Source organism: Phaseolus vulgaris, chromosome 5 (assembly GCF_000499845.2).
Source record: "Phaseolus vulgaris cultivar G19833 chromosome 5, P. vulgaris v2.0, whole genome shotgun sequence".
Taxonomy (NCBI): domain Eukaryota; kingdom Viridiplantae; phylum Streptophyta; class Magnoliopsida; order Fabales; family Fabaceae; genus Phaseolus; species Phaseolus vulgaris.
Window position 1 is genome coordinate 33,623,594 of NC_023755.2, and position 72,089 is coordinate 33,695,682.

The window sequence follows — 72,089 nt, forward strand, 5'->3', positions numbered from 1 at the left end:
CAATAACAACAATAATTATGTTTCTTCTGGCTCACATTAACTCTATAAGAAAGACTTGTTAGACCAGTTTAATAAAATAAATAAACAAAAAAATCTAACTGGAAAGATAAATTACAAGTGTATATTTGTTCTTCAAGTACATTAAATAAGGTAAAATAAATTCTTGAACAAAAATGCTCTTTTAGATCAAAGCATATCATATACGAGTGTAAAATGGTTTCTATTGAAAGAATATATAAGTTTTATCTGCCATTAAATGAACAAATCTTTAGCTTTATTGGAAATTAACAAATAGATTAGAAAAAAAATGGGAATGAATTTATTGGGAATTAAAAATTAGATATAGACATAAAGTTAATTAAAACAAAAAACTTTATTTAATGTGTCAGTCCTATAAATATAATTTAAACCAGACATGTAATATAACTATACAGGGAGATAAACAAAGTAAATGAGAGTAAATTAAATGTCCATTCATTCGTACCCACACATCATTTTTATCTATTATATATATCAGACATGACATGACTTGTATCTCCAAATCTCAGAATAAACAAAAATATATTGGTCATCAAAACAATTTGAAATTTGTTTTATTCTCTAATACAAAGTGGCAAATCAAGGTTGGTGAATTTGTTATTAGATGAAATTAACCATATGTTTATGAATAGTCTTTTCTACAAATGAAAAAAAATATCACTAACCAACCTAACATTTACAAAAGAAAAGAGTAGACAAGTGGGATATGCATCAACAATACACGTGTAAGAACAAGAAACCAAACATATATGTTGTTTCTTGATAAAAAAGACTACTTACTTCACTAGTTGAAAACCAAACCTCTTATAATTTGTTTTTTCATAAGGAGCCACAATATAATTCTTGTTATCCATAAAGCTACAAACAACCCTTCCTTTACATTCATCAACTACCTTCTATATCTACACTACTACTCTTACTTAAGTTTAAGTACTCCACATTCTTAAATGCAACACCTTCAACCATGATTATGCACCAAGGAACACACATCATTCAAATTCTATACTAATAGATTATCTCCCCATGCCTCTTTAAACCTCATTCATGCTTAACTACAAGTCACATACCTGCTAGCTGCACAAATAAATAAATAAAGCTTCAGTCCTATTTAACTATTTATTCTTTGTGTTTATTTATAGTTTTTTTGCTAACTTCATAGAAAACTACAAAAAGAACTTATTTATCTACGAACCAAATTTGTATGTAACACCAGAAATTTGTAGGTAAATCAGCACTACCTATGGACTTCCTACGGAAAAAAAAAATTGTATGTAATGTTGGTGTAAGCAAGTTATCTACATAATATGAGTTCATTGGTAACAACAGTACGTAGGTAATACCCATGAACAATAATTTGTAGGTAATACCCACGAATAGTAGTCCGTAAGTAATATCCACGAACAAGAGTCTGTAGGTAATACCCACGAACAACAGTCCGTAGGTAATACCCAAGAATTTAGATGGTGAGACCAACTTGAGATGAACTTTTTAAAGTGCTCTATTACTGGTACTACATATGGTGTGTGCTCTAGTGAGGTTGAACTTGTTGCAGCAAAGCATATGGCTTCTGATATTGGGGACCAAGATCTAAGGTCTTACAAAAGAGTGTCATGTTGTAAGGACCACCTAACACGGGGAAGATCATGTTTGCCAAAGCTATTGCTAAGGAGTCTGAAGTAGTTTTTATCAATGTTTGGATATCAAACTTGATGAGCAAGTGATTTTGAGATGCCCAAACTTGTGTCTGCCATATTTAGCTTAGCTCATAAACTCCTACCTGCCATCATATTCATTGATGAACTTAACAACTTTTTGGAACATGATGAAGCAATACTTTGACATCTTCCTCAAGCATTTGAAATTGATATTCTAGATCAAAGGAAAAGGGTCGAGATATTGAATGTTATCTTGAAAGGTGAGAGATTGAAGAAAACTTTGACTTTGAATGTATAGCTTTCTTATGTGAAGGTTACACTAGTTCAGATCTCTTTGACCTGTGCAAGAAAGCTGCATATTTTCCATTTAGAGAACTGCTGGATGAAAAAAATACAGGGGGAGAAATTGTGGTCTCCTTGTTGTAATTTCTGGGGTCTATGGTACTTCAATTTTGTGTTAATTTTGTTGTTGTCACAAATCTGATACACCATAGATTTTTACTGCAATTCTGATATGGTATCACAGGTTTGTTGTTGCAATGGTGCTGCCACACACACTGGTTTTCTAGTTTTTTTCTTAAGATATGAGTTTTTTAAATTCTGTTTTTATCCCTTATCTTACTTTGTCTTAGAAGACAAATAGGGGAAGAATTATCTGGTTTTATGTGTTGAACTGCTGCAGTTTATCCGGTTTTTTATCTGGTTTAAATCCAGTGTATATTTGTTGCAGCTTTGCTATGATGCTGCACTTATTTCACTTGTTTTCACACTGGTTTTTATGGTTTTCTTGTTGGAAATCATATGATGAAAACTGGTTCAATGGTGTTGTTTAAACCTGGATTTTATTGCTATCTGGTACATGCACAATTTTTGCTTTGTAGGCGCTTTCAAATTCAAACAAGACAACACAAGCAAACCAAGGATTTGTCTTCATCAAAGAGGAGGAGATTTTTGAAGATAGGCTTTGATGTCTCTAAATCCATGAAGATTGGTTGAAGGCTTTGTTGTTGCTTGTTTGTGTGGGTTTTGGGTAGTTTGAATTTGTAATCCATTCATATATTTTATCCAAGGTTGTTTGATTTTAAGCCTTTTTGAAATAGATGTGTTTTCAAAGAGAAGTGGAATATCAACCTGTTGAATTGTTGTTTCAACCGGTTGTTTTACACTTAGAGGTTTTTGAAAAGGATTTGAAACTATTTGACTTTGGTTGACTTTGTTGTGAAACCAATTCAATTGGTTGTTTCAAAAAATCAACCGATTGTTTTTTTAATTTTCTTAACTGAATTTTGTTAAGTTAGTTCAATCTGTTTTAATTGATTTGGCTCTTGCATTAAATGTTTTTAACAATTGATTGGAGTGTATATATAATTAGTTTTATGCTCCTGGTTGTTATTGATTCACAAGATTGCTTTCAAATCAAGTTTTTCCAAGATTGCTTAAGGCTTTAGATTCTTTCTAAGAGTGGAATAAGATTGCATTGTATTTTCTTCTTTTCAATCTGTGATAACAATTGTATTTCTGTAATAATTGTTGGTGTTCAGATTCAGAGGGTGTTCTGAATTTTGTGTTGTGTTTGCCAAAGGTGGTGTGTGTTCTTGAAGGGTTCAAGATCACCACTTTAGTGTGTGTGTGTGTGTGTGTTGTGTTACCAAGGTGTTTTGATTGCATAGTGGAATTCTCAGAGGTTTTCTGGGAACTAGATGTAGGTCTTGGTTAAGAGTGAACCAGTACAAATTTACTATGTAAATTTCTCTATCCCTCATCTCTTTAAATTTGTTTTTGGTTGAATTTTATAATTGTTGCTATAAACAACCGATTGTTTCGCAAAAACAACCGGTTGATTTTCTGTTGCTTGTGTGAAAACTGGTTTTAAGTTCAGCTGAAAAGATTTCTGATTAATTGATTCTTTTTGGCTTTCATTGTACCTTCTAAATTTGTGAAAATCTTTTATAAACAATTCACCTTCTCCCCTCTTGTTTAAGGCCTACAATTATAACAGAGATCAATGTTAGTTCCGGAAGGGTTATTGGCGAGAGTAGTCCTATAGCATACCTCATTGATTTCGAAAGGTCTGCGGGATATCAAATTTTTACAAGGATCTATGGTAGGTGGTGTTGTCATCTACAAGAGGAGTCTTTGTTATGATGCATCTGGTTTGGTTGTTGTAGTGACCATATTAAAGGATACGGATACTAGAGTTACAGAAGGATCCTAATATTAATTGGGAGTCTTTTCTAATTATCAGTTATTTCTCTTTATAGAGAAGAATAATTGGGTGTCTTTTCTAATTATCAGTTATTTCTCTTTATAGAGAAGAATAATTGGGTGTCTTTTCTAATTATCAGTTATTTCTCTTTATAGAGGGGAATAACCTTTATTTTATCTTTGTGTGTTATGATTCTAGTATTTAATTATTGATTCTTTCCTTCTTTAGTTAAACCTTAGAATGAGTGTACTACTTGTATATATTCAGACCATTTGTTTTTATTTGAGTAATAAGAAAGAAGAGATATTCATTCTCATATCCTTTGTCTTCAGTTTACTCTTTTGTTCATCTCTGTTCCTTTTTGTTCATCTCTGTTCTATTTTGTAATATGGTATCGGAGCTCTGATCAGAGCTCGGCTTTCTACATTTATTCATGGGTGAAGTTGATGATCCCTCACAAGATCTTAGTTCACCTTACCATGTTAGTTCATCAGATAATCCTTCATTTCTTATTGTCCCTATTATTCTTGAGGGACCAAATTATCATCATTGGTTTCGTTCGTTTCAAATGAGCCTAATTTCAAATAACAAAATAGGTTTCATTGATGGAACTATAGAAGCTCCCAATAGTACCAAATCATTGTTTCCAACATGGCAGAGAGCCAATATGTTGGTTGTTTCGTGGATTCTCAAGGTTGTTTCTCAATCCATCGCGCAGAGCATCATCTGTATGGACAGTGCCTTTGACATATGGAATGATTTAAAGGAAATGTTCTCACAAGGAAACATGATTCGTATTTCTGATATCCAGGAGATAGTCTCTTCTTTTAAACAAGGTGAGTTGACTGTTACAAACTATTTCACTCAGTTAAAAATTCTTTGGGATGAACTTGATCTTTTCCGCCCGCTATCCGCTTCTTCATGTGCCTCAAAATGCAATACTCTTGTGAATGTTTCTAAATATAAAACACAATACCAGATTATCAAATTTCTAAGGGGGCTAAATGATAATTATTCGACTGTGAGAACTCAAATTCTATTGATGGACCATTTTCCATCCTTGAATAAAGTTTGCTCTCTTATTACACAACAAGAGAGGCAAATATTTGGTGATCAATCCAAGGCAATGATTGCTACTAGGAAAGGAGGTTATAAAAACAATGCTACAACCTATGACATAGGTGCTGGATACGGAAGAGGAAGCAATGGAAGAGGATATACTTCCAAAATTTGTAGTCATTGTGGAAGGACAGTGCATACCATTGATACATGCTATAAAAAGCATGGCTTTCCACCTCATTTCAAGTTTAAAAATCAGAATCATGATCAGAGTCATACTACTGATGCAGTTTTTCAGAATACAAATTTCAATAATAATGACCAGAATCATGAAGGTTCAAATTCAGAAGTGGAGTCTCAAGAAATTGGTTTTACTCCTGAGCAGTATCAAACATTGTTAGCTCTTTGACAACAGACCAAATCCAGTGGCAATGCTTCTAATCAAGTCTCTATTATTCCCTCCAATCCCTCCAATCAAACAGGTAATAATTTTATTTCTTCTTTTAGTTCTTGGATTATTGATAGTGGTGCTACTGATCACATTTGTTCATCCTTAACTTATTTCACTTCATATCATCAAATTGATCCTATTTATGTCAAATTACCAAATGGAAATCAAGTCATTGCCAATTATTCTAGAAGTGTTTTTCTCAATCTAAATTATGTCATAGACAATGTTTTGTACATTCCTTGCTTCAATTTTAATCTTCTTTCCGTAGCAAAATTGATTGATAAACTATCTTGTGTTCTTACCTTTGACTCCAATGGTTGTCACATTCAGGACAAAATAACTATGAAGATGATTGGAATCGCTAAGATGCAAGATAGACTTTATATACTCAGGATCCCATCTTACCAGAAATTTCAAATTAAACCCCTTGAATGTACACACACCATCAATACTGTTAATGTCAATGCTAGTGATCTAGAAACCCTTTGGCATTTTCGATTAGGTCATATTTCAAATAAATGTATTGATGTTATCAAGAATAAATTTCATTTTGTTAAATATAACAAATCTTTTGTTTGTGATGTTTTTCATTTTGCAAAGCAAAAAAGACTTTCTTTTCCTATTAGTACATCTAAATAAAAAAAAATGTTTTGATTTGATTCAAGTAGATATTTGGAGACCATACTCAATACCATCAATTCATGGTCATAAATATTTTTTGACCATAGTTGATGACTATTCGAGGTACACATGGATTTTTCTTTTGAAACAAAAATCTGAAGTTGTTAAGGTTTTGGAAAATTTTGTTATTTTTGTTCAAACACAGTTTGAGACAACAATAAAAATAATAAGAAGTGATAATGTAACTGAATTTTTCATGACATCTTTTTTTGTCAGTAAAGGAATAATACATCAAACATCATGTGTCAATACTCCACAACAAAATAGTATAGTTGAAAGGAAACATGGTCATTTATTAGATGTAGCAAGAGCTCTTATGATACAATCTCATTTACCCAAAATGTATTGGTCATATTCTGTGATACATGTTGTGCATATTATAAATATGCTTCCCACACCTGTTTTAAACTATTCTTCTCTTCATGAAATGCTTTTCAAAACTGATGCAAATTTTAATGGATTAAAGGTGTTTGGTTCTTTATGTTATGCTAGCACCTTGTCAACAAATAGAAGAAAATTTGATCCAAGAGCATCAAAAATGTGTTTTTATTGGTTTTCAACGGGGGACAAAAGGATATATTTTGTTGAATATTCAATCAAGAGAAATTTTTGTGTCTAGGGATGTTGTCTTTTATGAACATGTTTTTCCATACCAAAGAGTTCAAGATACTAGCAATGAAACTAACAGTCCCGACGTTAATGATCAAATTTTTGTTTGCTGAAGATCAATTTTCTTAAGTCAGCCATCACAAGCCATTCTTGCCCCTTGTGATAATACACCTTGTGATAGGATTCTGCTTGTATTGATTTCAGATTATCTTCTGTAACAAGTGTAATCCTTGTACTCTGTGAAACAAGTTTCGTTTTTGTGTTTGCTGAGATTGGCTGTGTGTTCTTGAGGGGATCAAGATCAGCAATCTTGGTGTTGGTGTGTTAGCCAAGAAGAGTGTGTTTCTTGAGGTGTTCAAGGTCATTCTCTTGGTTGTTGTGTAAGTGATCAAGTTGTGATTGCTTAGTGGATTTCCTCAGGGTTTCTGAGAAGACTGGATGTAGCTCTGGATTGGAGTGAACCAGTATAAACATCTGTGTGCATTCAGGGGTGTGTTGAAGATATCACACCGATTAAAGATGAAAACAATTCATTGTATATAAGTAGATGCAAACCTCATCTCATAAACCGATTTTATGGATAATGTTGAAAATAGCAGTGATAATAATTGTGAGTGACAAATTGAAGTTTCAGAAGAAGATTGTTCCCATATAGACTAAAACCTCAATGAAAATCATAATATAGAACAAAGTTCTGAATCAGATCCATTTGTCCGAAAGAGCACAAGAATAAAAAAAATCACCTAAGTATTTAAAGGATTATCATTGTAATCTTAATGTTTCCAGTACATCTTCAAACGTTAAATATCCTTTGAATTTTGTTTTGTCTTGTAGCAATTTATCACCTTCTTACAAATCTTTTGTTATGTCTCTTTCTTCACATGTTGAGCCAAACACTTATTCTGAAGTTGGGAAACATGACTGTTGGAGAAAAGCTATACAATGAGATACCTGCTTTAGAGTCAAATCAAACTTGGGAGACTGCTCTTCTGCCTCAGAACAAAGCTGCCATAGGTTGCAAATGGGTATTTAATATAAAATATAAGGCTGATGGAACAATTGAAAGGTATAAAGCAAGGTTAGTGGCAAAGGGATATACACAAACAGAAGGCATTGACTACCTCGATACTTTCTCTCTAGTAGCAAAGATGACCATCATAAGGTTGCTCCTTTCTTTAGCTTCTATTTATAATTGGGAATTGAAACAATTAGACTTAAACAATGCCTTTTTACATGGAGATTTGAAAGAAGATGTATACATGGTTGCTCCTCCTGGATTGACTTCTATTCCACCAGGAAAAGTTTGTAAACTAAAAAAGGTTTTATATGGCCTTAAGCAAGCCAGCAGAGAATGGTTTGCCAAACTGTCATCATTTTTGCTTTCTATGGGATATACTCAATCTATGAATGATCATTCCTTGTTCATTAATTATTCTGAAGGATCTTTTACAGCATTATTGACATATGTGGATGATATAATATTGGCAGGAAATTATAAAGAAGAGATTGTTCGAATCAAAACAAGCATAGAATTAGAATTCAATATTAAAGATCTTGGGAATTTAAGATACTTTCTTGGTCTAGAAGTAGCAAGAAGTAAGACAGGAATAATGATAAATCAAAGGAAATATGCATTGGAATTATTAATCGATGCAAGTCTTTTAGCCTGCAAACCTGCACCCACTCCTATTGATAATCATGAGAAATTCTCTTCTATTGGAAGTATTTCTTTCACAGGTATTCAAGCCTACAGAAGATTGATTGCAAGACTTATGTATCTCATTAATACCCGATCTTACATAACATTTTCTGTGCAACAACTTTCTCAGTTTTTTGCTAAGCCTACAATTGTTCACTATAATGCAGCGATTAGAATTCTCAGATATATCAAAGGGACTCCAAGTCTTGGTCTATTTTCTCTTCCACTACTTCTATTCATCTCAAAGCCTTTTGTGATAGTGATTGGGGCACCTGCAGTGATTCAAGACAATCAGTGACTGATTTTAGTGTGTATCTTGGGAATTCTCTTATATCTTGGAAATCAAAGAAGCAAGGAACAATATCAAAGAGTTCTTGTAAAGCTGAATATAGGGCAATGGCCACTGTTACATGTGAAATTCAATGGCTAACTTATCTTCTTCAAGATTTCAAAGTTCCTTTTGAGCAACCATCTCTTTTATACTGTGACAATGACTCAGCAAGATACATTGCAGCAAATCCAGTATTTCACAAGCGTACAAAACATATAGAAATAGATTGTCACGTGGTCACGGAAAAATTAAAGAAGAGTCTCATCCATTTTTGCTTTCCATTTCCACCACATAGCAACAGGCTGATATTTATACCAAAACTTTAAGTCCTCAATCTTTTAAGAATATTTGTTCCAAGCTGGGTCTCATAAATATTTGCTCTCCAGCTTGTGGCGGGGTATTAAAGGATACGGATACTAGAGTTACAGAAGGATCCTAATATTAATTGGGAGTCTTTTCTAATTATCAGTTGTTTCTCTTTATAGAGAAGAATAATTGGGTGTCTTTTCTAATTATCAGTTATTTCTCTTTATAGAGGGGAATAACCTTTATTTTATCTTTGTGTGTTATGATTCTAGTATTTAATTATTGATTCTTTCCTTCTTTAGTTAAACCCTAGAATGAGTGTACTACTTGTATATATTCAGACCATTTGTTTTTATTTGAATAATAAGAAAGAAGAGATATTCATTCTCATATCCTTTGTCTTCAGTTTACTCTTTTGTTCATCTCTGTTCTATTTTGTAATAATTGTTGGAGATTTCACATCAAATAGAGATTAGAGCCTTTCATTGTATATAAGTTGGTGCAAACCTCAACCTCATGAGCCAGTTTTATGGGGTTGAGTTAGGCTTAAAGTCGTAATATGGTATCAGAGTCATTTCGAGACTATCCTAACGAGTGTTTGTGTTGGGCCTATCGTGCCACCCGCTATCGAGCCGCTATTGAACCACCCATAATATATAGTCTCACGCACGAGTTGGCAGTCTCGGCGTGAGGGGTGTGTTGGAGATCCCGCATCGACTAGAGATTATAGCCTTTCATCCACTTTGTAATATGGTATATGTTTGTGTTTGTTGTTTATCGGTGTTGTGCTTACTCTTTCTGTCGTCCTGCATATACAGAAGGCATTTTGGAGTTTAAGTGATGAAGGAGGGTGGTGGTTCAAGCAATCGGGTGGTCAGCATTTGCATAATTATTTTGTGTATACTTGATTTTTTGTAGAGCATTTCTGACATATCCGTGGCAGCAGGGCAAGGATTAATCAATTAAGGTGGTGGTGCGGAACTAGAGGCAAGGGATGTCCATTAAGTGATGTAGAACATGAGAAGCATTTTGTGGAGGATGGAAGATGTAGGAATGAGTCACCAAAGCTGTGGCTTGAGATGCTGTCAAGTGCACAGCAGGGCTGTAGAACCTTTGGGAAGATGAAGGACTTATGCTCCTCTAGGGCAGCAGTAGAATTTCAAGCCAGGGACTCCTTTGGAGCAGAAGAATTAATATCAATCATGGAGGAGGCGAATTGTTGAGTTAATTTAGAGCTCTTTCATGCTTTTGGATTTTTTGTTTTTAAACTGAACAATTCCTGTTGCATAGTCCTAGAGGAGAGCTAACTATCAACTTTAAATGATGCGGCAACGATTACCTATATTATATGGTCAGTTCTTGATTTATAGCAGCAGCATAGTGGTTTCGTTTTGAGCTTATATAGGATGCATGAGGCTTCTTAAGCGTTTCTCTATAAACAACTCTGTTATTATTTTTTATGTTGAGTTTTTATGCATATCCATTTTAAATTTTGGGGTTATAAGGGTAGTGGGGATTCTTTAATAGTTTAAGATTCTTGAATTAAGTGTTGTTTCATTTAGTTTGCTTGTATTGATGTTTTCTTAAACTAAGAAAGACTTATGTATAAAGGTTGAAATATTTATGAAGTGTCTTTTTATTCTATTAATTCATTGTTGATAGAGAAAAATAAAAAGCTAAATTTGTAAAACCACAAACTATTATTATATAAAAGTTTTAAAATAAAATAATCAATATTAGAACTACTAGAATTGTGATAATTCCTTAATAATACAAAATTATGATTAACATTATACTACACAGCATGTTAATTATAGACACCTAAAGTAACACAAAATAAAATCATTAATTACAGACTTAGAGCCTATCTCACTAAATTTCAAATCTACTTGCATACTCTCTGGGAATGAAGAAAGAGAAAACAGAAAGTGCAGTCATTTGTTCAGAAATTCCCTCCAGTTATACGATCGGAAGATGCAGTATACTTTGCTCAGCTGTCAGCCAGTTAGGACGTACTTAGAAACTTAAGATTCTGTTAAAAATCTGAGTTAGATATCAAACCTGTGAGAGGGTTATTTGGTTCATCCAATTCCAACTTAAGCACCCAAAATTATATTTCTTCAACAACTACTCTTCTATTTTCTCTTATATTGTCTTTTTAGCAGTGGTTCTTGATTTCTATCAGGACCAAATACAGATCCATCTAATCAGGAAACGAACTCAACAAGTTCAGAAACAATGGTACATGAAGACCGTCAAAGAGCTAGGATCTAGCAGTTGCAACAGCTTCCAATCCAAATAAGCGTGAAAAATGAAAGCTTACGGAAAATTCTTAACTAAATACTAATTAATTTTGAAAAAAGATTTCATCAAATTGCAAGAGAGGAAAAAACAAAAGAGACTACATTTTAAGGAGGTCTGAGAATTTATTTCAATATTAATTTCTTTAGTAAATTAAAAACCACGTAACTTATACGTATAGATGTGTGATGAGCATATATTTATTCACACTCAATAGCCTTAATCATAGATTATTGGATTATAATAATAAATAAATTCATTGTTTTAATTAATATTATTATAATTGAGTTTATTTGGGTCTTAACTATTATTTTTGTTAATTTTGTGTTTTTAGAGTAAATTATCCAAAGGAAGCTGAATAACCAAATATGCAAAAGTCTAAGTTGCTTGTTGAACCAAGGGAAACAAATTCGGAGGAGAAGAAAGAGAAAATAAAATCTACGATATCTCAGAAACAGAATTGGAAGCAAATCTTCTGCAAAATACAAGAATTATGAAAACTTGTAAACGGTTAACAAAATATAAACTACAATATTTTCTCAAGATCCTTGGAGCAGAAAAGTCTATAAAAGGACACAAGCAGAAAAGTCTATAAAAGGACACAAGCAGAAAAGGAGGAGCTTCATAGGGTTTTCTTAATTTCTTTTCTTTTTTGTAATTCTTTTGTTTTGCCTCTACATGGAATAACTTAGGGATCAACAGCTTTTTATTTGTTGTTTTAATCTCTTTTATATTTTCTACACAACTATCTCAAACCCCCTTTTATTTTATTATTATTACTAACTTTTATTGCTTGCAGATACATTTTAAACATGGTTTACGGATTTCACTATTGGATTCGTTGGGAGACTTGGGATCATCTGACCACAATTATATTATCATCTCTCTAGTGTTAAACAAGTATACGTTAGAATCATATTAATTTAAGAGCAAAATGACATCTATATGTGCGTTCTAGGTCTAATTCGTGCTTTGGAAATGTTAGTTTGGGTGCATTACTAAGCCCCCTTTTCCTGAAATTGCATTGAAGATATGATTAATCACAAATTTATTAGAAAAAAACAGAACCACATTTAAGACCAAGAGAGAGAATGAGCTTCTCGCATTTATTCATTTAGGAAGCTTATCAGAGGAACGTGGATAACTTTGCCACGTTCTGAATCGCAATGTGAAAATGATACATGCCAGAAGCCCAGAAAAGAAGAAACACTTCATTAATGTAGAACTCAAAGCCAGTACTCCCTTTCCAGGCTCACTCTCCCATGACAAATTATGTACTAATCAATAACATTATATTCCCATCAAGAATGCATTCATGACCATTATCACCACAGTAAAGGCCAACCAGAGTTTGATCATTCAAATGCCAAACATTGTTGGTGTTGAAATAAGCTAAATAAAAGAGTTAGGTTGTTAACTCTAACTATCCAAAACTTAAAGCTAGATATTTCTGTTATCAGAATGTTTTTAATTCATTTTGTTTTTAACAACTATAAATAGTATTGCTTGTATTGTATCAGTACAATTTTTCTAATAAAGAGATTTCAGTTTCAATTCCAATTATCAATTAATTCTCAACAGATTGGTATCAAGAGCATAGGGAGGGGGGACTTGTGTGGTTTCCTGGCAGTAAGGGTAAGACTGTTGTTGGAACTTTGAGCAGAGGAGGATCTGCTGTTTTGCAAGCCAAGAATTGGAGGTTGACTGCTGTAGGTGATAGCTATCATGGTTGCATTTGGTGTGGTTCCAGGGAGTCTTCCGGTGTTCGATGGGAAGGATTATGATGATTGGATTGTGAAGATGGAAGCCATTCTTGGTTTTCAAGAATTAGAAGAAGTTGTCAAGATTGGGTTTCAAGATTCAACCAAGCTTGAAACAGAGGAGTAGAAGAAAAAGTCTGAGAAGCAATCAAAAGAAAATAAAAAGATTGATTGCAAGGCACGGATGTTAGTACATCAGTGTGTCTCAGCTGCCATTTTCCAGAAAATCTCAAAATCTGAATCTGCCAAGCATATTTGGGACATACTGGAATAGACCTATGGAAATACTGGTAGGGTTAAGAAGGTGAGGCTTCAATCACTCAGAAGACAATTTGAATTGTTTTCCATGACTGATCAAGAATCAGTGTGTGATTACTTTGGTAAAATCCAAGCAATTGCAAATTCCATGCGAGGCTGTGATGAGAAGTAGCCTGATTCAAAGGTGATTGAGAAGATTCTTAGAACTTTGACTCCTGCTTTTGATCACATTGTAGTGGCAATTGAAGAATCCAAGGATCTTGATGAAATGACAGTAGAAGAACTCCAAAATTCTCTTGAAGCACATGAGCAACGGTTACTTTCAAGAAAAGGTAGTAGAGCAAGTTTTCCAGGCTCAAACTGCTGGCAGAGGCAGAGGAAGAACTGGCTGGAAAAAGAAAGGAATAGGAAGAGGAAGAGGAAGTCAATCAAGTGACTGGCCTGCTTTAAGCAATCAGAACCAAAGTCAAAATAGTGTGCAAAAGCATAAATTGCTTGCTGGTAGAGGGAGTCAAGATCATGGATCCAAGAAATTCCAAGATAAAAGAAAACTGCAGTGTTATAATTGTGGAAAGTATGGTCATTTTGCAGTTGAATGTTGGGGAGCTGATAACAGTAACAATACTAGAAAAGTTTTCAAGAAAGATGAGGCACATCTAGGTCAAGAAGATGAAGATTCTGATTTAGATCAAGTGTTATTAATGGCCACTACAAATCAGGATGAAGATGCTTCAAGTTGGTACTTAGACATAGGTTGTTCCAATCATATGACTAGCAACAGGGAGTGGATTATTGATTTTGATTCTAATGTCAAAAACAATGTGAGATTTGCAGATAATAGTATGATCTCTGTTGAAGGAATTGGCAAGGTCAGATTCACTTGTAAAGATGGAAGAGTTGGTTGTATGAATGATGTCCTATATGTGACATCAATGAAGAATAATCTTCTCAGCTTAGGCCAACTACTGGAAAAGGGATTCAAAATGTCAATGGAGCATAATTCTATCAAGATCTATGATCAGAAATCAAGGTTAGTTCTTAAGGAACCTTTGTCTAAAAATAGGACTTTTAATACTAACCTTAATACATCAACTGCACAATGTTTGTCTTCAATTGGGGATAAAGAGGAAACAAATATGGTGTGGCATTACAGATTTGGCCATTTGAATTTCAAGAGTTTGAACAAACTGAGCAGTAAACAAATGGTCACAGGGTTGCCACCAATCAACCTATCTCATAAGACTTGTGAAGGTTGCCTATTTGGGAAGCAATCAAGAAAGAATTTCAAGAAATCAGTACTGCAAAGAGCAAAGAAGCCTTTGGAGGTTGTATATTCAGATGTATGTGGCCCTCTTGATAGCAATTCACTTGGAGGTAATAGGTATTTTCTTACTTTTGTGGATGAATTTACCAGAAAAATCTGGATTTACCTATTAAAGGCGAAAGGTGAGGTGTTTGGAAGCTTTGTAAAATTTTGTGCTAAGGTTGAAAGGCAATCAGGCTATGCCTTAACCATTTTCAGAACTGATGGAGGTGGAGAATTCAATTCCAAAGAGCTGGAAGAATTTTGTGTTGCAAAAGGAATTGAACATGAAGTGACAACTCCTTACACTCCACAACATAATGGAATTGCAGAGAGAAGAAATAGAACTTTGCTTGATATGGCAAGGTGCATGCTCAAAGGCAAGGGGTTGCCTCATAGTTTTTGGGGAGAGGCTGTCACCACTGCAGCCTATATTCTCAATAGGTGTCCTACAAATAAATTGGAGGCAGCTGTACCAGAAACAATTTGGTCTGGACTTAAACCAACTGTTAGTCATTTGAAAATATTTGGTTCCTTATGCTATAGGCATATTCCAGATGAAAAGAGGAAGAAGTTGGAAGATAAGAGTGAAGCTCTTATCTTAATTGGATATCATCCAACGGGTGCTTACAGGTTGTTCAACCCAGTAAAGCAGCAAATTCTCATCAGCAGAGATGTTGTTGTAGATGAGAATGCATCCTGGAATTGGAGTAAATCTGTAAAACAGATTCATTGTTTTTTAGGAGACAGTGGACAACAGCAAGATGAAGAACATGAAAATATAGTTGAGCCAGAATCTAGAAGATCACAAAGGCAAAGATTTCCTTCTTCTAGATTAACAGATCATGAAGTTTACAATGATAATTTGATCACTGATGAAGGAGAGTTGGTTCACTTAGCATTTGTGGCAGACATTGAGCCAATCACTTGGAAGGAGGCAATAGTTGATAGAAAGTGGAAGAGTGTAATGATTGAAGAGCTGGAATCACTAGAGAGAAATGAAACCTGGGAATTAGTGGCTTTGCCAAAGGGAAAAAGACCAATTGATGTCAAATGGGTTTTCAAGATAAAACTCAAGTTTGATGGCAGCATAGCCAAGCATAAAGCAAGATTAGTTGCTAAGGGTTTTCTGTAGAAACATGGAATAGACTACACTGAAGTCTATGCATCAGTGGCCAGATTGGAAACCATTAGATTTGTGATTGTTGTGGCCAATTCTAGAAACTGGAAAATCTATCAAATGGATGTTAAATCTGCATTCTTGAATGGAATTTTAGAAGAGGAGGTTTATGTGACTCAGCCATCAGGTTTTGAAGCAAAGGATGCCAACCACAAAGTGTTCAAACTTAAGAAAGCACTTTATGGACTCAAACAAGCTCCCAGAGTGTGGAATAAACTGATAGATTCGTTTTTGCTCAAGCTCGGCTTCACAAAGTGTTCAGTAGAATATGGAGTGTATGTAAGAGAGTTGCAAAGTCAAAGCTTAATCTATGTATGTCTATATATGGATGATTTGTTAATCACAGGGAGCTCAATGACAGAGATTGAGCAATTCAAAAATAGATTGAAGGCTGTTTTTGAAATGACAGATTTGGGAATGCTTAGCTATTTTCTGGGAATGGAATTTGTATAAACAGATCAAGGTATTCCTGCATCAAAGGAAGTACATTAATGAAGTGCTCAACAGATTCAATATGGATCAATGCAATGGAGCTAGGGTGCCTGCTGCTGGAAATTTGAAACTAACAGAAGCCTTGGAGGAGATTGCAGTAGATAGTACTTTGTTTAAACAGATTGTTGGAAGTTTGAGGTTCATCTGCAACAGCAGGCCTGACATAAGCTATGCAGTTGGACTAATAAGCAGATTCATGTGTAATCCAAGAGCCCCTCATATGGCAGCAGCAAAGCACATATTGAGGTATCTTAAGGAGACAACAGGGTATGGCTTACTGTTTCTAGTAAGTTTGAATGAAGTTGAAGACTGCTAGGAGGCTTGGAGAGATTCAGATTGGTGTGGTGATAAAGTGGGAAGGAAGAGCACCTATGGATATTTTTTCAAATATCTGAAAGCACCAATTTCTTGGTGTTCTAAGAAGTAAACTGTAGTTGCTCTCTCATCTTGTGAGGCAGAGTATGTAGCTGCAGCAGAGGCAGCTTGTCAATGTGTTTGGCTTGAGTCTGTGCTTGATGATTTGAAGCTGGATCATGTGAAGCCTGTGCAACTTTGTGTGGACAACCAATCAGCCATCAACCTTGCAAATAATCCAATCTCACATGGGAGGAGTAAACACATCGAGACCAAGTTCCATTTCTTAAGGGAACAAGTTGGAAAAGGAAAGCTAGAAGTGAAGCATTGCAACACCAAGGAGCAAGTGGTTGATATTTTCACCAAACCACTTAGACTAGACAGATTTGAAGAACTAAGAGAGTGGTTAGGAGTTAGAAGTGTTGCATAATTGAGCTTAAGGAAGAGTGTTGAAATAAGCTAAATAAAAGAGTTAGGTTGTTAACTCTAACTATCCAAAACTTAAAGCTAGATATTTCTGTTATCGGAAAGTTTTTAATTCATTCTGTTTTTAACAGCTATAAATAGCATTGCTTGTATTGTATCAGTACAATTTTTCTAATAAAGAGATTTCAGTTTCAATTCCAATTATCAATTAATTTCCAACCGTTGGCATAAATGTACCACATTATTTATGAGTTATAGGACAAATAAACAGTCGTTGAATTGGCTACAATTTTTTTTACAACTGTGCAACATGCAGTTGTATATCTAGAATAAGGTTTATTTAATGCAGTGTTATCTTGCAGTAAATTTAACAGAATGGAGTCATAATACATGCTTAATAATGGTAATATAGAAAAAGAAAAGGTTTAAGCTTATATATAAATGGACAATTTGCAAGTAGTCTATATGTAATCCATTTCTGACACGATTTCTGCATTAATAGTAAAGTTGCACTATTATTAGCTTTCACATCTTTCTCCAATTTAAGGTAAAAACTGAGAATATGCACTAATAATGAAGTTACTCTATTCAGCTTTCACATATTTTTTCAGTTTAGTAACGTCAAAATAAGAATATACTGGTTGAGTTGCAAACACAACTCCAAACAGATTTATATACATCTAAGGTTTTGTGTTTCTGCAACATAGGTCTAATATTATAGCCTAGCCAAATGTGGATACCTCATGGGACGAAACTTGATGGATTAATTTTGAATCTGCCTAGATATTGAACTATATTGAACCAAAACAAAACCTTTAATTTTTACAACAAAGAGATGGTGTACTAAATCATTGGGCATCCACATTTGTCAGAGTCCAACTCAACCAAGTATCAGCAAAACATAATCAATTCAAAGTTCTTGATTTCCATAACACATTGGGATACTTAATGGGGGACGGAGAAGCACTTAAAACAAAATCATCAACAGTTTAATCCGAAAATCAAACCGAAATTAATCATAAAAACAAAACCGCAACAAACACTTGCATAAAAAGACTAATCCAAGGATTCAAATGTGAGAGTCACTACCCTACACATCAATTAAAAATTAAATAAAAATAAAGCAAAAATGAAAATGAAAACGAAAATCTAATAAAAAAACAAAAAATCTTACCTTACTTGAAGTCTGCGATACTAGAGATTAGATTTGAGTACCTACGGTTTGAGCATCGTCAACCATTCAAATTGCAAGCAGAAGATAGAGAGCGAATGAGAGAGTGAGAAAAACTTATTGAGATGTGCTTTTGATCCAACTATGTTTTTTTTTTTTTATCGGCAATAAAAAATAAATAAATAGGAGCCACTTCAGGGGTGGTTCAACCCTTATACACAGTACTCAAGCACCAAACTAGACCTAAGCACCACCAAAACTAACTAAAAAAGCCATCTCTTACTACTCCTAGCAAAAACATCAAGGAACTAACCTCATACACTCAAAAGGTACCAGACACCAATCAGAAAAAGAGAACGATGCAAATCGGGCTTTTGTAGAAACCCAAGTCCATACCCTAGCTTGAACCAAAGCAAAAACTTCATCCGCGTCAACCACTCCTTTTTTGAAAATTATTTGATTCCTGTGATTCAAATCTCACTAACCACCCCAACCCAGATTGTGTTCCAAAACTTAACTAACCCAAAAGGGGGACTCATCCTAAATTGAACGAAGTTAGCCTTCGGCTCTATGTGTGATACGAACAAAACCCCAAGTCATCTAAAACATAAACTCCAAACTCGCCAAGCAAAGTTGCATCCGAAGAACAAGTGACCACAAGACTCTTCCTCCTTCCCACACAAACAACACATCAAACTTTCTACCAACACCCCTCTTCTGCTTAAATCTACCCTGGTAGCAAGTTTATTTTCCAACAACCTCCAAGCCATAAGCCCAGCAGAGGGTACTGCCTTGCACTCCCAGAGCATACCAAAAACCGACGAAGAAACCACCTCTTTGTCCTTCCTAACAAGATTGTAGGCAGAATTAACTGAAAAATTTTGGACACCCCCTCCCTTCCAAATCTAGCAGTCAGCCTCACCCGGTACCATCCTAGCCTCAAGCAGAATCCTACTAAACTGATCTGCCAACGGCTTCTCCCATTCAAAGAACGGTCTTCTCCACGCTAATTGCCAAACCCAACTTCCATTAGTCCAAGTACCAAGCTCTGACACCTTTGCGTCTTTGGAACAACTAATGGAGAACAATCTTGGAAAGGCAATCTTCAATGCCTCGCCATTCAGCCATCTGTCCTTCCAGAAGTAAACATCTTTCCCGTCTCCTACTTTCCACTTAAAGCTATCTTCAAAACTTCTCCCCCAACCCTCCGAAGACTAAACCTCTCTCAAATCCTTCCACCATAGAGAGCTCCTCCTACCTTTTCCTTCCTCTCCCAAGCTTCTCCACCCACCGTATTTGGAAATGAGAACCTCCTTCCACAGACCGTCCTCAACCGAACCCAACCTCCAAATCCACTTTCCCAACAAAGCCATATTAAACAGCTTTGGATCAATAATTCCTAGCCCCCCGAATTCGCGCGGCTTAGATACCAAGTTCCAGGACGCCCAAGCGATCTTCCTTCCGTCTGCACCCCACCTCCAGAGAAAATTCCTTTGAATACTAACCAGCTTTCCTGCCACCCCAGAAGGCAATTTGAATAGCGACATAAAGAATAACGGAATAGAAGAAAGTACCGACTTTATCAAACAGACCCTCCCAGCCATCGACAAACACTTTCCTTTCCATCTGCTTAATCTAGCCTGAACCTTCTCGATCACCCCGTTCCAGAAAGCGTCACGCTTATGACTCCCGCCAATAGGTATACCCAAGTAGACGAAAGGGGGAGCCATCGTATCACAGTTAAGAATAACTGCAAGACGCTGAAGCGTGGCCTGATCCAACCCCGTACCACCAATCTTGCTTTTAGCGAAGTTAACCCTTAGCCTTGAAGCCAGCTCAAAGCATTGCAAGAACGCCTTGATATTAAAGATACTTTAGGTATTTGCTTCACGGAAGAACAGAGTGTGGATGAACGAATTGAACAGACTAAGAGTGAAAACCAATTGAACGAGAGACTGAGAACGAGTAAAACGAATTGGAGATCAAGAGAGTGAGAAAGAGCAACGAGATTGAAAGTGAAGGAGAAAAAGAAGGAAGAAGACGAAAATTATAGACGAAAGAAGAAAACTCACTGTGAGACGGAAGAAGAACTGTGTGAGATGGAAGAAGAAAGCGAACTGAATAAAAATTTATTTCTAATTTTCTTATTATTATTAATTACTATTTATATTTTTTTTATTGATGTTGGAAACATTTAGCAATGGATAGGAATCGAACAAAGTCATAGGACTCAAAACCAAGCCCCAAATTAATATTATTATTATACTTATTATTAATATAATATATATTAGTTTAAATTTATTTATTGTAGTATTTATTTACTAAAGTATTTTTAATAACATTTTAAATATTATTATATATTAAATTAATGTTGTTTGTAGTAATATTTATTTATAAAATGTCAACTGTTTATATTATTTATAGTGACATTTATATATTAACTTAATGTTGTTTGTAGTACCATTCACTTATAAAATGTCACAAGTTGTGTTTGTATTGTTTATAATGACATTTATATATAAAAATATTATTATAGCACTTAAAATTTATATATTGTAACATTTTAATAAATGTTAAATGGTGTTGTGAATCCTCTCGTCAAATACAAAGTGTTCGTCTTTATTTTCGTCTTTGTCCCTAACAACTCCTCAATATCTGTTGATTCATAGTTATTGTCGTCTCCTTTATCTGGGTTACGTGTTACGTACGCGACAAGGGAAGTTCTTAACCTGTTTCCCTCCAGTGGTTGATATATGGATGCCATGCTCAAGTGCAAAGCTGTTGTTGATCTCTCTGCTTCCTCGTTTCCATGTATTCACGTCGCAGATAAACATGATACGAAAAATAGTTCAGCAACCAAAGCCACATTTTTGGACAAAGAGTTGGCACAACTGGATTGTTCCTCCGCATCTTCTAAAGCCAACGTTTTCTGAGGTGATTTAAGTTGTAGTGTTTGAAACCGTGTCGGTTCTTACAAATCAACCTTACTTGGGTTTTATACATAAATTGAGTGCTTATTTCTATATTCAGATAAAAAGATATGTAATAATTGTCTTGTATATCTTTGCCTCACAGAATAGAAATGGTTATGGCCAAAAATGTTTTGGATCAAAGCGTGGTTATTCGGTACACGTAGGAAGTTCATCAACCGGTGATGAGAAACAGGTTATTGTGGTCACAAATTTTCAAGAAAACAAGGCCCCTGAATGGTCGTCGCCGATTACATGTTCAAACTCGCCCCTATCTGAATCAAATAACATGTCAAAGTGTGAGTGCACTAAAGACCAAGTAGAGAAGCAAAATAAATTTCAGTGCGTAGGAATATACTGGGTTCTTGTAAGCTTAGCAGTTACGGTGTTCTGGGGTAAGTTTAATGTTATTATTTGGATACCAATATTATTATGCTTTTTCCCTCTTTGGAATGCAAGCTGTTGCTGGATAAAAGGGATTCCCAAGTTGTGGGACGCAGAATCCAAAGCCTACCAGAAGAGTCATAGGGATCGTGATGGAATGAGTGATAGAAATAAGAAACGTTTGCAATGGGCATGGAATCTTTTTGCCAATATACTCGTTTTTGTTCTCGAGGGTTTTCTTTAAAAGTAATGGTTTCTTAGACACAAAAGAGAGAGACACGAGATTCTTTGCCACGTTAACTTTTTCATGAATGGAAAATAGTCTGTAGTTGAGGAACCTGAAGCACCTGTTCGTGCTATACTTTTAACTTTGTTTTTGAATCCAAGGTATTTCCAAGTTAGAGATTAATCACTAGGATTACGTACTAATTTTTTTTATAGATACTTCTTGTAGTTACATTCTTAAGAGATCGAATCCCTATTGGTTTGTTATATGTGTATTTCAACTTTAAATTATGAAGATATTTGCATGAGACGCATTTAAGGGTCTTTAATAATAATAATATTAAAAATAATAAATAATATTAAAAATAATAATAATAATAACATAATAAAATTAATAATAATAATTCTAATTTGATCATTTGTTCTAATGATTACAAACTCTTGTATTTCGTGGACCTTGGTTTAATTTCTTCCTGCACTAAAACCTTAATATTAACTTTAATAACAATATAATAGTAATAAAAAATAATATAATCATAAATAAATAAAAATTAAAATTAATGATAATAATATAACTAGTTTTCTTTTTTAATGCTAGATTTTAAAATCGGTTACTAATACTAATTTTAGTCACATGATTACTGAATTCGGTCACAGATTCGATGATGAAGAAAATAGTCTATTATTTGAAATAAATTATTATTTACAAGACAAAAATAATTATTATTTAAGAATCTAGATGAAATTCAGATTTGATCATATAAAATTAATTAACTATATATTTAATATAATCAAGTATTATATTTATAAAATTAAAAAATAATAATTTTAATTTGTTTAGTATTATTTTAAACATTAATTCAAATTATAAATGCAGTCGTAATCAAAATTAGAATGTTGACCTCAAAACTTGACATGAAAGTATGTTTTCAAAAAGTTTAAAAGAGTCCCTCTCTTAAGTACCAAATAAGTGACGAGAACTAGATATAATTTCCTGTTAGTTGGATGGACTTTTTTGTGACAAGTTAATTGTTGATCATTCTTATAATTACAAAAATATTCACTTATAATTTTTTTTAGTCTTATTTTCTTATTTGCATTGCTAGAGAAAAGAATAAATGCCTAAGAACAGTAAAAGTTGAATGATACACCAAATCTACTGGCATGGAAGGTATGTATTGTTGGAACAACGACTCGTGAAGGCTAGAATAGAGATAGTAGGGTTTGAGTTTGTTGATCATGTATATCCACCTCCTCGTTACGAGATGTGGAAGGCAACTTGCACAAAAATTAGATGGGCAAATGACTTCTTAGTCAACACAAATGATTGCTAATAAAATCGTAAGTAAAAAATACACCTACTAACATTCTCAATTCCATTCCATGACATTCATATGTCAAGTTAGGGGCAAATTTAATTATTGCTAGTATGTTTTAGGATTCGTTAGATAAGAATGCCAACCAAGGCTCGTTTTTTCACCCATGATCGGGATGATATATTGACGACGCCATAGGAAGACTAGAGTACCCAAAATGTGTGTTTGGTACTGATGGTGATTGGGGCTTCTGTGATTATATTGATCCACCACCATAGAGGATCAATGTTGAATTTTGTAATCAGGACGCCTTGCATAAGATGGAAAAGTAGTTTTCAGAAAAACTAAATATTTGGTAGTTCTCAATAGTAGTCTGAAGAGAAGTTAGAATCCATTGCTTGTTCTTAACAATAGACTCAAGGAACACCTTATACAATTTATGAGGTTGTTCGAGAGAGAATTAAAGGGAATTGTGTTGTTGCAAATCCTTTAACAAGTCAACTCATACTAATGTATAGTGTGAGTTATTTGTTGAAGATAACCCGCATCTTATGACAATTAGTCGAGAAATAGAGGGAGTTTTAATCATTCATGGTGTCCCTCTACAATTCAAGTGCTTATGTCCAATATAGAGGTTCAACAGGTTGGGGAGACTTTAAACACATTTTTGACTTGGCCAAGACATTTGGTTATGTCAATCTCAACACTAGAAAATGGGTGTTCAAAATAAAAAGAAAACCTAATGGGACTATTGAGCACTACAAAGCTCTCTTGGTAGCAAAATGGTACTCTCAAATTGAAGGGGTTGACTATCTAGAAACTTTCTCCCTGTTGTAAAAATGACCACTATCAAAGTCGTCTTAGCCTTGACATCCATTTACAATTGGAAATTACAGCAACTTGATGTCAGTAATGCATATCTTTGTGGAGAGATTTCAGAGGATGTTTATATGGTTATCCCTCCTAGACTATGCAGTTATCCTTCTAATCAATGCTACAAACTCAAAAAATCTCTTTACAACCTGAAACAACCAACATGGTATAAAAAAATATCTTTTTTACTGTAATCTTCATGATATGCTCAAGTCCATGTTGGTCATAGTTTGTTTATAAAAAATACTGGTTTTGTTTTCACTGCTCTCAGTGTTTATGACGATGATATTGTGCTTACTGGAAATTGCGCTTCTGAGAGTACTAAGATTAAAGTCACTCTCCATTCTCATTTCCATATAAAGGATCTTGGTCAGCTAAAAAATAAAAATTTGGAATAGAAGTAGCTCACTTCAGTCAAGGTGTTTCTCTCTATCAACGCAAATATTGCCCAGACTTGATTAAGGATTCTAATCTCATGGGTTGCAAACCCTTTTCCACTCCAATGCATCCTTGCGTCTTCATCAAGACCCTAGTAAATCTTTACCTAACCCTTTGTCATATCAACGATTGGTGGGACATCTAATATATTTAACCAACACTAGACCTTATTTGCGCCCCAACAACTCAGTCAATTCATGGTCACACCAACTCAAACTCATTTTCAAGCTACCTTGAGAGCAATTCGATATCTGAAAGGATGCCCCGAAAAAGGATTATTTTTTAGTCGCAGGTCATTATTAACACAACTTTTTGGATTCAATGATGTTGATTGGGCCACAAGTATTGATACACGACGTTGCATCACTGGTTACTATTTTTTTATTGGCAATTCTTTAGTGTCATGGAAAGCCAAGAAACAATCTATTGTTTCTCGATCTTCCACAAAAGTCGGGTATAGGGCCCTTGCTTCTGCCACTTGTGAGCTTCGATGGCTTTCTTTCTTTCTTGATGATTTGAGAATTCTTATCACTAAGAGTCTTGTCCTCTATTGTGATAGCCAAAACACTTTATACATTGTTCACAATCTCGTCTTTCATGAAAGAACAAAGCATTTAGAGAATGATTGTCACATTATTCGTGAAAAATTACTTACTGGACTCATGCATCTTCTACCAATCTCTTCATCACATCAATTAGCAGATATCCTTATTAAAGTCCTTCCACCATGGTTGTTTCACTCCAATTTGTCAAAGTTGGAGCTTCTTGACATCTTCCAACCTCTAGCTTGTGAGGGGCTAAAGGAAGGCTCCATAGCAGCCCAAACAAATCAATAATTTCAATCCAATCACAAGAAATACATAGTCCATATTATACAGTATTACCTGTATTTTTACTATATCTTTCTAAAAGGGGAATGAGGTGTACATATGTATGGTATTTTTCTGTTATTCTCTTTTGTCCTTTTCTTTACACAAATAATGTATATATATTCTTAACATTTTTTACATAATAATATAACAAATTTTTCCATCATTTGTTTTTTTTTTTTTGCTTTTCTATATTTCACCTTTTCTCACAGGTTAGACTATAAAATACTAATAACTTCTATATAAATAACCATGAGGAACACTGTATAAAGTAAGGAAAATGTTTATTTGTATAATTTCTTACATTTCGATTTAGTTTAAAAAAATACTTTTTAATATTACAATTTTTTTTTTATTTGTACTAACTATACATAATGAATACTTAAATGAAATGAAAATAAGTAGTCCCTATACAAAAAAAAAAAACGTATTGCCTTTACATTATAGAAATAAAAACCAAAACGTTTTAGTAGGTGAACCAATTAATAATGTTGCCTTTAAAATCTCCCATTTTTCTCCCAAAAGAGGGAGTCATAATCACATCCTTGCTATAATATCCCTTACATAGCCTCAAAAATTGCCCTATCTTGGTTTGTTCATGGCTCACTCACTCACCAAATCCTATGAAATCACCTTTGCTCAACACACTAAGACAACTTGAAAGAGTAATTTGTCCAATTATCCAAACTCACACTCATCTCATTGCAGGCTTTCAAGATTCTATTCACCATAAAATCCAAAATCTTTCGTTTAATTCAAAGTGCTCCTCTTTATTTTCGTCTTCTCCCAACGGATTCACTCAATAATATAACTTACAATATAACACAACTACCTCTCCATAACCCATTAATTCATCATTCATCTCCTTTCTCTGCGTTACAGATAAGAAGGAAAACCATGAAAAACGCTTCTAAGAAGAAATTCTTAACATGTTTCCGTCCCGTGGATGATACGGATCCCATGCTTCAACCTAGGGCTGTCGTGGATCGCTCCTCTAGTCGTCGTTTGGCCTGTACCCCCGTTGCAGACAAACATGACACAAGAAATTCAGCCACCAAATCCACGTTTTCGGAGCAAGAGTTGCCACAGAACTTGGTTGTGCCTCATCCTCCAAAACCATCGTTTTCTAAGGTGATTAAAGCCATGCTGATTGAAACCGTGTTGGTTAGTGTGCTCTTTAGTTTCTATAGATAAAACCTACATATTTTTTTTTTCTTTTGCAGTCATAGACATAATTTATATCATCTTGAATATCTTTTTCCTGCAGAATACAAGAGCTCGCAAGAAAAACCTGAACAGCCAAACTTGTTTTGGATCAAAGCGTGGCTATTGGCCATACACAGAAAGTTCATCTACCGGTGATGAGAAACAAGTTTTTGTGGACAGTAAAATTCAAAAAATCATCAAGCCCCCTGAATGGTCCCCGACAATTTCGTCTTCAAACTCACCCGTATCTGAATCAAAGAAAATATCTGAGTTTGATAAAGAGCAGGAACAGAAGCAAAAGAAGTTTCAGTGCGTAGGAATATACTGGGTTTTCGTTAGCTTAGTAGTTACGGTTTTTTGGGGTAAGATTAACGTTATTATTTGGACATCGTTGTTGTTATGTTTTTTCTCGCTTTGGAATGCAAGTTGTTGTTGGCCAGAAGAGGTTCCCAAGTTGCGGAGCGTAGAATCCAAAGCCTACAAGAATAGCCGTAGAGACCGTAGTGGAAGGAGTAATCGGAATAAGGAACGTTCCTAATGGGCATTGAATCTTTTACGTCAGGGTTCTCCTTTTTTTGTTCTTCAAGGAAAACTCAATATTTTCATAGTCAATACACAAAATAAATTGTTAGATACTCTATAAATACTGCATGTCCATATATTTAATCCATTTTTATTTGACATGCATTATAATATTTACAAATGAAAGTTAATATATCTTAATTACATATTATACGAACATAAATGTGAATCATAAATGTATATTTAGCAAATGAAAAGTCGAAAAATAGTTACGAAATTGGATGGGAAGATATCTTGCAATAATTAATAAGTTTTTGTTGACAGTTTCAGTTCACTTAACTTTAGCAAGGAAATCAATCACACGAGAAGACTAAAGAGGTTTTTTCAGTTTTATGTTATGAAGATAAGTTAGGGCAAGTAATCAAGGTCTTGTGGAACACTATTAATATAATTTTGGAAAGAACAGAATATTTGTTCTAATAATGTGCAGCAACTTAATTTTAATTTCTGTAGACTATTTTTCTTGTTGAAGCATATTTGTATGGGTATTTTAATAGTAAATTAGGAATTCTTATCTTATTAAATTATAATATTATGAATCAACTTTGATTGTTTTTATAAATTTTTCATTTTTTAATGAGAAAATTGATTGTGTCTAACGTACTTAATGATCAAATTAGGTAGAAAGGTTACTTGTATGATACTCATTTTAAGTATCATAAACTTTATGAATTACGTTAGATTTAATTTTGCATGCATATGAACTTTTAACTCAATAATATTCGACTTTAAACCCGTGGCGTTTGCTTAAATTTGCTCACTAAACACAGGAGGTGGTGTTTAATAGAAAGAAAATTTGTACTTTTTTTATAGTTTGAGAAGAAAAATATATGATTTCTCCATTTGAGTTACCTTTTAAAACATAATATTTCTGATAAATTATGTTTTATGGGAATAATTTTTCAAAAACAAATTACATGCTTTTCCAAATTAAAATAAAATTTATTGAATTAAATATTTTAATAACATAATATATTATTCTTTTATTTTTTTCAAAATTTTATAAATATTCTCGAATATTTTTATCAATCAAACATACTTTAGTTGTTTCAGGAAATCATAAATTCCAAAATTTTCAATTCTTAATGATCATTATTCCAAATGATATATCCATCAAATTATGTAATGTATTTTTTAAATGATATTATGTATATATAGTTTTTTTATCCGAAAAAATAATAAATAAATAAGGATTGTATATTTATTATTATTATGTATATATAGTAAAACTGTTGAATTGTATACTTATTAATAAAAACTACATAAACTATTTTTTTAATTAATTTATCGTTTGTGTAAGAAAGTTATATTAGACCACAAAAATTAACCTCTATCAAATGCGTATTTTAAGTTGATAAAGTTTGTTAAGTTTGTTTTGTTTAATTTTTGGGCTTGTTGTTCTTTGTACTTTTTTGACCGATATGTTTGACCTGCTCTTTTACTGCCTTTCTTTCTTTATATATATGCATTCATGTAGTTACCAAATACTAACATAATCAAATTCAATTCAATTCTCTTTCTTATCTCAATCATTATTTTCTTTCCCTTTCGATTAAGGTTCAGTTCTTCCCCTTTTTTTTTCCTTCTCTGTTTACGGATAGAATTCCACAACTACTTGCCTTTGCGATTGAAAAAGGTTATTCACGCGGTTCTTCATTATTCCTCGCACATGACTCTTCATCATCCATCATAGCAACTGTACTATAAGTATGATTTATAAAAAATAAAAAATTCAATCGTCCAAATTTAATTCATTGAAATAAGTTTTTTTATAAATTTTATGCTTAAACATAATGAAACACGTCAAATAATCTATAGCAAAATTAAAAGTCACTTTCAAATTCTTACCAATTTTTTAAATTTTTTATTATGTATTCTATGATTGATGTACCTAGGTCGAATAAATTTTATTTTCTTTCGTCCGTAAGTACACGGGAATTTGGACTCTTCTGAGTTCTTAGTTAACTTCTAGTTCATAATAATAATAATAATAATAATAATTATTATTATTATTATTATTATTATTTAAATTAAAAATAGTAAGGTTATAATAAATAATTATATATTAAAGAAAACAGTAATAAATATCATCCTAAATGAATCATAAAATATATTAACTCCAGTAGAGTAATAAAATAAATTAACTCCCCCGTGAAATACTTTTTCTCTCTTCTCTCTTTTTGATCTATGGACAGGACTTATCCGGGTTTCCTCTGACAGTCCTTCAATTTTGATAGTGCTGCCAACTATGCAACAAGTAAGAGACTTAGTGCATGTCTAGTTTGACATCCAACACAGTTAAATGAAACATCTTTTGTAAATTCAAAACAGCATAAAGAAAAAGGTCATCGAGAAGTGTTTGGGTTCATCCAAGGCCTATGCTGCTATGCGTGCTACCGGATGGTCAAAAAATCGACTAGCCGACAAATGCTACAGCTAAACACGTAATTAGATGTGAATAAACCAGATTAAGTGCAAAGTATGGTTAAGGTGCAATTGGGTCTTCAACTGGACTTAAAAGCAAGCCCATAACAACCAGAGTCTATCCAGAGCAGTATAAATAGCAGGAGAGGCACAACACCCAAGGTAACTATTCACTCCCTACTCCTCTGATACCTAACTCTCGAACTGACTTTATCGTCGGAGTGTCTTCGCAGGCACACCCCCCATCGTGTTCAGATCAAAGGAGATCCAGCCGAGAGAAGCCTAATTGAGAGACCAGAAAGTCGAGAAGATTGCAACAAGAAGAAGTGTTCTACAGGGTTCTAGCTTTGTAGGAACATTTTGGCGCCCACCGTGGGGCTGAAAGGAAACCCCACGAAATATCCGCATGGTAACTACGAGGAACATGACGGGCAACGACAGAAATGCGCATGAAGAAACCCGGATCCTATGGCACTAATCCTAAAAATACAAAAGGAGATGGAGATGTTGAAAAAGAAAAGCAAGGAAGAGATAAGAGGAATAAAGCGAAGGGGGGAGGAGGAGATGGAAGCTTTGAGAAAGGAGAATGTCCTAATGAAAGAAAGGTTCGCTGAGAGATCGGACATCCCGAAAGCAGTGGGTGACATCCCCCCGGACAAAAACACGGATACAAATATACATGAGATCAGGAGTTCATATCAAGAAAATACCAGGCCGACCTTAGCTAATGCTTTAGGCACGGCTCCTCGAAGAACCCCCTTTGTTGAAGCCATCCTGGAGGTGCCTCTGCCGGGAACTTGGAATAATCCAACGTTGGATAAGTATGATGGAACCACAGACTCGAATGAACATGTAAACGCGTACCTGACGCAAGTTAGCCTGCACACAGCAAAACACGCGCTATGGTATTGAATTTTTCCCACCTCTCTTAAAGGAGCAGCCTTAAGTTGGTTTACTCAACTACCAGCTCAGTCCATAGACTGTTTTGACACACTCGCAATGAGGTTCAAAGCTCAATTCACTACCAGTCGACCACACCACCTCACTTCGATCGCCTTAGTGAATATTCGTTAAGAAAAGGCTTAGTCCTTGAGAGCCTTTATGGATAGATTCGGCAAGACAGCTTTGGACATACAGAACCTAAGTCCCGAAGTAGCGATGCACCATATGCTGACCGCATTAAAGCCGGGACCGTTTTCAGATAGCTTATGCATGCAGCCGACCATGACATTAAATGAGTTGCGCTAAAGGGCCACCAAATACATGCATATGGAGGAATTGAAAGAATTCTGAAACAAGGCTCGGACACCTGATGAACCCGAAAGGAGGGGCGATAGAGGCAGACCAACACAATTCGGGAAGCCTAGAGAATTTCCCAAAGGGCCACATTTTACCCATTACACCCCTTGACGACCGAAAGGTCGAGAGTCATGGAAAAAGCCCTTAGTGCCGATCTTCTTAAAGCACCAAGCAAAACTCCCACCCCGCAGAGTGCACATCAGACCAAGCATTGTCGGTACCACCGCAACTTTGGGCACACGACGGGAGATTGTTGGGCCCTGAAAGACAAGATTGAAGAACTCATACAAGCAGGTCATTTGCGACATTTCGTCCAAACAAGCTGGGAAGACGGAAAAATTGGAGCAGATGTCGGAAAGAAGCAAGAAGTACGGAGGAACACCTCGAAGAACGAGCGACGAGGCCGAGAAGGAAGAAACCGCCGACGAACCATGCCCGTACGAGGGCTAATAAACACGATTGGTGGAGGTTTCGCAGGGGGAGGTACGACATCATCCTTCCGAAAAAGGCACCTCCAAGCAGTCAGCTTTGTATACTCCATTAGCAGGAGTAATAGGAGAGACCTGCCGCTTATGCTTTTCACAAACGCAAACTTCAGAAACATAAACCCAAGACACAACGACCCCATGTGGTCACCATTGAAGTAGCCAACTTTGTAATCATGAAAACTTTGATAAACCAAGGGAGTTCTATGGACATATTGTATTGGAAAACCTTTAAGAAAATGGGCATATCAGATGATGACATCGTCCAATACGATGAGCAAATTATTGGTTTTGCGGGACAGATGGTCAACACCAGAGGATACATTCACTTAGACACCAAATTTGGAGAAGGAAACAGAGATTGTCGAACAATCAAGATCAGATACCTGTTAGTCGATGCGAAAACGTCTTACAATATCCTGATCAAATGATCCTCCCTCAACAAATTAGGGGCTATAGTCTCGACACCTCACCTCACCCTTCATGCCAATCAAAAAACTGCAAGAGAATGTTACGCTGCAAGTTTAAAGATCCTTCCGCCGCCAACACCTACCCAGAGGGTCGAGGTTCATCATATAATCCTAGGTGATGACTTGGATCCCAGACCAAATGACAAACCTTAGGTGGAGCCAAAGGAAGAGGTGGTGCTATGTCAAGTGGGTTGGGAATGACAGAATACGCGATTGGGATCAACCTTGGGAGCGGAGGAAAAGAGCATCATCGCAATTGTTCTATTCAATAACACAGACTTATTCACATGGTCAGCGACCGACATGTCGGGTATAGACCCAAGAATAATTTGTCTCAAGTTATCGATCTGTAAGGAAGCTAGACCAATAGCCCAGAAGAAGAGATGGTTGGAGAGAAGGGACGTATAGCCGAGGAGGAAATCCGAAAACTTCTAGACGTTGGTTTTATCCGGGAAATGCATTACACTACGTGGCTAGCAAATATAGTCTTGTTGCAAAAGAATAACGGAAAATGGCGGATGTCCACCAATTATACTCATTTTAATAGAGTCTGCCCTAAGGATGCATACCCACTACCAATCATTAACCGACTGGTAGACGGGGCAGCCGGCCATAAAGTGTTGTGTTTTCTTTATGCATACTCTGGATACAACCAAATACGCATGAATCCAATGGACCGAGAAAAGACAGCTTTCATTACCGACAGAGTCAACTTCTGTTACGAAGTCATGCCTTTTAGCCTAAAGAATGTCGAAGCAACCTATCAAAGGTTGATGGACCGAATGTTCCGTGAGCAGATTGGAAAAACTATGGAAGTATATGTTGATGACATAATCGTAAAATCCGATAGCGTTGAGCAACATGCGAATGACCTAGCCGAGGTCTTCCAGCAGATAAGGAAGTATGACATGAGTCTTAACCCAGAGAAATGCGTGTTCATAGTGGAAGGGGGAAAGTTCCTTTGCTTTATGTTGCCAAGCCGAGGAATCGAGGCGAATCCTGACAAGTGTCAAGCCTTGGAAACTATGAGAAGTCTGGATAACCTGAAAGTGGTCCGGCGGCTGGTAGGGAGGTTGACATCATTGTCCAGGTTCATGCCCAGATTAGCGAATAAAATCATACCAATTTTGAAGCTAATGAAAAAAGCAGAGAGGTTCACATGGAACGAAAGTTGCGAAGAAGCTTTCGAAACCGTAAAGCGAACATTAGCACAACCACCCATTCTGAGCAAACCCACCCATGGGATGCCTTTGTTGCTCTACTTGGCCGCCTCACCGGAAGCCGTAACTGTCGTCATTGTACAAGGCAAAACAGAGCAAAAACCGATCTACTTCGTAAGTCGAGTGCTACAGGATGCCGAAACCAAATATCTATGTAGCTCTAGCTCTCGTTCATCCCTCCAGAAGACTCCGACACTATTTTCAAAGCCATGAGATCACAGTACGAACTGACTTCCCAATCAATAAGATATTACAGAGACCCAAGTTGGCTGGAAGGATGATTGGTTGGTCATTCGAATTATCCGAGTTCAGCATCAAGTATGAACAACAAGGGCCTATCAAGTCTCAATGCTTAGCAGACTTCACATCAGAGTTGCAACAATGCTGAGAACCCGAAATCACATGGACACTACATGTCGATGGCTTTTCGAGTAAGAAAGGAGGAGAAGCCAAAATCGTTCTAGAAGGACCAGAGAACATACAAATTGAGCAGTCTCTGTGTTTCGGGTTCCAAACATCCAACAATCAAGCAGAATATGAAGCACTCATGGTCGGATTATTATTAACTAAGGACGTGGGAGCCCGAAAAGTAGAATGTAAGACAGATTCACAGCTTATGGTCGGACACATTAATGGAGACTACCAAATTAAAGATCCCCTGCTCCTGAAGTACTATCACAAAGTTGTTAACATCATTAGCCAATTTCAAAGTGTCGTCGTAAGCCACGTGAAACGACAAGACAACCTCAGGGCCGACACCCTGTCAAAACTGGCTACCGCTAAGCCGAAAGGCCGACATGCCATCATCATCCAGCAAACCTTATCAACTCTGTCAGAGAATGCATGGTAACGGAGCAAAGAGAGGAAGATTGGGTATCCGACATGAATAAAGTAGTCAAAGACCGAGAAGAAGGGAAAGAAGTCATGACTTATCTCTCGCAAAAAAAGCTTACCGTTTTGTCATAATAGGAGAAGATTTATATAAAAGGGGGTTCTCTACCCCACTACTCAAGTGTGTTTCGAAAGTACAGGCAGAATACGTTTTGCAAGAATTGCATTAGGGAGCATGCGACTTACATTCTGAAGCACGAACGATAGCAACCAGAGTCCTGAGGGTCGGATACTATTGGTCGACACTAAGAACTGATTGCGCTGATTTTGTGAAGAAATGCGTAAGTTGCCAAGAGCACGCTCCACTAATCCACCTTCACCCTCACAATCTCCAAAGCATTAACTCTCCCTGGTCGTTTGCTCTATGGGGAATGGATATAGTGGGCCCCTTCCCGCCAACAATAGGACAAAGAAAGTTCTTGTTGGTAGCAGTCGATTATTTTACAAAGTGGATAGAAGCAGAACCTCTCACGAGCATCACGGCTCGACAAGTCCAGAGTTTTGTATGGAAAGACATCGTTTGCAGGTTTGGAATTCCACACACCATCATCACGGATAATGGAAGGCAGTTCATAGATCAAAAGCTGGCCGAATTTTACGAAAGCTTAGGCATTCAACACAAAACAAGCTCCGTGGAACACCCGCAAACTGACGGCCAAGCTGAGTCTGCCAACAAAATTATCTTGAATGAATTAAAGAAAAGACTCGACAGTACCAAAGGTAAGTGGGTATAAGAGCTCATAGAAGTTCTCTGGGCCTATTGGTGTACCCCCCATTCGACAACAGGGTAAACCGCATACAATCTCACTTACGGCACAGACGCCATGCTGCCAGTAGAAGTTGGAGAGCCGACAATTCGAAGGGGATTCTACTCCATGAGGAATGCTTGAGAACAGAGTTGGACCTACTCCATGAGTCGCGTAACAAGGCCAAGATAAGAGAAACAGCTTGTAAACAAAGAACTGCAAGAAGATACAATTCCAAAACTAAACCTATAGCATTCTAGGAAGGTGATTTGGTCTTGAGGATAAAAGGAGAAGATCGCAAGATCCCAGCGGAAGGAAAATTCAATGCAAATTGGGAAGTTCAATTCAAAGTCAAAGAAAACCTTTAGAACGGTGCGTATCGCTTAGCACAGTTGAATGGTCGTGAGGTTCCCAGGACGTGGAACGCCAGTCATTTGAAAATGTATTTTAGTTGATATGTATCATTGGTGTACTCTTTCCTACCTTCAATCTTTATTCCCAATGGTTTTTTTATTGAAGAAGGTTTTAACGAGGCACCACATTTAATGAAATCAGACTTACTAGCAATATATGAATCCCTGCAAAAGAAAACCTCTCGGCCAAGGAAGAATTCACCAAAGTGAATCCTTGCCAAGAGTACGATAGAAAACCTCTCGGCCAAGGAAGAATTCACCAAAGTGAATCCCTGCCGAGAGAACGATAGAAAACCTCTCGGCTAAGGAAGAATTCACTAAGTGAATCCCTGCCAAGAATACGATAGAAAACTTCTCGGCCAAGGAAGAATTCACCAAAGTGAATCCTTGCTGAGAGCACGATAGAAAACCTCTCGGCCAAGGAAGAATTCACCAATGTGAATCCCTGTCGAGAGAACGATAGAAAACCTCTCGGCTAAGGAAGAATTCACTATAGTGAACCCTTGCCGATGGTATCATAGAAAATCTCTCGGCTCAAACACAGCCAAAAGAAATTAGAAAAATATAAGCAACAATAAACATGTGTACGCTACCAAGAGATCAAGAGAGAAAAAGGGCAAAAAGTAATACTGAAAATTAAAATAACTTGTCATTTAATTGTATCCAAAAGAATCGACAAGCCATATTGTCTACACAAAAAAGGGGTCACATGTTTACCAAACCAAAAAGTCAATCACATGACCCATACATAAAGAACAGACCTAGTTATCAGACTCTATGTGCTCAACCTCAGAAACTTTATGGGGAGCCGAGACCTCCACTTAAGTAAAGCTTGGAATCTGGTCTATCGGCATGAGCTGACCATCATAGAAGTCCTTGTCAACATCAAATTTCCCTTCGTCCAAGGAACATTGTAGAAGAAAGTCGCTTGTTGGAGAACCTTCTTGAAGCCAAGCTCGTGTTCTTCCATAATGCTATCTTTGGCCACCTTTAGCTCCTTCAGCGGCTTATCTATCTTCTCTTTGGACCTATGGTTGGTCAAGGCCATATCCGAGAGACTCTCCTTCAGACCCCGGATCTCTTCATCCGCCTTTTCGACAACCTCTCTCCCTGTCTTCTAAGCCAACTCACACCTTTCTTTCCATTTCTTCATCTCGGCCTCCAGACCTTGATTTCGAGCCGAGAGGTTGGCGTTCTCGGTCAGTGCTGACTGCAACTTGGCAATCGACTCGCCCAACTTGACTCGAAGACCCTCCGCTTCGACAGCATTCTTGTCCCTTTTCATTAAGTCTGATGTCATCCGTTTGCCGAGAACTAGAGTCCTGGAACACAACTCCAGAAATGCGTCGTGCATTTGGGAAGGACGCACTGAGAGGTACGCATCTTGTTGATAGGGGTTCAGCTTGACAGTGACCTTATCAGCCACCTTAAGCTCATGACCAAGGAAATCGGGGTCACTTGAACTCGAACCACCGGCCACTCGGCCTCTTTTGGGAGACTTCCCCGAGGAAGAACGTTCCCCGTGACGCCGAGAGGATTTGCCACAGCCTTTCCCATAATCCTTCTTCCTCTTCTTTGGGTTAGTAGGAGGACAATTGGTCTCAACAGCAGGCACCGTAGTGAGAGGAATAGTTACCTCTGCAATCGGCGTAGCAAACCCTCCCGACACTTCTCCTCCCTCGACCTTTCGTGCTTGCCTCTTCAAACGCAACTCTCGAAAATAATCCTTCTTCCCACCTAGCGGGACTAGACTTGCCATTATACCTACACAAAACGAAAGGATTAAGTCAATAATAGTCAGATAAGCATTAAGACGAGTAGAATCACATACCGTCAATATCTACACATCTATCAGACGATAAGTAAGCACGAACGAGAGATCGGGTTGGAATCTTGCGTGGAAGTTGGTCCAATACCGACAACACTTCTAGGTCAACATCGATCATCAAGGACCTTGGCCATACATTGATGCGTGTTGGATCCTTCGTCCAATAGAAAAGGAAACCTGGGAGTTTTGTCGTCAAAGAAAAATGGTCAACCTTCCTCCTCAACGACAACTTTAAAGAAACCACCTTTAAAGTTCTTATAAGAAGTCGTGTAAGGAGCAAAGTTATTTTTCGCTTGACCAACCAAAGACACCCAACCTATTCGGTCACCCGGCCTCGTACCAAAGAAGTGTAAAAAAGACCTGGCAGTCGCCTTAACACTTAGCACCTCACACAACACCCTAAAAGCCTGGAGCAAAGCCCAACTATTCGGATGCAGTTGTGAATGTGCTACGTTTAAGATACGCAACACTTCCATGGTAAAAGCATCGAAAGGAAAACGGACATGGATATCCGAAATCAAACAAGAATAAAAGTAAAAGAAATCTTTGCGCTCTTTCCCCCTACCCAGACAAACGGTCTCGAACTCTCGACACTTACGGAGTGCGAAGGCACCGTTAGGCACACCTTCTAACACTATATCTACACTTTCCACAAAATCTTTGAGCATAGAAACCTTTGTGAACTCCGAAAAAACCTCAACGGACTTTCTCATTGACCCACACATACTCGGCTTCTCGGGTTTCTTCACCCTCATACCCACTCGACGAAGACATCACCGGTTTCGTACGCTCTCGACTCAGAGGACCGGCTACATGAGAAGAACCCTCGACATTCTCGGCATCACTAGTAACGACATTTGTGGCCAATGGCCCCCTCTTACTCACACCCAGACATGGACAAAAATAATCTAGTAACCTAAAGAGAAGACATCGTTACCTCTGAAAGACTCTTCACCCGATAGGTCAAGATTGCAAGGATCAATCACTCGACTCTCGAGCTTTCGGAGCTAGTTCACAGATCACACAGGAAAAAATGCCACACTATCACCACTATTTATAGGCAAGGAAAATCCAGAATCTGAACCGTCACAGCTATTCCCCACCGTTGGATCGACTCCCAATTAACGATCCAGATCACGCAAGATTCCCCCCTACATTGTACTACGCATACACGCCTTGAGTACAACGACCATCCCTCACTCACCCTCTCGGAATCATGGCTCACCACACGAAAGTCGCTGAGCTAGACACTCACATTAGCTACCGGCTATGCGACCTTATCGACCTCAGAAACCTTCCAAGGCAACACTACAAATTCATCAGACTCTACATTATGTTGACTACATTTGAGCTTGGGGGGCATATGTGCTACTGGATGGCCGAAAAACCGACTAGCCGACAAGTGTTACAGCCAAACACGTAATTAGACGTGAATAAACGAGATTAAACGCAAAGCATGGTTAAGGTGCAATTGGGCCTTCAACTAGACTTAAAAGCAGGCCCATAACAGCCAGAGCCCATCCAGAGCAGTATAAATAGCAGAAGAGGCACAACACCCAAGGTAACTATTCACTCCCTACTCCTCTGGTACCTAACTCTCGAACTAATTTGATCGTCGGAGTGTCTTCGCAGGCACATCCCCCATCATGTTCAGATCAAAGGAGATCCAGCCGAGAGAAGCCTAACTGAAAGTCCGGAAAAACGAGAAGATTACAACAAGAAGAAGTGTTCTGTAGGATTCTAGCTTTGTAGGAACACTATGCATAATTATAATGGAAACATGACACTAATTATGAAACATCCAAGTAATTTTCACACAGCAAAAAGATTAAAGAAAATCAAGCATTAAGCCAATCCCAGATCCATGCGCAATAAAATGTCATATTTTAGAAATCTTATCAAGGTACAAGCGTGATGTTATATATTCATCCCTTATGGGTATCAATAATTCAGAAGGTCTGCACACAGCTCTTGTATTTAGTTTTGGTACAATACTTTCCTAATCGAGTCTCGAGATGTGCTAGACACAAGCTATCAAGACCAAAATCCTTCGACACATCACCATCCATTGTCACATGGACGGTGTCAAAGGTATGTTTCTAAAATAGAAGTGTCAACCAAACGTTTTCCATTCTAAAACATAAAATAATATATACACATGCAAAACAGGCAATTAGTGCACAACACATGTTTGTTTGTTTGCAATATTTGGGGTCGATATTAATTGCTTCGTATCGGAGGAATATTTCTATAGCACCACCAGGAAGGAGCGGTGAGCCAGGTGTATGCCCATATATCTATATCACCATGGAAGCAAAAGGGCTCATTATCCTTCTTGCCAAGAGTGAAAATGCCCCACTTGTTTACGTCGGTCCCGTTGAATATACCTTTTAAATGATCGTTGCAAAAGTAAATGTTGTTTCTAATTCCCACTCCAAGTTCCTTTGCAGAGAAGGATGTTGAGCAACATTTCCCCAAAAATAACATTTGATCCCCCAAATCCTCAACCTTCTTCCATGATAACTGACAAAAGTCCAATGCATATACCTCAAATTTTTGGGTCTCAAGCACCGTATCTTGGCAGGAACTAAAAAATCTACAAACAAGCAAAAGCTCCCCACAGGACTCCATAAGATATCTTAAAATTTTATTGGTCAGAAACAACATTCTACTTTCTACTAGTAACCTAAACACTCTATCTAGATGAAACCGTGCTTCTATCTTGGAAAATGTTCCAAAATCATCATTACCGTTTTTAATACTGGAGTAGATACTTTGAACATCAATTTGCCATATATTAAATCCATCTGCCAGGAGATAAAAACTTCCATTACAAAATACAGCATCCTCAAATGGCTCACCTGTTAATTTACTGTGTTTACGCCATGAATTTGCTCCTGTGACCCAAAAGGCCAACTCACGGCATTGGCTGTGTAGAAGCATGCAAACAAAGTTATTCTCAGAAGGAAGCCCGGAGGACACCATCTTGTGATAAAAGTTCCATACTGAAGGGAGACTAATTTGGCTTCCTGAAAACGGATTCAACAAGTTAACTTCAAGATAGAAATTGTCTAGCTCTTTTACCATAAACAACCAACCACGAAATGATCCCCAACAATACTTTCCACAAGCCTCTGCTAACTCCAGCTCCCAAACACGATTCTCCAATATACTGATACAAGTCCTAGTCTCTTTGTTCTTCTGACGTGACGCCAAGAGACAAGGAAATCCATGTCTTTGCCAACTAGGAAGTTCTTCTCCAAGAATAGCATTCCAACTCATACAAACTTTGCTGATCGATAAGCAATCAATAAAGGTCAATTTTTCAGCAATCATCTCAAGTATTTCACGAGGGAGACTAGACCAATCTGCACAGTATTTCTTTTCCAGTTTACTTATTCTTTTATGTATTTTTTTACTGTATTTGGCACAAAATCTTCTCCTGATAGTTTCCAACAACAATAGAGGGATACTTGACAAATATTCATAGTATTTCTTTGTTTTTGTGATGATAGCTTCCAACAGTAACGAGCGCATCCTGCTTGATGTTTATGATTGAATGAGACATCAAATATACACCGAAAAGATTAATAACAGACTAGTCAGCTGATAGGCGCATAGCTCCAACCACGAACGCAACACCATTCGGGCCCAATCACCTCAATAAAACTAAAAACTCTCTTTGTCCTAGAAAATAAGGGCACATTTCCTAAATATCATGTTAAATCTCATTTATTTGTTAAATCTGATTTATTTTTCGACTAAAAAGACCTAAATATTACTTTTTAAGGTTCAAAATTACAGTGATAAACATGTAAAATGCAGAAAATTGTATAGAACACAGAAAAGGAGGGAAATTAAACAATCCAGGCCAAGCCAATGCAAAGTCCAACCATAATACATAATAGTAAATTCCATGGTGCATTCACTCTGATGCGCCACAAATTGCATATAGAAGAGGAACTATAATTTCCTAGGTGACTTTGGCATAGGATTCATGGAAACCTACTCACCACTTGTTAAGCATGAAAAATAATCCATCTAGTGTTTGCCTATGTACAGGGGTTTTTGTACTCTGTATTCTGTTTTCTATTATATTTTCGTATTCTGTTTTATTATGTATTTTGTATTCTGTATAAACCTTTTGGTGGTATATTTCAATATACAGTTTTTGCTTATAAAATTTACTATCTTTGTTTCATCTCTCTTCTTCTCCTTATATGGTATCAAGAGCAAAAAAAAATCAGCCATGATTTCCGCTACTTCTTCTACATCTTCCACCACCAGTCCTTCATCTTCCTCTTTTACCATGGGATCTCTTCTCCCACATCAGTTCACTATCCCAATCACTCTAAAGTTGGATAATGACAATTTTCTTCTTTGAAAACGGCAGGTTCTAACTACAGGTAGGGTCCCCTGATCGGTACCTACCGTCCACTGCTGGTCAATCTCCAAAACCTAATGATGTCTATCTTCACTATATACACCAAAACCACCTCATTGTTCCCTGGCTTCTTGCGCCAATGGCGTCCACCATTCTCACAAAGATGGTTGGCCTCGAGAAATCAATTGACATTGGAAACGCCTATGCACTTCATACACGTCTCATACCAAGGCAACAATCTAGAAATTGAAGCTTCTTCTTAAAACCACAAAAAATAATAAGTTTGTATCCACTTATCTTCTGGATATAAAGAAAACTGTAGATACCTTGGCAGCGATTGGTGTAGCAATCTCCACTGAGGAACAATCGAAATGATTCTTAATGACCTCTCCGATGAGTATGATGGTTTCATTACATCAATTATCTCACGAACATATCCATAGTGTTGATTATCTTGAAGTTTTGCTGCTTGCTCGAGAAGAGCATTTTGAAAAGCACAAAACTCAGTCTTCTTTTCTCCATGCCAATACTGTTTCTAGAAATGTAACTGTTACAAATCTTGCAAATGCTCGTTCTAGGTTTAATCCCAATTCTTCTCGTGGTGGTCGTGTGCCTTCAAGAAATCATGGATCCCGTTCAAATCATTTTACCAATGCTTGTATTCCCAACAACAGTGCTCCAACCTCGAATATGCCTTGGCACACCGTCAAACATCCATGCCAGATTTGTGGCAAACTTGGCCATACAACGCTTCGTTGTTGGCACAAGAATGGTCAGTCTGAACAAAATTCCTTTAGTGCTAACATGTCTCAATTTCCCTCTCACCCAGATGAACAATCCTCAATTCTTGGAGCACCATCCACCATAATTGATCCGCTGTGGTATCCTGATAGTGGGGCATCCCATCATATCTCAAATGATTCGGAAGTCTTATCAACAAATCAACCTATCACGGCACTGATCAAGTTCGAATACGTAATGGTACAAGTATGCGCATTACACATATTGGTACTGCTAAATACACTCCATCGCACACTGATACGGAATTTATCTTAAGAAATCTTCTTCATGTTCCTCACATCACAAAGAATTTACTTAGTGTATCTCAGTTTGCCAAAGATAATAATGTCTACTTTGAATTCTTTCCTAACGATTGCTATGTGAAACATCAGGTAACCAAACAGACTCTACTTCACGAAACTGTTAAAGATGGCATCTATGTTTTTCCTGAGCCTATTTTTTCTGTTTCTGCTAATGCAAACAGTACTGTGCTTAAACCTGGAAATTCTGCTATACAACTTTGGCATGTTAGACTAGGCCGCTATAATTACAATACAGTCAAAACAGTATTACAAAACAGTGATATTCAATTTAATGGTTGCAAACAGTTTTGTGATGCATGTGTGTTTGGCAAAGCTACTCAATTACCTTTTAAAGATTCAACCACTGCTTATAATTCTCCTTTACAATTAATCTATATTGATATTTGGGGTCCTGCACCCATTCTTTCTTCCACTGGAGCACGTTATTATATCTCTTTTCTTGATGCTTTTTCTAAGTATACGTGGTTGTATATCTTACATAGTAAATCTCAGGCTTTATCTACTTTTAAACAGTTTAAATCTTTAGTAGAAAATCAAATTGGTAAGCGTTTACAAGCTATACAAACTGACAATGCTAAAGAATTTTTATGTTTTAAAACTTTCTTGCATGAGCATGGTATTCATCATAGACTAACATGTGCTTACACACATGAACAAAATGGTGCAATAGAACGTAAACATAGACATGTGATTGATATTGGTTTAACCATTCTTGTTGTTGCTTCTTTACCTTTAAAATTCAGTGTTGAAGCATTTCATGTTGTTGTTCATATTATTCATATTCTTTCTACCTCTGTTTTTTACAACAATAATTCATATGAAACTTTATTTGGCATTAAACCTGATTATGCTCACTTAAAACATTTTGGTTGTGCATGTTATCCTCTATTACATCCATATAATAAGAATAAGTTCAATTTTCGCTCTACATGTTGCGTTTTTCTTGGGTATAGTCTACAGAATAAAAGATATATTTGTTTGTCTAATACTGGGAAACTATATGTATCTCGCCATGTTGTTTTTAAAGAAAAATATTTCCTTACTCTCTTTCTAAGTATAACTTCCATGTCTCTTTTGATTCTATGGATCTTTTTTCTAATACTCCTTCTATTCTTATGCTCTTACCTGTTCCCTCTCATAACGCTTTACCTATTCTAGCACATGTTTCACACACTACACCATTTATATCCTCGAAAACGGTTTTTCCTTCTTTTGATATTAATGAGGTTTCCACTGATCCTCCTATAATCGACAATGCTCATCCTATGATAACTAGATCCAAAGCTGGAGTGTTTAAACCCAAGACTTATACTGCTACTGTCTCTTATGATCATGAATCGATCTCTCTTAAAGCTGCCTTATCCTCCTTAACTTGGTTACAAGCTATGCAAGATGAATATCAAGCTCTTCTTAAAAATAAAACATGGAGTCTCACTTCTTTGCCCTCTAGTGCTAAAGCTATGGGTTGCAAATGGATTTTCAAAAAACAAGTTCAAAGCGGATGGAACTTTTTAAAGGCATAAAGTGCAGTTAGTGGCCAAAGGATTCACACAATCTCCAGTTTATACTATAATGAAACTTTTAGCCCTATTGTCAAACCTATTACTATTCGGGATGTGTTATCTCATGCCATTAAATCTCTTATTTCTAATTTAAGTTCCATATTTGCTCTTAAGGATCTCAATCCACTGCAATATTTTCTTGGCATTGAAGTTTGAAAGGTTGTTGATGGAAGTCTTCACCTCTCTCAGACTAAATATATAAATGATCTTTTGCGGCATACTGATATGACCACTGCAAAAGCTCAAAAAACTCCTATGTTGTCTTCTCTTCGTCTTCAACAGGATGGCTCCACTGCTGTTTCGGATACTACTCTATATCGATCTGTGGTTGGAACTGTACAATATATTTTCATCACTTGGCCTGATTTATCTTATGTTGTGAACAAAGCGTGCCAGTTCATGCATAATCCACAAGATCATCATTGGAAAGCAATCAAAAGAATTCTTTGCTACCTTGTTGGTACCACCAATCATTGGCTTCTTATCAAACGAAATTCTCATTCATCCATCCTTGGTTTGGCTGATGTTAATTGGGGCACAGTTCTGGATGATAGAAAATCAACGACAGAGTATGCTGTTTTTCTTTGTTCAAACATTGTATCATGGAGTTCTCATAAACAAAAAGTTGTGTCACGAAGCAGTATAGAAGCATTGTTGCGGTTTTAGCAGATATTATATAGCTTATATCTTTATTCAATGAGCTACACATTCACCCTTCCTTGCCTAAAATTTATTCTGATAATTTGGGAGTGGTTCTTTTAAGTGTTAACCCAGTTATACACTCAAGGACCAAACACTTTCAACTGGATTTTTGCCTATTGTACAGGATTTTTGTACTTTCTGTTTTCTGTTGTATTTTCGTATTATGTTTTATTTTGTATTTTGTATATTCAATATACAGTTTTTCTTATAAACTTGTCTATCTTTGTTTCTCTCTTTGCTTATACACTTGCATCATTAAGCTAAGTTGCAGAGAGAAAAGTACATGTTGCAATCAACACAGTAACACTATCCTCCTCATTCTCTGCTAACGTTGAATCAACAAATCAAGAACCCAAAGGATTTTCGAAAAAATAATGCAATTCTCTTTTTAAAGATTGATAATAATATGAAACACACATTAACTTAGGAATCAACCAGGTTATTCACAACCTAGGAATAGTCATATGGCTAAAACCCCATCAAATAATAGAGTAAAAATACACATAACTTAGTTATCCAACCCCTGACAAAATAAAAATATAAAATTCACAATGAGAGCTCTAGATACAGACACAAGTGAGAGGGAAGACCAAACCCATGAAAAAGTTGAATGATCACTAACCTGGCACAGCAAGTTCACACGATGCTCCTCTTTAACCAGGTAAAAGTGGTGAACCAGAAAGACAAGTTGGAAATACGAGGAAGCTGAACCAACTGATATTAGTATATTAAAATAAAAATAAGCTGGGCTTAATTCAAACAAAACCCACATTTAGGTCAGGCCCAAATTCATTTAATCAATCATTTAGTGTCCGTTTGGCTAACTAATTCCCACTTTTTATTAGTAAAATTTGTACTTCAGATTAAATACATGTTTTAATTATATTAAAATATTCAAAAAAAAATTGTTTAACTTTAGACCAATTTTTTTGCTATAATTTATAGTTCTTCTCTTTCTTTATCAAAACATAAAATAAGGAAAGAGTTTGTGCACTGAAGGTGTAAAGAAAACTTATGCTGAAATCACACACTATTATGTATAATACGGTGTTTATTATGATTTTTAACAAATTACAAGGAGTATTTTAGAAAAAATTATTATGATTTTTAATTGATTGGGTATAAAAATATTTACATTAATAATGTATACAAATTAAAGTCATTTAAAATTATTGATCTATAATCAATTACGACAATTTTTATTTATAATACTTTTTAAGAAAGAAAATAAGAAGAAAAATCAGATGAACTTATTAATTAAAATTAGTTTATATAGAAGTGAAAAAAATACAAAATTGTGTAAAAACTTTTACAAATTAATTTATGTATAAATTAATTTTATTCTTTGTAAAAATATTTTTTGAATGATATTTAAAATATATTTATTTCTTATTTTTATTTTGTTAGAAATCATATAATAATTTCTCGAGCAAATTGCGTAAATTATAATAATTTTATTTATGTGTTCAATTTCTACATGAATAAAAATTATTAACTTCTAGTAAATCTTAAATCTTGAGTGCAAAAAAAAATTATACTTTAATATTAAAAATATTAAATAATAATTAATTTTAAACATAAAAAATAATTAATTATTATATAAACTAAGATATTATTGTATAAACTAAAAAAATTATTAATATATAAAATAGTTAATAGGTAAAATGTAATTAATGTTAAATATTAATTTAAAACTAATTTATAAATTTTTATTAATAATTAAAATTATTTTAAATATTAATATTTTTAATTTATAAAATAATATTTAACTTACACATGTTATGTATATATAGTAAAACTCTTGAATTGTATACTTATTAATAAAAACTACATAAACTTTTTTTTTATTTATCAATTGTGTAAAAAAGTTATATTGGACAAAAAAAAATTAAGCTCTATTAAAAAAATATTTAATGTTTGTACGCTAGTCACAAGTCAAATTAATTGCGTACAAGTCAAACCATCTTATCAAAAATGCCTATTTTAAGTATGATTTATAAAAATAAAAAATTCAATCATAACAAAATTAATTCATTGAAATAAGTTTTTTTAATAGATTTTATGCTTAAACATCATGAAACACGTCAAATAATCTATAGAAAACTTTCAAACTCTTACCAATTTTTTATTATGTATTCTATAATTGATGTACCTAGGTCGAATAAATTTTATCTCCTTTCGTCCGAAAGTACATGGCTGGGATTTTGGACTCTTCTGAGTTCTTAGTTAACTTCTAGTTCATACACATTAAGCGTTATTGTTTTAGATTGAAGGATAGAGAATTATGTATTTTATTCAAATTTTAGTTGAATAAATATATCTAGAATAGTTAATGTCAACCTAACATTAGAAAAAAAAAATGTGATCTACATTATACATTAATACAATGAAAATTTATAAATATAAAAACTTACTATTGTTATTAAAATGTTAACATAATAAGAATTTATTACACAAAAAAATTTCTTTTCCACTACTACATTTTCGTGTTCTTCTTCATTATGTCATTAATCCTTTTCATTTTTTTAGTCATTGCAATGCAACACCACCTTTCTCACCATGCAACAATATTTACCTTTTTTTATTTCTTCCTCTATGCATCATTTTCACTAATATCATTATCTTCGTTTCTCTCATCCAAACTATTTTTCTCGATTCAACTCCCTCTGTCTACGCTGGGAAAAGGGCTGCCAGAGTAGAGTGAAGGCTTTGTCTCTTTCTGTTTGTGCTAGTTGGCCCTGACCGAATGTTCTCTAAATATTTTTTTCTTTCTTTTGTTTAAAACAAGTTCTTCATTTTGAATATAGAAGGGGTCCCAAGAACTAAGGGTCCCAAGAACTACCTTCACTTTTCAAGCTGCCCCTTGTGTGTTGTTCGCAATTCACATGAAAGACTGGTTCGCGTCATTTTCTTAAAAAAGATATTAGATCACCGTGGGAAACTTTCAAATGAGTAATACTTACCATTCGATTATTTTTCAAAAGCAAAGCCTATCCCTTTCGCTCCTCAACCTCAATGTCACAAGGAATTGAGTTGGAAATGATTAGACTAGAACTGGATCGCTTATTGTAGAAGGAATGTCACTGGCTAGAAAGGATAAGGAATAAACCGCCATCGAATACCTATAACCACTCCGACTACTTCTTATGCATGAGTCTCATTCGACGAATGGTCGTTGTCACACCTCAATAAGACCAACTTCATTACTTACAAATCGGCTTTGAGAGCCCTTGGCTTGGTGATGAGTACATCCAAACCAAAGGGCATGATGAAACTTAAAAAGGAAGGCTTAAAAAGGCTCAAGAGACTTTACAGCACAAGGTGACTAATATTTTGGAAGCCCAATTATTGAATTGCCCACAGTTTAAAAAGACTTCCTTGATTACATGCACAACATGTTTGGATCCTTAAAAATATAATAATATTTTTATTTTTCTTCAAGTAGGATTTGAACCCAAAATCAGATGGAAAGTATCAACTTAACCATTGGGGAAAATGATCTTTCTTGAGTATTTCAAAAGTATTTCAAATTAATCCAAGCTAGAGTTGGTTGAAATCTTCCTATCTCTAGCTTGTAAGGGATATAAAAAAAAAAAAACAAGTTACAAATTCAGCTCACACATGATCAATGGCCCAAGATCAAATCCAAGCTTCCAAAATAGTCTAGGACTTTCTTTTGCTATGTTTTTAGTAAACTGTATTAGACTGTGTAATTTTTTTCTCCTAGATACTATCTTATCGTTTTGAAGAGCTGTAATAATTCTAGGCTATACATCTTTCTTTTCGATTGCAATAGTGACTCAATTAAAAAGAGAAGCTTTCCACCAATACTCTCTGCCTTTTTGTCCCTTTATCCCATATATCCATATTCGTTATAGCACATGAAGTACAAGCAATGTCAATGGCCTACTGAACAGATGTCCAGTCTATCCACCCACGGCAATGGTTGAGAAAGGTGTTTGTTCATTACACACCGAAAATAGAATTTAAAATATTTACCTGATTGGTAGGTACTATAAAGTTCTTCAATCAAACGGGATGGAACAGTATACTCAAGAGAAGCACTAGCCTCAACCTTTTTCATCAACTTCTTAAATCGTCCAACCTGGAATGGGACAATTGTTGACAAGAATAACAAACAATATTCATACTCTAGTAATGACAAATTACATTAGTGAGTCACAGGGATGAAAGATTATGAACATAAACTCAACTACAGAATGATAATTATTTATTCAAAGCCAAAGCAGCAAGTGCTTGTATCTTTTTGATAATTCAAGCCAAAACAAATTAATATATATATACACACACACACCTAATCTATACTAGAGATCAACTTAGTTGCTTAGTGAGTAAAAAAAGTTAATGGAGAAAGAACGTAATTGTTGAATCTAGTTAGTAGTCAATACGAAGTCATAATTTAGCCTCTTCCATGGCTCAAATGCCATAAAACTCGATCTAGCACAAGCCAGAACCATGAATGAGACAAGAGAACTTCATACCTCATCGTTTGACATCAAAGTGAAGCAACGCCCAGTCTGACCTGCTCTTGCAGTCCTGCCAGCTCGATGAACATAAGTCTTTATGTATTTGGGCATGTCATAATTAATAACATTTCTTACCCCTTCTACATCCATTCCCCTAGTCATTGCATCAGAAGATACAAGCACTTGAAACTGCCCTTTTCGAAACTCATTCAGTGTCTTGCTGCAGAGAAGTAGCATATTTTTGTCAAAACACTGGCATATATAGTTTTCAATAAATTTGGGATATCTAGCTATTATTTCAACAGTAAGCTTTAGTAAGCCTTTTAATATAAGTTGTTTCAAACATCATAAGCTAACCTAAAGTAGAAACTATAAACACACTGACTTTCCATAGATGAAAATGTCTTTCAGAACAGGTTTCGCATCATGTCCAGTATACAAGGAGAGCATTCAGCTCAAAAGTTTAAAACTTTAGCTAATTGTTTAGAGCGAGTTAATCAAAACTTACCTTCTTACTCGTTGATGTTGATGACCAGAATACTCCTTGATGTCAATTTGCAGATTTCCAAAACAATTCAGCAATTTGCATAGACGATGTGTTGAGTCCACAGATCTTGTAAAAACTATGCATTTTTCTTCTCCCAGGGATTTCAAAAGGGCAACCAAGTACAGGGGTTTGACCTTTCTTTCTCAGATCTACAATACATAAAAATTTAAAAGCACAAAGGTAACTTTTTCATTATAACCTATAAAATTTTAAATTTGTGAAAAAATAAATCTAGTAACTAGCTAGCTATAAGAGATGCCAAATTTATGGTGACAAAGGCTAAAAATGATCCCCATCACACCCTTTAGAAATTTAAAGAAACAAACTCCTATGCAATGTCATACCAGTTTGTATGATTCCAAATTTTCTGGGAGCCTATACCGCATTTTGCCAGGGCTGAGGAATAAAGGATGACGCAAATTAAGTTGAACAAGCCTGCCTGGGTCTCAAGTTAATGTCGCAGATAAAACAACCTTTGCCAGCCTAGAGTGAGGCCTTGACCCGCTCTCAACTCTACCACTACAGAAAAAAATCAGTCAAGCAAAAGTATGGTGAGCATTCATTTGTCTATTAAATGAAAAGATAACAAAGATAATAATAGGAACTATATAAACAACAATTAAAGATCCATTTTAAGTTTTAATATGCCAATTACAATATTAGTCTAATAAATTTTTTAAAAATTGAAAACGGGTAACTAGTAAGACTATTAATGCAACAACATATAAAACTTTATAACTATAAAACTGGACATATATTATTATTAAATTATTTTCTAAATATTTTGATATAGAATCTAGGTGGAAAAGGTGAAAGAAACTGGGCAAGGAGAGGGGAATAGGACAAAATAGAGAGATAGAAAGAAGAGGAGAGATAAACAGAGGTCAAAAACTCTGCACTGCATTTGACTATCATTTCCATCTGTCTACATTCAGCTGTCTGGAATAGAACAACTTATCTTATTCATAGGCAAAACATCTATGAACTAACAGTAGCTGACGGACTAACTAACATCATTTTCTTATTTATATTCATGTATCAAATTTTAAATTTCATCATTACAAAAAATTAAAACAAAGGTTTAATGCTATGTTTAGTTCTATCATTTAAGAGAAACAACTAACACTTGAATGTTACTGCATTATTATGGATAAGAAACCAAAAAAAAAAACACAGCTACATCTAGTAGAGGAATAACATCATGCTTATTTTATATATTCTTAAAATTTCTTCTAATTTAGAGAGCAACAGTTGTCCACTTAACCAACTTGCTATATCCACTGGGCAACACACATGTTTTCCATTTTTTATTGATACGAACATTTCAAGGGAGATTCAAACAAATTTTAAACCCACCATGTTCTTCTGTTCCAGGGAGAAAAGGGGACACCACCATCATCATTGTTGCTAGATTGGGTGGATCTAAGTACAGTGGGTAACCAGGACTGATAGTCCTCCCGGAGCAACCGATCTGCTTCATCAACTACCTGACACCATTTAACTTGTCAATAGACAAACAAAAGAAGAAAACCACCAAAGTTAAAGGGCAAAAAATTGGTACACCAATGAGTTGAATTTCCAAACAAAAAAAGATATTTATTTTTCCTATAAATTAAAAATCACGCTAAGTAGTATTCTTGAGAGACAAGAATGTTACCACATACTTCTATATGCTAAACATATGATATAATGATCATTTCCATCAAATAGTGTCAACAAACTAATTTCACTACTCACAAGAAAATGGAGATGCTTCAATGTGAAACCCCTAGACAAGTGGACATGGTCCACAAGCCTTCCGGGGGTTGCCACCAATATGTCCACCTTACTTTGAAACCAGAATGAAGAGAAAAACCCAAGATCTGAATCCTCATCTTCACCCGGTAAGTAAACGAGATTAGAAATCTCATCAGCAACCGAAGATTGACCAACAGCCAAGCCCACACGCAGGCCTACTGGCAATGCAATAGCATCAAAAACCTGTTTAACCTGCAAGGCAAGGTCACGGGTGGGAACCACAACCAAAGCACGAAGGTACTTGACAGTGGAAGCAGGTAACAACTTTTGCACGATGGGAAGTGCATAGGCCAAGGTTTTGCCACTTCCTGTGGGCGAGTTTATACAAAGGTCTCCTCAAAGAAACCTGGTCCAATGATCTCTTGCCAAAGCGCAACTTGAACTGGGAACAGGTTCGAGATTTCCATGTTCTCTAGTGCCAACTTTAACCTGGTGAAATTGAAAATTGTGAGAGGAATTAATTTTAAAAAATGATAAATAGCGTGATTAATGGATTATTAGAGGAAAGTACCGACGGTCCAGGAGAGGAACCCTGCGGAGGGAGAGTTGTTCATAGCGAGTGATGTCGACGGGGTGGCGCATCCATGGCAGAACCGGCACACTTAGTTGCTTTTCTTTGTCCATTGTTTCACAAAAACCCTACACCCTTTTGTTGTAAGGCAGCGCAGGGGTCGACGAAGGAGTAGGTAATTAAAACTGAAAATGCAGGGATTGACGAAGGGGTAGGTAGTTAAACAAAAAAGTGCCTTTAACCATTAATTAAAGAATTGAACTGTTTAAATCATGATAATAATAACATACAAGAACATGCATAACAAAGTTATGAAAATATTAATTGTTGAATCTGTAATCAAATAATTACAAATACATTTTCTCTCCTAAAGTGTAACCTCGTCAATTTAATGGATCCCAAGTGTCCAGGTTTCGTAGTTGTGAAGTAAGATGTTAGGTGAAGCTAGTGGTACTCTTTAATCATAAACTGCCCCATTCCCTAAAACACTCCTAAATTTTTTTTATCTACCATGCTTGAATCTCACGGTTTACATCCTCCTCAATCTCCTTGCCATTTTGTATATGGACCCAAAGCCATGTAACTAATCGTATGGGTATGGTCTCAAATCTAAAAGTTTGAGCTAGATGACTTTTAGAAACTTATATGTCATATACTATATTTTACTTATCAAACAAAAAAGAACTAGTGGAGGAGTGTTGATAGCAAGGTCCCACAGTTCAAATGTCTCCAAACCATTGACTCAAGATTCTTCAAAGTAAAATTTCTCACTTGAAGCAGAACAGAGAGGGTGATAATTAATAAAAAAAAGTGAGGCAATATAGATAACATGGAATCATGGACAAGATGATCTAAACTCCTTCACAACATAGTAAAGTTGTAAGGTAGGCATACTGTGAAGCAACAAATTTTAGGAGATGTCCAGGTAATTCTTCTAGATTGGCATAGAATGCTTCAAAACGGAAAAAATCACTGTACTGAAATGTGAGAAAACTATTTTCACAAATATATAAAAAAATAAATAAAAAAATCATCTGAGATGTATTGTAGTTAAAGAAGAGAGAACTGAGGGAAACATGAAAGAACCCTAAGATGTCGTTAGAGGATAACCGGAGATGCTACGAATGCATAACAGAGAAAGTAGAGAAAACACAAACCCCAACCCTACATCAATAACTAATCTTTACCATCAAAAACCCTAAACCTTACCTTGTCCGATGAGCATAATGGGACGTTTTCAGAGTTATTTCTCCTCCTTCAACTGTCTTCTATGCATTTCTCCTCTTTCGTCACTTGTTTATTCGTGGATGCTCCTTCTTTTCTCTGATTTACCCTACCTTCTCCCACTTCTTCCTTCCCTCAATACTCTTTCACAGATTTTCAAAATTAAAAATAAATGTAATGACATAAATATCCTTCGCCACCTCACCATCCATTGTCAGTGTCAAAGGTATGTTTCTAAAATGCAGTGTCAACCAAACATTTTCCATTATAAAACATAAAATAATATATACACATGCAAAACAGGCAATTAGTTCACAACACATGTTTGTTTGTTTGCAATATTCAGGATCGATATTAATTGCTTCGTATTGGAGGAATATTTCTATAGCACCACCAGGAAGGAACGGTGAACCAGGTGTATGCCCATCTGTCTATATCACCATGGAAGCAAAACGGCTCACTGTCCTCATTGCCAAGAGTGAAAATGCCCCAGTTGTTTACATCGGTCCTGTTGAAACCTAAACGGCTCAATATACCTTTTAAATGATCAGAATCCCATTCATTCCACCAAGGAATAGTTGGATCATTGCAGAAGTAAATGCTGTTTTGAATTCCAACTCCAAGTTCCTTCGCAGAGAAGGATGTTGAGCAACATTTCCCCAAAAATAACATTTGATCCCCCAAATCCTCAACCTTCTTCCATGATAACTGACAAAAGTCCAATGCATATACCTCAAATTTTTGGGTCTCAAGCACCGCATCTTGGTCTGGACTAAAATATCTACAAACAAGCAAAAGCTCCCCACAGGACTCCACAAGATATCTTAAAATTTTATTGGTATGACGATTCTGCAACATTCTCCTTTCTTGTAACTCAAATATCTCAGGCCTTTTTACTTCAAGAAACTGTGTTTCTATCTTGGGAAGTGTTCCAAAATCATCATTACCTTTGTTAATGCTGGAGTAGATACTTTGAACATCAATTTGCCATATATTAAATCCATCCGCCAGGAGATAAAAACTTCCATTACAAAATACAGCATCCTCAAATGGCTCACCAGATAGAAAATCACTGTGTTTACGCCATGAGTTTGCTCCTGTTACCCAAAAGGCCAACTCACGGCGTTGGCTGTGTAGAAGCATGCAAACAAAGTTATTCTCAGAGGGAAGCCCAGAGGGCACCATCTTGTGATAAAAGTTCCATACTGAAGGGAGACTAATTTGGCTTCCTGAAAACGGATTCAACAAGTTAACTTCAAGATAGAAATTGTCTAGATTTTTTACCATAATCAACCAACCACGAAATGATCCCCAACAATACTTTCCACATGCATCCGCTAACTCCAACTCCCAAACACGATTCTCCAATATACTGATACAAGTTCTAGTCTCTTTGTTCTGCTGACCTGACACCAAGAGACAAGGAAATCCATGCCTTTGCCAACTAGGAAGTTCTTCTCCGAGAATAGAATTCCAACTCATACAAACTTTGCTGATCGATAAGCAATCAATAAAGGTCAATTTTTCAGCAATCATCTCAAGTATTTCACGAGGGAGACTAGACCAATCTGCACAGTATTTCTTTTCCAGTTTACTTTTTCTTTTATGTATTTTTTTACTGCATTTGGCATTAAATCTTCTCCTGATAGTTTCCAACAACAATGAAGGGATACATGACAAATCTTCATAGTATTTCTTTGTCAGGTGTCTTTTTTTATATCTTCTTTTCATCCTTTTGGCAGCAATTTTTGTGATGATAGCTTCGAACAGTAACGAGCGCATCCTGCTTGATGTTTATGAGTGAATGAGACATCAAATATACAACGAAAAGATTAATAACAGACTAGTCAGCTGATAGGCGCATAGCTCCAACCACGAACGCAACACCATTTGGGCCCAATCACCTCAATAAAACTAAAAATTCTCTTTGTCCTAGAAAATAAGGGCACGTTTCCTAAATATCATGTTAAATCTGATTTATTTTTTACTAAAATGACCTAAATATGAATACTTTTTAAGGTTCACAATTACAGTGATAAACGTGTAAAATGCAGAATATTGTATAGAACAGAGAAAAGGAGGAAAATTAAACAATCATGGCCAAGCCAATACAAAGTCCAACCATAATACAATAATATTTAATTCCATTGTGCATTCACTCTAATGTGCCACAAATAGCATATAGCAGAGGAACTAGAATTTCCTAGGCTGACTTTGGCATAGGATTCATTGAAACCTTAAAAGCTGAAACCTACTCATCACTTGCATCAGTAGGCTATGTTGCAAAGAGAAAAGTACATGTTGCAATCCACCAAGTAAAACGATCCACAAAGTTCAAAGATTGTATCATGGAGTTCTCATAAACAAAAAGTTGTGTCACAGAGCAGTACAGAAGCTGAGTATAGAAGCATTGCTGCGGTTTTAGCAGATATTATATGGCTTATGTCTTTACTCAATGAGCTACACATTCACCCTTCTTTGTCTAAAATTTATTCTGATAATTTGGGAGCTGTTCTTTTAAGTGCTAACCCAGTTATGCACTCGAGACCAAACACTTTCAACTGGATATGCATTTTGTTCGTGACTATATTCAAAAGAAAAAAGTATCTTTGATTCACCTTCCTGCACCATATCAAGTGGCTGATGTGCTTACCAAAGCACTGTCTAAGTCAGCTTTTACTCGTTTCAGAGATAAACTTATGGTAGTCATTAATCCCACCGTAAGTTTAAGGGAATGTTAATCATGTAAAGTAATTCATCTAGTGTTTGCCTATGTACAAGAAATTTGTCATCTGTGTTTTCGTATTCTTATTTATTTTGTATTTTCAATATACCAGTTTTTGCTTATAAACTTTTCTATCTTTGTTTCATCTCTCTTCTTCTCCTTACATACACTTGCATCATTAGGCTAAGTTGCAGAGAGAAAAGTACATGTTGCAATCTACAAAGTAACACGATCCTCATTCTGCTAATGTTGAATCAAACAAATCAAGAACAGAAAGGATTTTCGAAAACAAGAATGCAATGCGCTTTTTAAAGATTGATAATAATATGAAGCACACACTAACTTAGGAATCAACCAGGTTATTCACAACCTAGGAATAGTTATATGGCTAAAACCCCATCAAATAATAGAGTAAAAATACACATAACTTTTTTATCCAACCCGTGACAAAATAAAAATATATAAAATTCACAATGAGAGCCCTAGATACAAACACAAGTGAGAGGGAAGACCAAACCCATGAAAAAGTAGAATGATCACTAACCTGGCACAGCAAGTTCACACGATGCTCCTCTTTAACCAGGTAAGTGTGGTGAACCAGAAAGACAAGTTGGAAATACGAGGAAGTTGAACCAACTGATATTAGTATATGAAAATAAAAATAAGCTGGGCTTAATTCAAACAAAACCCACATTTAGGTCAGGCCCAAATTCATTTAATCAAGCATTTAGCGTCCTTTTTGGCTAATTAATTCCCACTTTTTATTACTAAAATTTGTATTTTAGATTAATTTAAATACATGTTTTAATTATATTAAAATATTCACACAAAAAATTGTTTAACTTTAAACCAATTCTTTTGCTATAATTTATAGTTCTTCTTTTTCTTTATCAAAACAAAAAATAAGGAAAGAGTTTGTGCACTAAAGGTGTAAAGAAAACTTATGCTGAAATCACACACTATTATGTATAATACGGATGTTTATTATGATTTTTTTTTAAATTACAAGGAGTATTTAAAAAATATTATGAATTTTAATTGATTGGATATAAAAATATTTACATTAATAATGAATAAAAATTAATGTCATTTAGAACTATTGACCTATAATCTATTCCACCAAGTTTGATTTATAATACTTTTTATGAAAGGAAAATTAGATGAACTTATTAATTAAAATTAGTTTATATAGAAGTGAAAAAAATTCAAAATTCTGTAAAACCTTGTACAAATTAATTTTTGTATAAATTAGTTTTATTTTTAGTAAAAAATAATTTTTAAAAAAAACTTATTTTATTTTTTAAAAATCATATAAAAAAATTCAACGTCTAAATTAATGTTAATTGTATGAAATTTAATAAGGATATCTCAGCTGATTGAGAAAATTGCTTAAGTTATATTAATTTTATTAATGTGTTCAATTTCTACATAAATAAAAATTATTAACTTCTAATAAATCTTAACTCTTGGGTGCAAAAATAAACATTCCAATAATCTTATACATCTATATTACAATAAAATTATTAAATAATAACTAATTTTAAAGATAAAAATAATTAATTATTATATAGATATAGATTAAGTTAAATATTATGTTATAAACTAAAAAATTATTGGTATACAAAATAGTTTTTTATTATTAATAAAAATTGATAAACTAGTTTCTAATTTGATATATAATAATATCTACTAAGGTTTTAACTATTAATTCTTTTAAATTTAAAATTAATTTGTATAGTGACTAATTTAAAATTTAAAATAAACATTGGTAACTAATGTTATATCCTGCTTTTGTAGCGAAAATGGTGTATTTTGGGGATGAGGACTTATGTTTGTTGATTATGTTAACGGTTCTTTAATGTTATATGATTAGTTTATGTTTGACTCATGTCTATGTTTATGTGGTGTTATACGATTGTGGTTATCTAGATATAAAGGTGGGTGTAGTTTGAATGATGCACTGATAGGAATCTAATAACTTGATGTCCAATCGGAATTATGTTATATTGGGTTGTAAGGCTAATAAGTAGGATTGGAACACCTGAAGGAGTCCATCTAATTTAATTATTTTTTATTGATAAAAAAATATCAATTTATAAGTTTTTATTAATAATAAAAGCTACTTAAATACTAATTATTTTGTAGTTTATAAAATAGTATTTAATTTAGTTTGTGTATAATTAAAATTATTTTCTTTAATGAATTTTTTTAGTGTATATCAAAATTATAAAAAAATAATTTTTAGTTCTTACACGAATAAGAAAGTAATTATATTTTAAACAATTTTATTTAAAAAATTATTAATTTAAAATAATGATATTATTATTATACTCATTCATCTTTTTGTATAAATAATTAAATAAAAGAATTCATAAAACAAAAAGAACACCTCATATTTGGAATAAGAAGGAGATGTGTGGGACTTGAGAGAGTAGGCGTATGAGGATGAAAGAGAAAAATGATAAGAAAGTGATGGTGTTTGGATTTGGATAGGTTAGAGTGGATGTGTGAGAATTTTTTTTATTGACAATAAAATGAATAAATATGAATCATTTTAGAGGTGGTCCAACCTTTATACATAAACACAACTTTTAACCTCCCCCACTAGACATACTCCCATATATGCCTATACAGAACATTCCTAATTGCACCTATAGAAAATCACCTGAGGCAATCAAACATACATCTTAAATGAGTACATCATGAGATCATCTTCATACAAACTAGAAGGTTAAAACACCAATCAGAAAATGAGAAAATTGCAGAATGTGACTTGGATGTAACCCAAGACCAAACCTTTAATTGGACCAAAGCAAAAACTTCCAATACATTTGCTACACCTCCTTTAAAGATTACCATGTTTCTGTGCTTCCAAACCTCATTGACTATTGCAATCCAAATCACTCCTCAAACTTCATTCACCGAAGCAGGCACGTTGTACATCCTAAATTGGGAAAAATTTAGCAATGGGATGTTGTGAAACGCACTCTGCACACCCAGACATACACAACAATGGTTCCACAATAATCAGGCAAATCTACACTCGAAGAACAAATGGGTACTAGTCTCCTCCTCTACCCCGCAAAGACTACACATAGAACTTACAACCGTGATCCCGCGCTTTTCTAGGTTAGCCTTAGTGACTAACTTATTTTTCAACACCCTCCAAGTCGTAACTAGTGCAGAAGGTACAACTTTACACTTCCAAAACTTTTTAAACACCATACCATTCTCCCCTACTTCGTCCCCCTTAGACGGAGGTAAGCAGATTTAACCGTATACCCGAATTCCTCCCTTTCCTTCCACACCCACCTGTCCTCCTTATCCAAGTTAAAACTCACACCTTGGACTTCCTGAGAAAGTAGACCCGCTAGTTGTTTCTCCCATTCAAATACCCAATTATCTTTCCAGAACAAAACATCCTTCCCAGTACCCACCTTCCAATGTATGGCTTCTTCGAAATTCTGACCCCAACCTTCCAAGCTCTAGACCTCCCTCAAATATTTCCACCAAAGAGAGTCCTTGTTATCTTTCGCTCCCTCTCTCAAACTTCTCCACCCCCCATACTTGGAGTCAGTAATCTCCTTCCACAAACCACCCTTGTCCGACCCAAACGCCATATTTTTTTACCGAGTAACGCCAAGTTAAAAGTCCTTAAGTCTATGATTCCAAGACCACCATCCTCACGAGCTTCACATACCTTTTTTCAGGAGGCCCAAGCGACCTTTCTACCATCGGAACCTCACCCCCATAGGAAATTCCTTTGGATTTCCACGAGCTCGTTTGCCACCATCACAGGAATTTTGAATAAAGATAGATAAAACAATGGGATAGAAGACATTACCGACTTAATCAGGCAAATCCTCCCCGCCAAAGACAAGAATCTACCTTTCCACTTACTTAATCTTCTCTTTAGTCTATCAACCATTCCATCCCAAAACGCCATTCTCTTATGATACCCTCCTACCGACAAACCCAAGTATGGAAAAAGAGTTACCATCGCTTCGTAATTCAGAATCGCCGCAAAACGCTGAATCGTTATCTGCTCAACCCCCAAACCACCTATTTTGCTCTTCATAAAGTTCACCTTAAGCCTGAAAGAGAGTTCAAAACAATTCAAAGTCGCCTTTATATTGAAAACACTTTTAACATTTGCTTCACAAAAGAATATAGTATCATCAGTGTACTACAACATGTTTACCTTCACTTTCTCCCTACCAATCTCCAAATTATCAATCAGATTCTTCTCGATCGCCATCCTGGACACTCCTTCCAAACCTTCTGTCGCAATAAGAAACAAAAATGGAGCTAGTGGGTCTCCTTGTCGAAGTCATTTCTTTGGAAAGAACTCCTTAGTCGGGCTATCGTTCACGAGAACTGACACAGTGGTTGACTCTAAACATCCCTTTATCCAACGAATCCATTTGTCGTAGAAACCAACCTTTTCTAACATATAATAAATGGACTCCCGTCTTACAGAATTGTATGCCTTCTCAAAATCCACTTTGAAGAAAACACATATTTTCTTCCTTCTTTTCATCTCATCCAAAACTTCATTGGCAACCAGTTGTCCAACAGACCCCTCCCTCGAGAAAAGCAGACTGCATGACATCAATAACTATGTTAATCACCTTTTTCATACGTAATGACAACGCCTTCAAAATAATTTTGTACAGGCATCTGACCAACGAAATAGGCCTAAACTCCCCAAGCTACTGAGGATTTTCATTTTTTGGAATCAGACATAAAAACGACACATTTGAACCCCAATGCCAATTACGGCAGAACTCGAAATCCTTCATCGCCGCCATAATATTCACTTTAATGAAACCCTGATTAAAACCATCTAGACCAAGACTTTCGAACTATCAAAGTTCCACATTGCTTCCTTAATTTCCTCTTATGAAAAAGCTCCAACCAACATCTGATTATCCTTCCCGGAAATAGATTTAAAACAGACGTTATCTAACTTAACCAACAACTCTTCATTCCTGACAAATCTGGCTTCAAAAAAGTCTTTGACCTTATCTTTAACTTCATCCTTATTCTCACTCCACTGACCGTTCTCTAGCACCCTATGTAACTCGTTCTTAGCCCTCCTCCATTTCACATACGAATGGAAGAACTTCGTATTCAGATCTCCTTGCTTCAGCCATTTTTGCCTTGTTATTTGCTTCACAACCATCTCTTGCTTAAATAGATTTTTGTTAAACTTTGCTAATGGAGACCTTCTTTCTCCCCTTTCTTGCTCATTCAGATCAAGTTCATCGTCTTTTGCATCCAACTCCCTAATCCTTTTTTGCAACCCTTCGCCCACCTGATTCACATCCTCAAAAATTTCCTTATTCCATACTTTTAAGTCAGCTTTGAGTTTCTTCAGTTTTTCTTTGGGCCCTTTTTCTTTCAAAAACATATATTCCTCCACCTTGCACCTCGTATTTGGGCCATTTTTCTTTCAAAAACACCTTAAATCTGTTGTTGCTCTGCCAAACATCCAGACTCCTGAACGGTTTCGAGCCCCAATTGACGTTCTTATCTCTTATGACGATTGCGCAATGATCGGAGACAGATATACTTAATACGAATTGTTTACAATGCAGCCACACTTCAACGCATTCTTTTGACACAAGAACACTTTCAATCCTGCTCTTCACTAAACCATTTAGTTTATACCATGTGAACTTTTTGTCAATCAACGGGATATCTACCAATTCTGTTTCCTCAATAAAAGCATTAAAACCTTATGTTTCTCTACTATAGTCAGACACAAACATCAAACTCTTCCTCTCCTCCCGACTTCTAATAGAGTTAAAGTTGCGCACTACACACCAAGCCTTAAATAATTGTAACGACCTGTATTTGCTAATCTCCTCTCACACCACCTTATTGTCCCGTAATAGTTGGAACAATAAACATTCACAATTGTGACTGTACCTGTGTGGACAATGATGGGCTCAGACAGTACCTGTAACTGGCTATAGAACTGCTGATGTGTCGGTAATCTTTGTGCCTCTTTAAGCCTCCTTCCACCATACTTATATTATTGCTTTGTGGGCTTTTTGTTCTTTATGGGATGGAGATCAATTGTCAACTGATATGTCGTAGTACCTTCATCATTAATACTATTAATATTACTAATTTTATTATTATTATTATTATTATTATTATTATTATTAATATAATACTAATAATATTATTATATTAATATTATTAATTTTATAATATCAATAATATGTTATACTTATTAGTTATGATTATTATTTTTTATTATTATTATTTATGATTTTATAATTAATTATATTATAATAATATTTTTAATATTATGTATATAATTATTATTATAATAGTTAGTAGGTAATAAAGATCTGTTGGTAAAAGTTCGTAGCTAATAAGATTCGTAGGTAAAAGTTCGTAGGTTATAAGATTTATGGATAAAAGTTTGTAGGTAATAAGATCTGTGGGTAATAGTTGGTAGGTAATGCTGCATTTACCTACGGATTCAGATTTGTAGATAATATCCGTAAGTAATGTTGTTCGTAGGTAATATTCGTAGATAATATTGTCCGTAAATAATATTCGTAGGTAATACTAAATTTACCTACATATTAAAATCCGTCTTTGTGAATAAAAATTCAAAGATAATATTAATTTTTTTTAATGAACCGAGAATGACTTCTGCTTACTCTGCGGTCTCAAAAATTTTAAAATAATAATTTCACCCTTCATCGTGTGTGGATTATATGTTTTCAAAATCTTCCGAAATAAGTTTTTTTTGAATTTTCATAACATAATTTTCAGAATAAGTTTCTCAGATTAATTTTTTTAAATCAAATTTCTGGGATCATAATTTTAAAATAAAATTTCTAAAACATATAAAATACTTTTTGGGATGAATTTCCAAAAATATATGAGATGTTTTTTAAAATAATCTAAAACATATGACATAATTTTAAGATGAAATTTTCAGAAAATTTTATAGTAAAGTTAACATTTTATTATTATTTTTTTCTTGGAGGAACAAGGAAGTGTAATTGGAGGAGCATTGAAACATAGTCGCAGTAGATACGCTGGCACCAGTAGCCATGAGACCACCACATGGTACAGCGAGGAGAGTATTCTAAAAGTAATTATACTTTGACACTCTTCCTCCTTTCTATTTTCAACTTACAACTAAAAAAATAATTATAATAATCAAATATAATATTTGATTAGAAAAACAGATGTCATCATTTTTGAACAATTGAGTCAAAGAATAACTTTTGCTATTAGTATGAGAATGCAAGTAATAATCATAGGGGTGTATTTTATCGTAATATATTATTAGAGAAAATATATTTGCAAATGGACACACACGTCATATTATAAAAATATGATCAGTTTTAGAAATACAAAAGGTTGAAAAGTTATATAATTAATTGAATTGAAAAATTAAAAAAAATTACTTAGAAAGATTATACAATAGTTACGTCTTATTAAAAAAATATTCTAATAAAATAGAAAAATAAAACAGTATAAATAAAAACTACATAAAAAATAGTTACAAATAACTATATTTTTTTATATATATAATTGCGTAGATAACACCGGTAGAAACTTAAATGTTGAAGTTAATAATGTATTTTATATTTTTTTATGAAGATATTTTGTTTTTGTAAAATATTATAAATTATTGAGAAAATTTTGTCAGGCGTTGACAACGAACAAACGCGTTATGAAGGAAGATTGGTCAAACCAAAAGTATTGTATTATTGAATAGTCAGAACAGAAAAGTTGTGTTTGTGTTTGTTGCTCCTTCAACTCTAGTTGAATTTCCATCCATTATCATGATTTATTTGTTTGCTCGCTGCAATTGTTCAGTGGGACTCAGAAGATGAGAAACCTAAGGTTCTGTCTTTCTATTCTGGTTATGTTCTTTTCTTTGCCCACTCATCCTTCTCTTGCTGCACTCACCACCGTTTCTGCTGATCAAAAACTCACTGGTGATCAAACTCTCGTCTCCGAAGGAGGGGTCTTCGAACTGGGTTTCTTCAAGCCAGGTAATTCCTCTAACTACTATATAGGCATATGGTACAAAAAGATCGCCATAAAAACAATAGTTTGGGTAGCAAATAGAGACAACCATGTCTCTGATAAGAACACTGCCACGTTAACAATATCAGGTGGTAATTTAGCTCTTTTAGATGGGTCTTCTAATCAAGTTTGGTCAACAAACACGAGTTCTCCCAGGTCAGGTTCTGTCGTGGAAGCTGTTTTACTAGATTCTGGGAATCTTGTGTTAAGAGATAGGCCTCATGATGATGCTTCTGAGCCTTTGTGGCAGAGTTTTGATCACCAGACGGACACGTTCCTTCCGGGTGGAAAAATTAAACTCAACAAGAAAACAAAGAAAGCTCAATACCTCACTTCATGGAAGAACTTGGAAGATCCTGCTACGGGTCTCTTCTCTCTGGAACTAGACCCTGAAGGCTCCACTGCTTATTTGATTACTTGGAACAAGACTGAACATTATTGGACAAGTGGCTCTTGGAATGGACACATTTTCAGTTTGGTTCCAGAAATGAGGTTGAATTATATATTCAATTTCTCCTTTGTGTCCAATGAGAACGAGAGCTATTTCACCTACTCCTTGTATAACTCTTCCATTGTATCTCGGTTATTCATAGATATCACGGGGCAGATCAAGCAACTCACGTGGTTGGAGAGTTTTCAGCAGTGGAACTTGTTTTGGTCACAGCCGAGACAACAGTGCGAGGTATATGCCTTTTGCGGCGCGTTTGGGAGTTGCACTGAGAACTCAATGCTGGGGCCTTGTAATTGCTTGAAGGGTTTTGAGCCAAAGTCACTGTCTGATTGGAATCTGGAGGATTACTCAGGAGGGTGCCAGAGGAAAACAAAGTTGCAATGTGAGAATTCCAATGCCTCCAACAGGGATAAGGTCGGGTTCCAAGAAATTCCCAACGTGGTATTACCTAAAGAGGCACAGTCTGTCGGCTCAGGGAATGCAGGAGAATGTCAATCAATCTGCTTGAGCATCTGCTCCTGCACAGCTTATGCATATGACAGTAACGGATGTTCAATTTGGGACGGCAACCTTCTGAACGTGCAACAGTTGTCTTCAGATGATAGTAGCGGAGAAACTTTGTATCTTAAACTTGCAGCATCTGAGCTTCATGCTGATAAAAGCAGTAAGGGGACGATTATTGGTATAGTTGTGGGAGTGGTTCTTGGCGTTGGGATTCTCTTGGCCATTCTTTGGTCAAGGAAGAGAATGTTGGTATCAGGAAAGGCTGCAGAGGGTTCGTTGGTGGTATATGGGTACAGAGATTTGCAAGATGCAACGAGAAATTTCTCTGAGAAATTGGGAGGAGGAGGGTTTGGTTCTGTTTTTAAAGGAACATTGGATGATTCCAGTGTGGTAGCAGTGAAGAAGTTGGAAAGTTTTAGCCAAAGAGAGAAACAGTTTCAAACCGAAATTCGAACAATAGGGACAATACAACATGTTAATCTTGTCAGACTCCATGGATTCTGCTCTGAAGGCACCAAAAAGCTGCTAGTTTATGAATACATGCCAAATGGCTCCTTGGATTTGCACTTGTTCCAGAACAAGAACTTCGTGGTATTGGACTGGAAAACGAGATACCAAATTGCTTTGGGAATAGCAAGGGGATTAGCTTACCTTCATGAGAAATGCAAAGACTGTATTATACACTGTGACGTAAAGCCAGAAAATATTCTCCTAGATGCTGATTTTTGTCCCAAGATTGCAGACTTTGGCCTGGCTAAGCTTGTAGGAAGGGATTTCAGCAGGTTCCTCGCAACAGTTAGAGGAACAAAAAACTATCTTTCTCCAGAATGGATTTCTGGGGTGCCTATCACAGCCAAAGCCGACGTGTACAGCTATGGAATGATGCTTTTTGAGTTTGTGTCAGGTAGGAGGAACTCTGGTGAGCTATCTGATTGTGATGAAGATGACCAATTTACGTTCTTTCCTACCAGGGCAGCAAATATAGTTGCCCAAGGTGGCAATGTTCTTAGCCTTTTAGATCCTTCTTTGGAACAAAATGCTGATGCCGAGGAGGTGACTCGAATGGCAACCGTTGCTTCCTGGTGTATCCAAGAGAATGATACTCACAGGCCAACCATGGGTCAGGTAGTTCATATCCTTGATGGGATCTTGGACGTGAATTTACCTCCAATTCCAACATTTCCTCAAAACTAGAGAATCTTGTTTAATTTCCTAAACCAACTCAAACTCAAGTTCAAACCAGGAGTTCATGTGTGAAGATCAACGACTCAACCACCTCTCTTCAAACAAGCCCCATGGCCTTGGCACGAGAAAATTAGGATCACACGTCTGTCTCATTACTTGTTACTAATACAAAATATGACATCTTTTTTATTGTCACCAGTGTAATTCTCTTCCTCTGTTCAAGGGGTCAAGTTCAAATATTCGAAACAAGTTTCATTCTTCGTAATAAACCACTTGAACAAAAAGAATCGTTAATCAACAACTCAGGTAATTAAGATATATCATAACCAATCAAAAAAATAAAGAAAGGCCAAAAGTGCAAGCTAGTCTCAATCAAAATCTATCTCTAGAAGGAAACACAATCATCATATCGATTTGAACAGAAAAACACGTATCTGCATCATGATCATACTCATACAAATACCCTAAAATGAAAAGAACATGAAAAACACATTCAACTAAGTTTTTCTATTTCCTCCACAGGAATACATGAAAAAGGAGTTACCTCCACAAGAATACTTAAAGAAGGCGTAACATCTAACGTAGCTCTCAAGAATTGGTCTAAAATAGCTGAAAATAATTAATAAAGTGATGTCAAACACAAACGTTTTAGGCATTTTACTATAAGACCAAGACTAAACTAGAAGCTGTACAAAAGCAATAAGGAAGAAGACTTAAAAAGCTTCATACTTAAAAAGCCTTACACAATTTGGCTGTTATCAATAATGAGAAAGTAAATTCCTTTTTGTGTAAATTCATTCTCCACCCCCATCGTCTAAAGGTGATCCTTTTTATTTAAACCTCAGTGTTAAGCTTCTTGTTTCTGGATTATTTTCAGGTCATGTATCCATCTTAACAGCAGAAAAGTTCATGTCATGAACCATTCTTCATTTTCTTGATTATTTGGTACTTCTCATGCTATATGTACCAGATTCAATTCTCAATTATTGCAGAGATTTTATCTTCCGGTTATCTTAAATGACATTGGAGTCATTTACGTTTGGAGTTTTAAATAGTAGGATTCTAGACTTCACTAAAAAAATTATGAACCTTTATGATTGGTTTATCAAGAGAAAAACTCTCTAATTATGATTTGGAAAATGAACAAAAATTTATTTACCGGTTATTAACCTTTATAAGATAGATATATGGTCATCGAACTATATAAAAAATAAACTACTTTTTTCTTAGAAAATAACGTGGTTGAATTTTATAACCAAACTTATTTGATTGGTTGTTAAAAAACCAGTTAAACATAGAACACTTAAATTAAAAAAAAAAACAGTTATTAGAAGAAATGACTTAATTTAGTGTTCATAACTTCATAAGTATTTTAAATTAGATTGTCTCCAAGAGAGAATATATGTGAGAGCAAATATATAGTGGTACTGTATTCATTGATGTGATTATTTGGAAGCGTGTATCATGAGATAAACATGATGCCATTTTGGTTATATAATGGGTGGTCTATGTTAGTTTTATATGTTTTGTTTCTCTGACTCGCATTTTATTATAAAAGATGTTACTTTTTAACAACATATATAATAAAAACTATCAATTTATGATTATAAATTATTATTTGATATAATATTATTTCAAAATTATTTTATTTTAATAAAAAAATGTTTCTTTATCTAATTATAATAAAGTATAAATTATCAAAATATCATCACTTTTTTTATTATTCTGCTTTTTTAGTGAAATGATAAATGTATAGTCAAAGTTTTTTATTTTATCTTCAAAATTATTTTAAAATAAAGATTTCGTACAATAATGAATATAGAGAAAACAAACAAAAACTTTGATACGTTTTAATTTATTTATGGATATAATGTTGGACTTAAATATTTAAAATCACAATTATAAATAATTAGAACTCAAAATATTATTATTATTTTATATAATATTTATATTTTGATATGTTTTAGTTACTTCAAGTTTACAAAGGGAATGGTTTGGAAAAAAATGTTATTTTTGTTACAATCATTAGAAGTAAAAATATTGATGATAAAATATCTATATGAAAAATGGATTTGATTTTTTATGATTTAAGATTTTCTTTCAAATTTAAATGAAAATAACTTTGAGAACAAATGTTATTATTTTCCTTAGTGCTTATTGTCCCTCACTCTTGTGAAAAGACAATCAATGCAAGTGATTGATTCCTTTTTAGAGTGATTGATTCTATTTAAGAAAGGATAATAATACATTAATAACCATATTTTTTATACAATCAAATTACAAATTTTAATATTATTAATATTTTTTATATAATTTAATTTTAAATTTATCTTCTATTATATATATTTATTTCTAAACATATCACATTAAAAAAAAAATTTATACAACTCTAAAAATTATAAACTATCATTTTTCTTTCAGAAAATGGTATATCTATCTTAGTGTGAGTGTAAAAATGTTGTAGTAATAAGAAGGTCTATACCTCTAGAGAATATATTTTCCCACTTTTTTCTTTTTATATTTCTCACTTATGATTATAATAAAACCATTTTTTTATATCTATTTATTACATTTATTAGTAATTAGTCTCCTTAATCTCATGGTATTCTTATTAGAATAGTTTAAATGGCTCATTACTATTAAATGAATTTAATTAAGATATCTTACAATTACAGACAAATCAATAAGCTATTCGGATCCAAAAAGATGGAACTTAAACATAACACTACAAAAATCAACATGGAAAAACAAAACTCGTGATTACACCATACATTACAATTACATTACTAAATGCCAAAAAGTGGCATTGTGTATATTAACAAGGGAAACCAATTTGTAGTCTAATTTTCTCCTCCAGTGGCCTTGGAGCTTGCTGAAGAGATGTTACTTCTGGCTTGAGAGGAGGAGGTAATTGAAACGTTGCTCTTCTCCTGTGAACTGTGTGTGGAGTTTGAGTCGGTGTAAAAGACTAAATTCTCCTGGTTGTCAACAAACACTTGAAGGGACCTTGGAATTGGAGGCATGTTCACCTCTAAGATCCCCTCAAGGATTTGAACCACCTGAGCCATGCTTGGCCGGTGAGCCTCGTTGTCTTGGACACACCATGAAGCAACTTTTATTATTCGAGTCACCTCCTCAATCTCAGCATTGCCCTCCAAACCATGGTCCAAAAGGCTAACAACAGGACCACCTTGGACAACAACATTTGCCGCAAAGGTTGGAAAGAAGGTAAATTTGCCATCTTCTGATGGCTCAGAGTTCCTCCTTCCGGATACAAACTCAAAAAGCATCATTCCATAGCTGTACACATCTGCTTTGGCTGTGATAGCCACCCCAGAAATCCACTCTGGAGCAAGATACCCTCTTGTTCCTCTCATGGTTGTGAGAACCCTGCTGAAATCCCTTCCAACAAGCTTAGCCAGGCCAAAGTCTGCAACCTTGGGACAAAATTCAGAATCTAGGAGAATGTTTTCTGGCTTCACATCACAGTGTATGATACAATCTCTACAATTCTCGTGAAGGTAAGTTAATCCCCTTGCTGTTCCCAACGCAATTTGGTATCTCATTTTCCAATCCAACAACACCTTACGGATCTTGTTGGGGAACAAATGGAAATCCAAGGAGCCATTTGGCATGTAATCATAAACTAGCAGCTTTTTTGCACCTTCAGAGCAGAATCCACGGAGCCTAACAAGATTAACATGTTGTACTGTCCCTATTGTGCTAACTTCTGTTCGGAACTGTTTTTCTCCTTGGCTAATACTCTCCAACCTTTTCACTGCTACCACACTTGAATCACCCAACTTTCCTTTGAAAACAGAACCAAACCCTCCTCCCCCCAATTTCTCTGAGAAATTCCTCGTTGCATTTTGCAAATCTCGGTACCCAAATGCGACCAACGTACCCTCCACAGGCTTTCCTGCTCCAACCATTCTCTTCCTTCGCCTAATCACGAAAAACAAAAGAATGGCCAAGAGAACCCCAATGCCAACAACCAGTCCCACAGCCACACCAATAACAGTCCCCTTACTGCTTTTATCATCATGAAACTCAGATGCTGCAAGTTTGAGATACAAAGTTTCTCCGCTACTATCATCTAAAGATAGCTTCTGCAGATTCAAAAGGTTGCCAATCCAAATAAAACACCCGTTACTGTCATATGCATAAGCCGTGCAGGAACAGTTGTTTAAGCAAGTCGATTCACATTCCCCTGCCTTCCCTGATCCCACAGATTGTGCATGTTTAGGTAACACCATGTTGGGAATCGCAAGAAACCTATCCTTATCCCCTTTAGAGGGATTCAAATTCTCACACTTCAACTTGGTTTTCCTTTTACACCCACCTGAGTGATCCTCCAGATTCCAATCAGACAGTGACTTTGGCTCAAAACCCGGCAAGCAATTACAATACGGCATGGAATTCTCAGTACAGCTCCCAAACACACCACAAAACGCGTATACCTCACACTGTTGTCTCGGCTGTGACCAAAACAAGTTCCACTGCTGAGCATTCTCCAACCACGAGAGTTGCTTGACCTGCCCCGAGATATCCATCACAAACCGAGATACAATGGAAGAGTTATACATGGAGTATGTGAAATAGCTCTCGTTGTCGTTCGACACAAACGTGAAATTGTAGAGAAAGTTCGCCCTCATCTCCGGCACTAAACTAAAAATGTGGCCATTCCAAGGACCACTTGTCCAGTACTGTTCAGACTTGTTCCAAAGAATCAAATAAGAAGTGGTTCCTTTGGGGTCTAGTTCCAGAGAAAAAAGACCCGTCGCAGGATCTTCGTTGTTCTTCCATGAAGTGAGGTATTGAGGTTGCTTAGTTTTATTATCCAGTTTGATTTTGCCACCCGGAAGCCACGTGTCAGTTGGGTGATCAAAACTCTGCCACAAAGGTTCGGAAGCAGAAGCACCATTATGCTTATCTCTTAACACAAGATTCCCGGAATCGAGGAGAGTAGCTATTACGACAGAACCTGACCCGGAAGAACTCATGTTTGTTGACCAAACTTGTTTAGAAGATCCATCCAAGAGAACTAGATTGCCACCTGATATTGTTAACGTGGCAGTGTTCTTATCAGAGACTGGGTTGTCTCTATTTGCTACCCAAACTATTGTTTGTTTGGTGACCTTTTTGTACCATATGCCTATGTAGTAGTAAGAGGAATTACCCGGTTTGAAGAAACCCAACTCGAAGATTTCACCTTGAGAGACGAGGGTTTGGTCCCCGGCGAGAGTTTGGTTTGCGGATACGGTTGTGAGAGCCGCAAGGGAATTGTGGGTGAACAAAGAGAAGAATAGGGTGAGAAGAGAGATGCAGAACCCTGGGTTCTTCATGGTGTTCTAAGTGAGGAATTTGCTGGGAAAAATTAGAGAGATTGTACTTGGATTTCGGTGCAGTGGAACAGAGACAGAAACCATGAATGAAGGAACAACAATGAGTGGTTAGTTAATGCTCTAATGGTGACTGTTGTGTTCATCAAGTGAAACGGCGCATTTTGTTCTCACTACTCTAACGATACATCTGTTAAGCGTCATTGTCACGAGTTGTAAACTTCTTTTCATAATCATTCATCAACCAACAATGAATTGAAACCTTACATTATTTGAAAAATTTAAATAATATTTCTGATTGTTATGGAGTACTCTTTAATATCTCCTGATTTTTTTTTAAGTAAACAAAGGATAGAAGTTTTTTATTTTTATTTTTATGTAAAGCTAGAGATTAATGTATTAAAAAAATAATGAATATTAAATTATAAGTAAGTAATTAATATTTTTTGTTTTCAGGCTAATGCTTTATCTACATAAGACTAAACATTTTCAAATTAATTACAATCCCACGTTTACCCATCTCCAGAATCATTGTTCTTAAGAAATCGCGATAGAACCATTTTCACGTACTATTGA

General features: G+C 35.4%; 6 protein-coding genes and 1 pseudogene across 7 annotated transcripts; 3 read left to right on the forward strand and 4 right to left on the reverse strand.

Moving 5' to 3' along the window:
- The first annotated feature begins 4,333 nt into the window (after nt 1-4,333).
- On the forward strand, nt 4,334-5,368 carry LOC137834351 (uncharacterized). The gene has a single exon (XM_068642410.1). It carries the CDS (start codon nt 4,334-4,336, stop codon nt 5,366-5,368), a length of 1,035 nt encoding a protein of 344 aa, XP_068498511.1.
- An 18,398-nt stretch (nt 5,369-23,766) lies between these two features.
- On the forward strand, nt 23,767-25,322 carry LOC137834352 (uncharacterized). Its single transcript, XM_068642411.1, has 4 exons — nt 23,767-23,979; nt 24,072-24,214; nt 24,320-24,417; nt 24,886-25,322. Exons 1-4 carry the CDS (start codon nt 23,767-23,769, stop codon nt 25,320-25,322), a joined length of 891 nt encoding a protein of 296 aa, XP_068498512.1.
- A 10,396-nt stretch (nt 25,323-35,718) lies between these two features.
- On the reverse strand, nt 35,719-56,565 carry LOC137835507 (DEAD-box ATP-dependent RNA helicase 1-like; annotated as a pseudogene).
- Nucleotides 38,614-45,301, reverse strand: LOC137835508 (F-box protein At2g05970-like). Its single transcript, XM_068644044.1, has one exon. The coding sequence runs from the start codon at nt 40,454-40,456 to the stop codon at nt 39,140-39,142; it is 1,317 nt and encodes a 438-aa protein (XP_068500145.1). The 5' UTR covers nt 40,457-45,301; the 3' UTR covers nt 38,614-39,139.
- LOC137834353 (F-box protein At2g05970-like) lies at nt 53,591-55,018 on the reverse strand. The gene has a single exon (XM_068642412.1). It carries the CDS (start codon nt 55,016-55,018, stop codon nt 53,591-53,593), a length of 1,428 nt encoding a protein of 475 aa, XP_068498513.1.
- Nucleotides 56,566-63,683: 7,118 nt separating the features above from the next.
- Nucleotides 63,684-66,440, forward strand: LOC137835509 (G-type lectin S-receptor-like serine/threonine-protein kinase At2g19130). 2 transcript variants are annotated; one of them, XM_068644046.1, is made up of 2 exons: nt 63,692-63,997; nt 64,121-66,440. In XM_068644046.1, exons 1-2 carry the CDS (start codon nt 63,832-63,834, stop codon nt 66,178-66,180), a joined length of 2,226 nt encoding a protein of 741 aa, XP_068500147.1. In that variant the 5' UTR covers nt 63,692-63,831; the 3' UTR covers nt 66,181-66,440. The 2 variants fall into 2 exon arrangements, with proteins under 2 accessions (XP_068500146.1, XP_068500147.1); XM_068644045.1 differs by having other exon boundaries at nt 63,684-66,440.
- A 2,471-nt stretch (nt 66,441-68,911) lies between these two features.
- On the reverse strand, nt 68,912-71,739 carry LOC137835510 (G-type lectin S-receptor-like serine/threonine-protein kinase At2g19130). The gene has a single exon (XM_068644047.1). It carries the CDS (start codon nt 71,514-71,516, stop codon nt 69,012-69,014), a length of 2,505 nt encoding a protein of 834 aa, XP_068500148.1. The 5' UTR covers nt 71,517-71,739; the 3' UTR covers nt 68,912-69,011.
- Between the last annotated feature and the right edge of the window lie 350 nt (nt 71,740-72,089).

Excerpts from the sequence above, each read along its gene's own strand:
- LOC137835510 (XM_068644047.1), bottom strand. The coding sequence starts at position 71,516 with ATGAAGAACCCAGGGTTCTGCATCTCTCTTCTCACCCTATTCTTCTCT.
- LOC137835509 (XM_068644045.1), top strand. The coding sequence starts at position 63,832 with ATGAGAAACCTAAGGTTCTGTCTTTCTATTCTGGTTATGTTCTTTTCT.
- LOC137834353 (XM_068642412.1), bottom strand. The coding sequence starts at position 55,018 with ATGCGCTCGTTACTGTTCGAAGCTATCATCACAAAAATTGCTGCCAAA.
- LOC137834352 (XM_068642411.1), top strand. The coding sequence starts at position 23,767 with ATGGTGTCCCTCTACAATTCAAGTGCTTATGTCCAATATAGAGGTTCA. Across the intron at positions 23,980-24,071 it reads GGTACTCTCAAATTGAAGGG|CAACTTGATGTCAGTAATGC; the intron begins GTTGACTATCTA and ends TGGAAATTACAG. Across the intron at positions 24,418-24,885 it reads TTTCCATATAAAGGATCTTG|TGTCATGGAAAGCCAAGAAA; the intron begins GTCAGCTAAAAA and ends GCAATTCTTTAG.
- LOC137834351 (XM_068642410.1), top strand. The coding sequence starts at position 4,334 with ATGGGTGAAGTTGATGATCCCTCACAAGATCTTAGTTCACCTTACCAT.
- LOC137835508 (XM_068644044.1), bottom strand. The coding sequence starts at position 40,456 with ATGCGCTCGTTACTGTTGGAAGCTATCATCACAAAAACAAAGAAATAC.